Source organism: Pinus tabuliformis, chromosome J, assembly GCF_031772625.1.
Source record: "Pinus tabuliformis cultivar Carrire ecotype Pingquan chromosome J, CPIR1, whole genome shotgun sequence".
NCBI classification, from domain to species: Eukaryota; Viridiplantae; Streptophyta; class Pinopsida; order Pinales; family Pinaceae; genus Pinus; species Pinus tabuliformis.
In genome coordinates, this window is record NC_142295.1 from 1218562836 (window position 1) to 1218634924 (window position 72089).

Genomic DNA, 72089 nt, shown 5'->3' on the forward strand with positions numbered 1-72089 from the left:
AGATGTTCAAAGGCCTTTGTTGCTTCCGAATTCCATGAAAATGAATCTTTCTTCAATAATGTTGTTAGAGGTGCAGCTATTCTCCCATAATTCTTAACAAACTTGCGATAATACCCTGTCAACCCAAGAAATCCTCGCAGATGCTTTATGGATGTGGGGATTTTCCATTCCTTAATGGCTTTAATTTTGCTAGGGTCTACCTTAACTCCTTCATGAGATACAATATGACCCAAATATTCCACCTCCTGGACTCCAAAGAAACATTTGGATCTTTTTGCATATAATTGTTTCTCCTCCAATAGTTGTAACACCCTGTCAACATGTTCAACATGATCCTTCCAAGACTTGTTGTAGATTAGTATATCATCAAAAAATACTAACACAAATTTTCTAAGGAATGGTTTGAAAATTGAATTCATCAAACCTTGAAATGTTGAAGGTGCATTGGTAAGGCCAAAAGGCATGACCAGAAATTCATAATGACCCTCATGAGTTCTAAATGCTGTTTTCGGAATGTCTTCGACCTTCATTCTAATTTGATGATATCCCGAACGAAGATCCAACTTGGTGAAGTAAATTGATCCATGCAATTCATCCAGTAATTCATCAATAACAGGAATGGGGAACTTATCTTTAATAGTGAGCTTGTTGAGCTCCCTATAATCTGGACACATGCGCCATGATCCATCCTTCTTGTGCACCAATACTACTGGAGCTGAGAAAGAACTTTGACTCGGTTGAATTATACCAGCCTCTAACATTTCTGCAACCATACGTTCAATTTCACTTTTTTGGACATATGGATATCTGTACGGCCTGATGTTTGGAGGAACACTTCCTGGAATCAGATGAATAGCATGATCATGATCACGCATAGGTGGGAGACCTTCGGGAGTATCAAATACCTTGGAATGATTGTCCAGGACTTTTTGGAGATCTGGAGAAATAGATGATTCCAATGTGGAAACATCTAGTGAACATAATTGTGCAATTACACCTCTTTTCTCCTTTTTTAGAAGCTTTGTCATTCCATTAGAGCTGATTATCTTTCCTGGTTTCCCTGCAATACCCCTTAATTCAACTTCCTTTCCTTCCACAGAAAATTTCATGAAAAGTTCTTGAAAATTAAAAGCTATTGTACCCAAGGATTGTAGCCATTGGACTCCTAGTACAACATCAGCACCTCCCATTGGAATGGAAAGCATTGGGCTAGTCAATAAATATTCTCCCATGGATAGCTTGATATTATGGCACTTTCCAGAACAATTTATTGTTCCTCCATTTGCAATAATCACTTGACACTCTGGAGCTGGATATAGGAAGCAATTCAATTCTTTTGCTACCCTATAATGAATAAAATTGTGGGTTCTTCCTGAATCAATCAACACTATTACCTTTTTCTTCTTGATTTGTCCTTCTATCTTGATGGTTTGAGGAGTGGTAATTCCCGCCAATGCATTACAAGATATGGTTGGATTTATTTGTTCTTCATCTAGGCTTTGTTCCTGGAATATATCCTCTTCTTTTGACCTTTCTTTCTCCTTTTCTTCTTCCTCTTCACAATCTATGTAGAATAATTTCTTCTCAGCACATTTATGACCTTTTGTGTATTTGCTATCACAATTGTAACAAAGCCCTTTTGCTCTTTTTTCTTCCAATTGTTGTGGTGTCAAATTTGTAGGTTGTGGAAGACTATGGGCAACAACACTTCCTTCTTTATAGTTGTGAATGGTATGCTTCCTAGTTGCCATAATTTTGCTTTCCATTTTTCTTGCTAACCTGAATGCCTTCTCTAATGAATCAGGTTCCCAAAGGCGCACATCATGTTGGATATTATCCTTTAAAGACCCTATGAACACATCAATCCTATGATCTTCTGGAATATCTTTTACCCTTATGTTCAATTTTTGGAACTCCTCAATGTGCTCCATTATTGAACCCTTTTGTTTGAGACTTATCAATTGGCTAAAGAAAGTGTTGCTTTTTGTATCCTCATAATGTGCTATTAATTCTTCCGTAAAAATGGCCCAAGTGATAAATGGTTTACGAGAACAAAGCCATTGATACCATACAAACTGATTTGGTTCCAAATATAAAGTTGCCATACGTACCTTTTGTGTGTTTTGCACATTATTGAGATCGAAAAATTGCTCCATCTGTAATATCCATGTGGCGGGATCCTTGCCATCAAACTTCCTCATATCAATTTTTGGAACATGGTGAGTCTTTGATCCAACATTAGAGTCTATGGAATCATGATTAACATTTCTTTTGTCCTCATGATGAGTTTCCTTTACTACCTTTTCACCATTAGTGACCCTTTCTTGTAGCAACTTCTTCAATTCTTCCATGTTTGTATTCAAATCTATCTTCAAATTTGCCATCGAATCCTCCATCTTAGCTTCCATGCCCTTTATCTTAGATTCCATGCCATTTACCTTAGATTCCACGCCACTTATCTTAGCTTCTGTTAGCTTTTGTGAGCGTGACATTTGTTGCACTTGTTCTTGTAATTTTGATATATCATGTAGCATTTCTTCCTCTTCTTCATGAGTCATGCTAGAGCTTTCAGGTTCCTTACTAGGTGTTTGCATTTTCTTTCCTCGGGGCATCATTTACCGATAATAATGCTTTACTATGCCCTTTGAATTCCGTTAAACCAAGCTTACACAAAAATTAGAAAAAAAACTACACACCTTTTTTCACTTAATAGAAGCCTGATATTGAATCTGATGTATCTCTGTAATTTCGGATCATCCAATTCTGAAATTGCTACCTGTAGTAGCCTTCTGCGTCCTCTTTCCAATTCCACAAGTCTGAGCCAAATTGGATTCTCCAAGGAAGATTTATGTGAAATCTCCCACAGTGACTTGATTTTAGACTGGTTCAGTAGAGCGAAGTTATACGACGTACCACGAGTCACTGTTTCGACCTTTGGATCTAAAAAACACCCACAAGAAACTACAGTCTGTCCTCTTTCTGTAACTTCTTTCGAAACTTCCATCCCATGCTCAGAAAGAAAGTTATGACAATTTTCCCCAGGTCACCTGTTTTGAGTGTAATTCAGGAGTCATCAAAAAGACCAACTTCCTGAGATCATATCTCCGCAAATATCACGCGAAAAGCTCTGAAATTCGGACCCAAGGTTCAGCGCGATGTCTTCCCAAATGGGTTTTGTTTGTGACATCTGAAACGTCACAGAAAAAAAGTTATAGCGAAAATTCCACGATGACCTGTTTGGAGCAGCGAAACCTTAGAATCCAAAGCTCTGATACCAAATGTTATGAAACCAGCTCACAAAAAGATATAAAAGAGAGATCCACGCCTTAGAATTCAGCCTCTTCGAGAGGGAAACCTCCTTTACATTAGATAAATGAACAATTCTTGGATGATACAAATGAAAATACCTCCTTTCTATATATAGGAGTCTAAGTGGTCCCAATACAATCAGAGCCTACATAACAATAATATTGTAGGGCACAACAATAACAATAGTTGGCTTCTATGTGGCACAATAGTAACAATATGGGCACTACATGGGTACATCAATATAAATAAGGGGTATAACTACAATAGTAATGGGGTAATCACTAGTATTATAGGGACCCAACAGGTAGAGAAGAGTTTAAGAGGGGATATCACGGGAATTGTCCACTGCCACTATTCTAATGAGGTAGGATCTAAAAATACATCCCCATTTACAAGAGAATGAACTAGAAATGCTCTAAAATCTAGTGGAGTTAGCAACTGTAGGAGGTGAATTACATACACAGTAAACTCTATTTTCCTCCTAAATTTAAAAATTGTGTCAAACCTCTCATTTTCTCCTCAAGCCTCACAAGCAAGATGACAGGAGGGTTTAATAGGAGATAACCCACGAACACTGTGAGGATACAACAACACTCCCAAGTGCTTGAAATCTTTACAAGACACAACTGGATGGGGTTTTACGAAAGATTCATAGGGTATGATGATGAGGTGGCTCAAGAACTTTCTCATTCCCTCACTCCAAACAGCAGAATCCATGCCATTGTTTTACTTAGAGGCCTCACTATAGTTATCACCCCAGAGCTCATTAGTAGGGTCACCACACTTTCCTTAGGAATTCCATGGAGAAAAGAAGACAAAACAGACAATCAGGTGGCAAAAATGAAATTCTTTTTAGAAGGTGAAGAACCCAGAGAGGATAAAAATGGAGTAAGGAGGGACAACTTGCCATACCCATGGAGTGAGGTAGGCTACCAACTCATCAAACATATCTCATGTGAGGGTAGATACAATGTTGTTTATGGCTACCAATTTAGGATCTTTGAAGAATTAAGATTTGGGGTAGAGACACTAGTTCACAAAGGCTCAACATACCCTATTTATTGATGCAATCACTCATAGACTCCAACAACAAAGTAAAGGAAGGGAATTCCCAACAATTGGCTCACCATGTGTTGACCAGGATCCTCATTGAGGATTCCCTCCAAAACCTCAGGATCCCTATAACATGGTCAGTCTTCAGAGACTTGCTAGCAGAGGATGACATCAAAATCCTCACCTATGATGTTAGTCCTTCTGTTAGTGAGGAGGAGGCAAAACAAGAAGAAGAAGATATAGATCTAGATATGGATGAGATGGATGAGTAAGAAACTGATACAGAGGAACATAATGAAGCAAAAGAAGATGAGGGAGAAGAGAAGGAGGATGATGGTGAAACAAAGGAGGAAACTAAGGAAGAAACTAGTGGGGATGAGGAAGAACAACAAGTGGAAGAAGATAGGAAAAACATAGAGGGAGAAGGAATTGAAACATAAAGGAAAGAACACAAGGAGGAGTCACCTAGGGTGTCTCCATAGGCCCCTGAGAGGGAGGCGGTAGCTTCCCTCATTGCTCTTAGCACCCTAATCAAGCAAAAAGGGAAAAGAAGGAGGCAAACCCCTCTATATTTCAGAACAAGAAAGAGCACAAGGATCAAACAAGGGAAGCCACAAATATAAAAAAAAATCATATTGAGATTGAAGATTCCCCTACACCAAGAGACAAAATTCCTTCCCCTAAGTCACCAATCACCTATGTAAGGAGGCCTAGTACCAGGTCAACTTCCTCAAAGGGTAAGGCCATCCTACAGGATCCACAACAAAACCTACAAGAAGCAAAAACAGTCATACAGGATACTCTGCAAAACAAAGGAACCAACCCCCCAACATAACCTAGACTCCTACTATCGGTTTATTGAGGGAGGCAGAGTGATACCTCAAAATTTTTCCATCCCATTGTTTTTCAAACTTGATAAAAAAAGGGCTAGAACCCACCAATGGATGCAAATTGCCAAGTCAAAAGGGGTGGAAGACATTGGGCACATGGAAGAGAAGCTCAAGGAAATGGGCAAAGAGCTAAGAGGTTTAAGGGACAGAGAAGTAATAATGAGAGATTAACTTCAGAGGGAAAACACATGGCTGAGGGGACTTCTGCAGGAAAGGGAGAACCAACTAGCATGTATGGCAAGCCTCTCCTTGGAGGCCATCCAGTCTAGGATGCTAGCTAAATCCTATGCTCTTTACCTCAAAGAAAAATGGCTGCAGTTTCAGATTAAAACACTAGCACAAAGGGGCACCATGCCATTTCGGGACTACACACAGTTTATTGATCTTTCTGATCAAAGTACACTAGAGGATAGGGCCAAAATGGTTGTGTTTTACTTGCACAACATGGCCCTCACAGACATGAATGTTTAGGATCCTAATGCCAAGCTAGGAGACCTACAATTAATGGCATGGCATCATGGATGAACCCTGAGGAGTCAAGGGTTACAGAGATGAAAAGAATATTGGCCAGAGAGAAAAATGAACCTCTTTTCATCAGATCTGAACAATCAAATCCCATGGCCCTAATCAACACCCACAATCTGATTGCAAATGATCCTCAATTGGAACCTAGATATCTTGCTGCCCAAGAGCAAGCAATTTCACATTTTGAGGATATGTTTAGGCTGCTAGGAGATGATAGTATATGTGTCTGCCTAAGGAGATGGAACACACTACCACATAGCTTGAAGATCAGAGAATATCACTCCCCTCAAAGGTTGAGAGAGGCACTCAACGGGACACCTATGTATAAGAAATCAATGCAAAGGTTGAAGGTCAATTGGATAGGCCTAAAACTCAGTCCACCACTACTCCTAGGGATGCTAGAAGGGAGAAAAGAAGAAGAGGAAAATAGGAAATGGGATGAAGTAGAAAATAAAGCAAGCTTCTATGAACAAGAAGAAGAGACCATAGCAGAGGCATGGGATGTCAAAGAGGCTACCAAAGCCATGAAGGACATGGACATTGAATAAGTTGCTCAGAGGATGAGCAACACTTTTAGTAGGGGGGTAATGATGAGCCTCATCATTGGGTAATTATATGGGCCTTAATTCACCTCCTATCTTAGTCAAACCAACTATTCTCACAACTTATTGCATACTTTTGATTATCTTTTTTTTATGAGATGAGTTAGAGTTGGATATTTTGCTTTGTGGTCTAATGTGCATTTAATGCAGGATTAAAGGATAAAAGCAAGGAATTTTGGCAAAGACCTTGGGAAAAACCTGAATGGGACAAGGGAGAGGAATTATAGGAGGTAAATCCTCCTAATTTAACACCCCTCCATTCGAATATTCCTCCATCAGCTTCGAGTGCAAACAACCAAATCATGAGGACTAGAAGGCAACCGATCAAGTGAAAGACAAAGCACCATTTTGTCTCGAGTTTGGGAGCCGAGCCTCGCTAATTTGAAGGAATTTGTTGGTGAATTTATATGTATAAGTGGAGATGCCTAGGACCTTAGTAGGATTCAGATTATTTATTGTAAAACTCTACTCTATTTTCGAGCTACAAGGCTTGTGATAGCTTTTGATGTAATCCATTATTTTGATAATAAGAATGAGTTTTGTTTTGAGCCAACACTAAGTTAACTCAGAGGGTTGAAGCTCTTGGGTTAGGGCCCAACCCTAGTAGCCAAGGCTCCTCTTTATTGTACATGTATTCTAGCATAGGTTCATGGTTTAATTGTTCATTTGCTTAAGTAGCCGCATTTCCATTACAACAGTGTAGAGTAGATTGGTTGTATTTTAGTTTTCTTCCATTTGTGCCTTCTTTCAATTAGCAATTTAGCAAGGATAAAAAGATCACTATAAGGTTGTCAACAGGTGTGTCGGCCTCACCTCCTCCCTCTGGGACCATGAATTGAGGAAGAGACCCTTCAGCAACCCCAAAAACACAGATTTCTAGTTCCTGCATGCGCTTTGGAGTTTGTTATCTTGATTCAGTACTTGGTCCATTTCATTGTCATATTTTTCCATTACTCTATTTTTGCAATAAGATCTCACTCATGTTCTCATTTACTTCAACACTTTCTTCATGCATAATATGGGAAATTGATTCATGCTTGTCTAGTTGATGAAAATATATCTTGTTGCATAGTTCTTGGAAGACACACATGTTTTAAGAACTACAGGTACTTCAGGAGGATGTCTAGACTTCATCACTAGCATCCATCTTCCACCCGATCCACCTCAACCATCTCTTGTTCCACCATCACCCTCACTAGTTTTTTTGTCCTTTTTCATTGAAATACCCCTAGACACATTGAGCGAATCTAGACATCTCTTCTCTTGTATATTGACTCCTGAGTGTTCCTAGACCTTCTAACACCCTATCCCACTCATCACACACCTTTCCCAAGCTTCCCAACACCTCCAACACCTTACAATTAGCTCTCGGTTGCATCTTGTAGGTTTCCTATAATTCCTACAGGATCATCCTATAGGTTTCTAGTACATCCTGTAGGTTTTCCTGAAATGGCCTGTTTTGAGGCCGAATTGATGGGGAACCTCTAGGAATTCACAAAAAGCCTCCTAGGACCCTTCCACACCATCCAACCACTCCATAAACCTTCTAGCCATCCTCAACCAACTTACATCCACAAGAACAATTAAATTGCCTGCTTCATTTTACCAAAAAATTGAAAATAGATTTAGTTTAGTTTTCTTGCTTGCACATTAGTATGATTTGATGTTTTTTACTTCTATAATGTAGATAGCAGCATTAGGTTAGTGTTTATTTAGCAATTCTATTAGCATAGTTGTTTAAATGGTTAATTAGGATATGGTGTGATTCAGCATTACATGTTGTTTTCCTCATTACTGCAGTAGAGCAGCTCTCTTAGAATAAATATTCTCTTCTTCCATCAAAGAATCAAGCTTCTTTTGACTCTATAAGTCTAGATTGGAACCCTTGGGGTCTGTCACCGGATGAACAGTTACAATGATCAGGACCTTCAATTTTACTTGTGTATATAGCACTGACACCTCCAAGTTTGTACGAACCCCGGGTTGATAAGTAACGCTGGTAGACTAGGAGTTGTAGCATCCTTGATGCAATACTGGCGCTCATCATATATATGTGTGTGTGTGTGTAGAGTTTTGTTTATATATATATAGTTAGGTGTAGTGTAAGTAATAGACGAAATAGTTCTTTTTCGACCATTTTTCTAGTCAATTTTGTTTAAATTCCGATACAATTAAAAAAAAAAATCACAAGTTTAAGTTATTTAATTTGCAAAGATTGAGTGTATCAGAGGTTTTTGAATGTGCTAAATCCATTTATGCATTCAAAAGTGTATTTTAAACAAGAAGAAATCACAATCTCATTACAAATTGTATTGTCGAATGATAGTATTAATGTAACAATTTTTAATGAAGAATAACAATAATGATGTTTAATGCTTGCCGATGGTTCTTTCTTTGGGAGGAACTAATAAATTGAGATATGAAGTGGATAAATAAATTTCTTGCTCACGCACATGGACTTTCATAAATTTTGTTGGATATAACCACTATCTTGTCTACACATTTAGAGTTGTACCACTACATAAGTGTTGAGTAAAACATAAATCATAGTGAGAAGTAATTGCGAATAAATATATTTTTTTACATTTTGTTCCTATCCACCTTTAATGAAAAAACTTGCTTAAATAAAAGCAAGAAGTAACCAATGGTAAATATGTTTTTTACTTACTTCATAGTTTAAGAATATAAAATCACTACACAAATTTCTAGAAATCATTGTCCGACCTTTGCAGTTAAGCAACAATACAATCTACTTCCTGCATTTTGTTGTAATACTATTCTAGGAGTTTGATCCTTTCACGTTCCAATTCCTTCTCGAAATCCATTTCCTCTTGTAATTATCTTTCTTTGATTTCACTTCTCCTCTTGTCATGCATTTCAATAAGTTTTTGCGTTTGTCATTAATATTCTTCAGAATATTTGAAACTGGTTTTGACAATCATTCTTCTTTTTGCAATCTCTTCATCAATTTTGCAATAAGACACCAAGATCATAAACAATGCTTCACATACATAGAAGAAGAGTGGGCAAACAAATAATATTGCATAAGCATAGACTTTATTAAGTTGCAAAGCCTCCTATGACTGATGAAGTGAAAACCTTGCAAGTAGTGTCAAATTCTGTGACCATCATGATTAACCTTTCCTCAAAATAGGAGTGGAATAAATTTATATATAAAATTTAATGAATGAAGTTAAAACAAGAGTTGTTTATTTTCCTTTAGGCTTTCACACATACACAGTACTAAAAAGTTACTCAAAAAACCAATGTTACTCAACCAAAATCCTAGTTTGTTAGACAAAACAGCTGAGGATGAAGAAGAAAGCAGGCTATATCATATTTGAAATTTAGAGAGTGGAATGAGGCAATTTATTTTAGTGATAGCATAGACAATGATGCAATAATGTACAACTCACCTAAAAATGTATGGATTCCACTGTATCTAAGATTGTAACATCTTCCTTCTCCAACTTTGTTTTGTGGGTACAGAATGCAAACTTCTGATTTAGTCTAGGGATTAGAAATATCTTGTTGAGAAATGGAAAAAAGAAATTCCAGTTTAATTTTTCTTTAAACCGTGAATTAAAATCAAATTCTATTCTCATAGCAACTTGTAAATAGATAATTAAGTTTAATTGTCTTAATTAGCTTAGGAATATCGAGTTGGAAGTATTTTTGTAGTAATTTATGTGTGATCCCTAAATTTTAGGCATCTAGGATGAGTTTATTTGAGTTGTAATTATATAACTTAGTTTGAATGAGTGTTGACGGTGCTGGATCTGCCAACATTCAGGGGATCTCCTCGGTATGAAGTCTTAACTAGACCTCACATCATTTGGTGTAGGAATCCCATCCAGTATGATGGCCTGGTTTCCATTATCTTAAAGATTTTCCCTAGCTCTTGCTTTTCAACATGTGAGAGTGGTATGTTTTGTCTTTGAACAATGAAGTTCACGTGCTTGGTGAGTTCTTAGTTTCGGTTGTGTCAGAGTTCTTTCACTGTAGAGGGAGAGGGTGGAAGTGAGTCTCAGGTTGAGAGGGAATAGTCCCAACTCTGCTAGAGACACACAACACAACAAGACATGTGTAGCATCCGGCAGAGTATTCCACACAGATGCGACGATCACAAAAACAAGGTGAACATATAGCATGTTCAACACGTAGCAGAATAGTCCACATGAGTGCGACGTGTGTTATAACAAGTTTACAAGAATGAATCTGTCGAGTGTCCAGAGGAATAGCCCACATGGGCGAGGCAACGTTAACAAATGATACAACACATTTCCAATAGCATATGTACTAAAACAACTGAAATAGTTAAACTGTCTTAATACAAATTAAAGAAACATGCATTACAAGTGTCCAAATAATAGTCTTACAAATGAATACAATACATGTGTGAAAACATGTTGGCCTATTAACGGGCTTATGAATTAAGAGAAAGTTCCAAGACACATCCGTACACCATTACATCACTAGCCCTAATAGTGGAGCATTGGAGCCACTACTTGCTCCTCAAAGAAAATATTACAGACTCTCAAGGCTATGTGCGAGGAGCCAAGGTGAAAATTATTTTGGATGTACAAATGAGGGGTATTTATAACCAAGGGTAAAACTAGCCCTTGTGATTCTTCGACTTCTCGCATGACTATTTGACTTACATGACTCTTCAACTTTACATGACTCTTCAGATTTACATGTGGGTCTCTTGGAATTCCACGTTACATTACATTGATTACAATATTGTGGCCCACAGTAGTGATGTGGCCGAGATGACTCATGCATGACTCAACATGACAGTTCAGGTATGTTCATGTTGGTGGTACCGAGCATGTCGAGTTGCAGTGTTATTGAGTGATGGATTTCCTCTTGGTGTATCATAGCTTCACCTTCGAATGGCAAGGTGTGCGAAGTATTTGATGGTTTTGGTGTTCGATTGATGTTGCATGTGCACGCCGCTCCTTCACTTATACTTTGGCATGCTTCATGTGTTCGTCTGTTCGCGAACAAATCTCCTCGCATGCATTCCTCGCTCATCCGTTCGTGAAACAATCTCCTTGCATGCATTCCTCATTCGTCCGTTAACGACATAATATCTTCACATGCATTCCTCGTGTTCATCCTGTTCATCGTCATGTCATGTATCATCCATGTACCTGTATCTACAATCGCTCATGATGAGACGACATCAAATCTAGAAACCTCCTAGTCTACCATGATGCATTGTCTTTTGCTTTCAAATGCATGTGATTGGGAGAGATGATAACACTCTAAAACTGCACAAGGAAGATTTCAAGCTAGGATGCGGGCTCCGAGCACTGCCATTAAAATTGTGCAGAGGTCACTGGTAGGCTAAGATGGACAATCCGGATCAATAGTGAATGTTCGTAGGATCTGGCTCGGCTGGAGGGCAGATCTACACAATTTTTTTAGGGAGGCAGTGTAGGCAACTTAGGGGGACTGGCAGAAAAAGAAGTGAAATTTCTTTTGGGAGCTAGTGGCAAGCTACAGGAGTGTTGCTGACAAAAACTGCCCAATTTTCCTTGGGAGCTGGTAGTGGGTTGCAAGAGTGCTGCTAGAAAAAGTTGCGCAATGCTGGGAGGCTGGCCTGATAGACATCCTTGCATAGTTTCAGAGTTGAGAGGGATGATAGGTAGCTAGGAAATGGCTCATGAAAATTGTGTAGTTTTCCAGGCAAGCAGCAAGCCAACTAACTAGGTGACTGGTTGGAAAAACAATGCAATTTTTGAGGGAGATAGTGACAGACACAGGGTGTCTATCTGTCATGTCTGCATAGTTTCTTCACTCAGTAGAGTGGCCATGTTTTGTAACTTTTGTGAAATTTTTTGGGGGAGTAAGGCCCAGGGTCACTGCCCAGTCAAACTCTCCGGTTGACCAAATGGAGGCTTGGTTGATGTGCTTGTGGGTAGCATAGATTGAAATGAATTGTTGGGAAAATTTTGCACTGTTTTGGTGATAGTCGGTTGAGTCAATTCCAAGGTTGCACAGTGCAAACTGTCTAAGACGCAACCTCAAGGTCTGTGCAATTCTAGGCAGCAGTACATAATCAATGAGAGTTGAAATCGCTCAATGCATCTCAGCCAATGTTTGGCTGTTGGAGGATGGTCGAGTCTAAAATGTTTCAACAAAATTACCAAGTGTGTGAATGAGTGAATTCGTACATGCATGACCTCATGAACACACACTCAACATGACTTGATGACAATACATCTCAAACCAACAAGACAACATACACTTAGTGTGACTGACCGACGGTGTGAGTGATAAGCGTGACATTTGTGATTGATTGTTGAACGACTATGATGATGCTTTTGCGACAATGAATACCACCCCATTTGTGAGTGCGATGGATGCTTACATAGTGGACACAAACTGTACACATGAAGGCGAACCTTGTGCATGGCCAGAACATGACTGCAAGCATGACATTGTGACCAACATGTAAAAAGATGTCCGTTGAACGGTCAAGAGAGGAGGGTGCAAAGACTCAACACAAGCTCATGGGATGAGCCTGAGTGCTTGCAAACATCAAGGGAAAACCTAAGAAAGGCTCTAAAATTGGATGCATGCCAAAATTTTGGATGGTGTTGCAACCACTACAACACTTGGTGAGACACTCGTTGAACTCCAACTTCTTTGTTTTGGCCTATTGACAGCACATGGCCTTGGTCTTTCAGGGAGTATTGAATCGTTGTGTGGGTTAATTTGGCTTCCCCACTTACCCCGTGGACAGGCATGGTTCACCTTTCAGCAACTCAGTCAAACACAATAACAAGTTTCAGCTTCATCACAATGTTTCGAAATTGTGAAGGGTAGTTTGGCTCACAAGTTAAAAAATTTCAAAGCATAAGTTTTCATCTTTGGTGTTGCTCCGTTGCCAGCAAGCCTGGATAGTATCCCAATAGAGTGACGTAGGAACACATGCATTGCTCCACTGCCAATGAGCCTGGTCAATACCCTGGTGGAGTTGCATGCTTCAACTCTCTGCGTAGGAAGCCTTTCTCTTCTTTAGCCTTTGTATTTTTTAAGAGGACTGTGCATAGGAACTTATTTAATTTTGGGGTGTAAGAGGGATCCTGACTTATTGAGATAAAATTAGGTTGTTCCTTCAAAGAAGCATGTAAGACCTCTGACATAGGTTTTCTCGTTTAGATTTTCCCCTTCTCCATTTCTACTAGTTTGATGAGCTTGATCACACAGAGCAGAAGGTTGAGTGCAGGCATGGGGTTTCCCAATGTGGACACAAGTTCATGGTTGGACCCAAGCTTCCCTTGCAAATGTCTTGTATTTCCCATCAAGACTTCATCAGCCAAAGGTTACAACCAATCACAGAGAAGATGGATGCAGGAATGGCCAAGTGATGCACATTCACAAGACTTTCTGGATCTCAGCCACATACTCATTCAAAAGCTAGAACTTAGTAGAGGGCATCACTTATTTACAAAACTAAAAATAGCATGAAACTAAGTAAAAAAAACAAGAAGAAACAAAAATAGTAAGCAAAGGAAACAAAACAACAAGCAAACAAAGTGAGAAATGAAACAAACCAAACCAGGTTAGAAAGAAAAAAAACATAAAAACCATAAAGCAAAGACAAGCAAGAAAGAAAACACTACTCCTACTCCTATGCTAAACAATGCATAGGCCTACTCATGTGAAGTGATATTTCTAATCCAGCCACAAACACATTGGCTGGCCCATGTTGGTGAAGGCATGGTTCGCAAGAAGCATAGTCAAGCAAGCCAGTAAACATAAAATATATAAAAATAAATCCCAACACACTCTAAGTTTAAATGCGTCCATAGAAAAGAAAAGAGTGAAAGTGAAAGACAAATCCGTTGTGGACTTAGCATGGTGATGTGACACACTGTGTATAGATGATAAGCATATGCACTCTCTTGAGTGTGGCAGACAAGAAAACATGAGAAAAAGAGACAACTTACGCCTTGCAAGTGTGCTTTCTGCGAATGGTTCCTCCAGTGTGCAAGTGATGGGATCATGTGATTCTAGTGGAGGAAGCAAAATTTGTGTGTTGGATTGATCTTTAGTGCATATAGATGAGTGATGACGAGCCTTGGGTGTTTCACAAATTCTCTGATCGGAAGTGGAGCTAACCTCAAGAAAGTTAGGTCCTGACATAACCATTAGCTCAGGATGAAGTGCCTTGACAGCCTACGGGGTTTCCACTTCGTCAATAGATAGATCATTGGACACTAGTGGCTTAGAAAGATTAACAATGAGTGAGTCAACATTGTGATCAGATGAAGAAGTAAAGAGATCATGAAAACCATGATCATAAAATTCATGGTGTTTGTCAGCATCCTCATGATTTAATGAATCATACAGAGGGGTGAGAAGAAATAATGTTCACCCTCTACATTTCCACAAAAAGCAGATGAAAAATTAAGTGGAATTTCAATGAAGAATGTGCCCTCTCTGTTGTCAAATGATGTATTGACATCTGATGTGTTATTTGAATGATCAGAAGTAGATGCATCCATGGATGGATTAACACAATGATAATCAGAGATGACAATCACCAATGATGTCAAGAAAAAGAGGAGGAGGTGCAGACCGAAGGAGGTCATCCTTCACTGCAATTTCATGCTCACATGATTGGTCATAATCTTCATGAATGACAACATAGGTTGGTTGTGCAACATCAACTCTGTCGATGGCTTGATCCTCGTTCATAATAGGTGTAGAGTCCAGAACGAAAGAACACAAGATAGTGCAATCCGGAGGATGAGCAAAATGTAGAGACCGAGGTTGAGGTAACAAGTGTGTATGACAACCCATGGGCTTCCCAATCAAATTTGCACAGAAATTGAGAGTAGTGAGGGTGGGAGGATGTGACAGTTGAACAGTTGTGTGTGCATGTTCTCCCACATCACTAGGTGGGGGTGGAGCTGTGTAATGAGGGGAAGACGGATAGTCACTTGTGACAATGATGGTGTCTTCTTGTGATTGCGCAGTTCCATCACCAAAGTATGTTGAGCAACATTTGAACTTTAGCTTTATCTTGGACAGAGTGATTTGGTGAGACAATATTCAAATCTATCCATGATATATTGGAATTTCATTTGACTTTTCGGAGCTTCAAAAATGAATAGACGAAAGCACTGTGAAAAATCTATAGGCGATTCATGTGGGGCCTTCGTTTTAACATTTTTTAATCAAGTGCTTCAGGATCAAAATGGTGAAAAACATATTCAATTAGATCACTGAACTGCTTGACTAAGTGCATGAAGTTATGAGGAAAAATGATACACCATCAAAATGGGTGCTCGCAAAGTGTGTGTGTGAGTAGCGAACAAACCTCTGTTTCATTAAAACCTTCCATTTTCTCCATGAGCACATGGAAGTCATCTAAGTGCTCAGGCTAGGCCACTTCGCCTTGACCATCACATGTGATTTATGACACATCATCCCAGAAATCTCTCTTGACATGAAATATATGTCCGTTGGATAGACATTTTAGAGGGTGAACTATAACAAACTCCATGACAGTGTTGGGTTGTGTTATATTCTTTCCACGACTAACCGATGTAGTTAACTGGGGGGTTAGAAGGGGGGTGGAGCCCCCCCTTCGTTGTGTTGATTGCATAGCAGGGGGGGTTCAGAGGGGGTTTGAGGGGTGAAGGTAACTACACTCTATGGGGTTTGGGGCAGCGCATCGGAAAATTTTGTTTTTGGACCCTATATTAGGGTGGGTAGACCTACCTATGATTTTGTGCATGATTTTTCCCACATGGTTTTGGACGTGATGGATTTCGGTCCATGGTTTTGGACGTGATGGTTTTTAGTCCATGGTATTGGATGCTTCGGCATGTATAAATATGTATTGTAGCATTGAAAGGAACATAATGAAAAATCAAGCTGGTAGTCCCGGTTTTGGGATCCACGGGAAAATCTCTGTGTATATATGTTTTATATGTTATTCTCTTGCATTGTTTATTTTCTATGTTTTAGAGTTCGTATGGTAATTCCTGTACAGGGTTAAAACCTACATAGGGTATCAAAGCTATTTTGGCTTCAAGGGGACGCCTTTGTTGCTAAGGGGTTTCGCTCAGGCCTGTGGTAGACCCTGTTCAGTGGGAGATCTACGGGATCGATTCTGGTGGTGAAAGAAGATGGCGAGCAATGGAAAGATAGAAATCGAGAAATTTAATGGTCATAGTTTTGAGTTATGGAAACTGAAGATGGAGGATCTATTGGTGGATAAAGATCAATGGATTGTGATAGATCTAGGCACTAAACCAACGGGAGTGTCCGATGAATAATGGAAGAAGTTGGATCGGAAGGCAAAGAGCACAATACAATTGTGTGTCTCAGATTCAGTATTGCTGAATGTATCAGGGGAAGCTATAGTGAAGGCTTTGTGGGATAAGTTAGGGACTTTGTACCAATCTAAGTTTCTGGTGAATAAATTGTTCCTACAAAAAAAGTTGTATAACCTGAGGATGAAATATGGAGACTTGGTGACAGAGAATCTAAATGAATTTAATACTGTGTTAAGTCAATCATTATATGTTGATTTAAAATTTCAAATGAAGATAAGTGCATCATTTTTTTGTGTTCTCTACTAGATTCGTGGGATAGTCTGGTTATTGCAATAGGTAGCAATTCAACTGCCTTGCATTTTGATGAAATAGTCTCATCCTTGCTGACGGAGGAAATGAGATGGAAAAATATGGAGAGCTAGAATGGTGATGTCTTGTCTATATGAGGACGGTCCCAAAACAAAAACAAAAATAAGTCATTGAGTGGGAGGTCTAAATCTAGAGGGAGATCTAAATATCCAGGAAAACCTGTAAAGGTGGTGTGATGGAAATGCAGGAAGGAAGGGCACTACAAAAGGGACTGTAAATCTAAAGCTCTTGACAAAGGAAATGGATCTGATGGTGCTCCTTCTACAGAGGCTAAAACCACCTAAAATGAAGGTGGGGATGTGTACTTAGCTTCTTCAAGTACACATGTAGATCATGAGGCATGCTTGATTGACTCAGGTGCATCCTTTAACTTCACTCCCCATAGAGAGTGGTTCTGCGAGTATGATAAATATGATGGTGGTGATGTCTTCTTGGGAGATGACAGGAAGGCTAGAATCGTTGGTTGCGGAAAAGTAAAGTTGAAGTTGCAAGGTGGAAGGGTTAGAAGACTTCCGAGGTTCTGCATATTCCTGCATTGGCCAGAAATCTGATTTCCGTAAGCAAGCTGGATGATGCAGGTGTAAAAACAGTGTTCAAGAAGGATACCTGCAAGATGGTTCGAGGGGTACTAGTATTGATGCGGGGAGTTCGAATTGGAAATTTGTACAAGCTGCAAGGTAGCACTGTTGTTGAAGGGTGCAATAGTTTTGTGGTTCCTAAAAGTGGAGAAAAAAATCTAGTGGTCTCTGGAGAGAAGATGATGTTGTGGCATCAAAGGCTTGGACATATTGGAGAGAAGGGCCTTCGAATACTTCATGGTAAAGGTATGGTAGAAGGTATGAGTAATAGCTCTCTGGATTTTGATTTCTGTGAAAATTGTGTATATGGGAAGCAGAATCAGGTGAGTTTCCCCTTTGGTGGTAAGAGGGCAAAACAAATATTAGAGCTTGTGCACAGTGATGTGTTTGGACTTGTGAAGGTTCCATCACTGGGTAAGTATGTGTACTATGTATCATTTATAGATGACTTCTTAAGGAATGCATGCATATATTTCCTTAAGAAAAAATCTGAAGTCTTTGACAAGTTTAAAGAATTTAAGGCTCTGGTGGAAAACTAGACAGAGAAGAAGAGAAAGGTGTTGAGGACATATAACGGTGGAGAGTTTTGCAGCAAGGAATTTGAAGAATTCTATAAGAAGTGTGGTATAGCACGACAGAAGACTACTCCATACACACGTGAGAAAAATGGAGTTACAGAAAGAATGAACAAGACATTGATGGAAAGGGCAAGAAGCATGCTCAGTGGTGCCAAGTTAGGACAAGAATTCTGAGCAGAGGTGGTGGAGATAGCATGTTACCTAGTCAACAGATCACCTTCATCAGCATTGGAGGATAAGAATCCACAAGAGGTATGGACTGGTAAGAAACCCTCTCTTTGACCTTTGAAGGTATTTGGATGTGATGCATATGTACATGTTCCAAAGGAGAAAAGAACCAAGTTGGATAGTAAATCTTAAAAGTGGATCATTATTGGGTATAAGGATGGTTTAAAGGGTTATAAGCTTTGGAATCCAGTAACAAGGAAGGTTGTGTATAGCCTAGTGTGGTGTTCAGAGAGGTGAAAGACGTTATTAAACATGAAGTCCAACCAAAGGAACCTGAGAAGATAGAGTTTGAGCTTAAGGAGGAAGAATCAGACTCTACAGCAGAGGAGGAATCAGAAGATGAAGAGCCACAAACTCCAGGTGTGAGAAGGTTAGCTTGAGAAAGAAGGCAACCAGAAAGGTATAGTCCATATGATTTCTGTTCAAATTTTGCTTTATTTATTACTGATGATGATCCCAGAACTATGAAGGAAGCAGTAGATTCAGAGGATGGAAAACTCTGGAAATAGGCCATGGTTGATGAAATGGCATCTTTGCACAAAAATGAGGCATGGGATCTGGTGGAGTTGCTGGCTGGAAGGAAACCCATTGGCAACAAATGGGTGTTCAAGAAGAAGACAAATGCAGAAGGAAAGGTGGAGAAATAAAATGCTCGGTTGGTAGCAAAAGGTTATTCCTAGGTGTCGGGAATTGATTTTGGTGATATTTTCTCCTGTTGCCAAGGTAGCTTCTATTAGATTACTTCTATCTGTTGCTGCTGCTTTTGATTTTGAGGTAGAACAGATGGATGTGAAGACAACATTTCTTCACGGGGATCTGGAAGAGGAGATCTACATGAAACAACCTAAAGGTTTTACGGTGAAGGGTAAGAAAGAACTAGCATGCAAGTTAAAGAAGTCTCTGTATGGGTTAAAATAGTCACCAAGGATGTGGTATCAGAAATTTGATACATTTATACGGGGACTTGTCTTCACTAGAAGCAAAGAAGATCACTGTGTGTATTTTAAATTAATTGGTGACCGTGCTATTTATCTGGTCTTGTATGTGGATGATATGTTGCTGGTTGAAAATGACAAATAATTATCGAGGATTTGAAGACCCAATTGTGCTCCAAATTCGACATGAAATATCTTGGTGCTACAAACTATATTTTGGGCATGGAAATTAAAAGAGATTAGGCAAATAGGAAGCTCTGATTAAACGAGAGGAAGTATGTCGAGACAATACTACAGAGGTTTAATATGCAGTATAGTAAACCGATGAGGGTTCCTATTCCTGTAGGTGTGAAGTTATCTACTGAACAGTGTCCCAAGACACAAGAAGATGAAGAGGACATGTCCCGTGTTCCATATGCAAGTGTAGTCGGTAGCCTGATGTATGTAATGGTCTGTACTAGTCCAGACATTGCACACGCAGTGGGAGTATTGAGCAGGTTTATGTCAAAACCAGGGAAGGAGCACTAAACAACAGTGAAGCAAGTTTTCAGGTATTTGTGTGGCACTAGTGATTATGGTTTGTGCTACCAAGGAAGACCAGGATTGGACAAAGTGTTGGATATTCGTGGCTTTGTTGATGCAGATTGGTCTGGAGATCTGGATCAGAGAATATCTACAAGTGGGTATGTGTTTAACCTATTTGGAGGTGCAGTCAGTTGGATGAGTAAGAAACAATCTGTAGTGGCACTATCAACTATAGAGGTAGAATACATGGCAGCCGCTCATGCAAGCAAGGAAGCAGTTTGGTTGCAGAGATTGTGTTCAAGTATGGGGTTAGTATAGGGAGCTATAAGGATAGACTGTGACAACCAAAGTGCAATTTTCTTGGCAAAGAACCCTACATATCATTCAAAGACAAAGCACATTGATATTCAGTATCACTTTTTGAGGGATATGATAGAAGACAAAAAGGTGTTGCTGGTAAAGGTGGACACTTTGAAGAATACTGCAGATGCATTGAAAAGATCTGTGAGCTCTGAGAAGTTCTCTTGGTGTAGAGAAACAATGGGCATTGTAGGGCTGGATAAATGACTAAGCTCTCATGTGGCCCCCTATGGAAAGAAAACAACAAGTGGGAGAATGTTGGGTTGTGTTATATTCTTTCCACGACTAGTCGACGTAGTTAACTGGGGGGTTAGAAGGGGGGCGAAGCCCCCGCTTTGTTGCGCTGATTGTGTAGTGGGGGGGGGGGGGGGGTCATAAGGGGTTTGAGGGGTGCAGGTAACCTGACTCTATGGGGTCCGGGGCAGCGCCTGGGAAAATTTTGTTTTTGGATCCTATATTAGGTTGGGTGGTTGTGCATGATTTTTTGCACATGGTTTTGGACGCGATGGTTTTCAGTCCATGGTTTTGGACGTGATGGTTTTTGGTCCATGGTATTGGATGCTTCGGCATGTATAAATATGTATTGTAACATTTAAAGGAACATAATGAAAAATCAAGCTGGTAGTCCCGGTTTTGGGATCCAGGGGAAAGTCTATGTGTATATATGTTTTATGTGTTATTCTCTCACATTGTTTATTTTTTGTGTTTTAGAATTTGTATGCAGGTAATTTCTGTACGGGGTTAAAACCTACAGACAAATATGCAAAGAATCAAAATAGATTGTGAGGACTTATCTTGTCATCTGGCACTCCTAGCGCCAGAAATGTTGATGGTGCTGGACCCGCCAACATTCATGGAATCTCCCCGGTATGAAGTCCCAACTAGACCTCACATTGTTTGGTGTAGGAGTCCCATCTGGTATGATGGCCCAGTTGCCATTATCTTAAAGATTTTCCTTAGGTCTTGCTTGTCAACACGTGAGAGTGTTCTTCTTTTCTTTGAACAACATGGTTCACATGCCTGGTGAGTGCTTAGTTTTGTTTGTGTCACCATTCAACTGTCTTAATATAGGTTAAAGCAACATGCATTGTAAGCGTCCAAAGAATAGTCTTACAAACAAATACAATACATGTGTGAAAATGTGCTGCCTTATTAACAAGCTTCTGAATTAAGCAAAAGTTCCAAGACACATCCGTACACCATTACACCATTAGCCCCAATACCAGAGCATTGGAGCCACTACTCGCTCCTCAAAGAAAAGATTACAGACTCTCAAGGCTATGTGGGAGGAGCCAAGGTGAAAATTCTTTTGTATGTACAAATGAGAGGTACTTATAGCCAAGTGTAAAAATGGCCCTTGTGACTATTCGACTTCCCTCATGATTGTTTGATTTACATGACTCTTCAACTTTAAATGACTCTTTATATTTACATGTGGGTCTCTTGGACTTCCACGTTACATTACATTGATTACAACAGTGTGGCCCACAGTAGTGATGTGGCCGAGATGACTCGACATGAAAATCCTGGTATGTTCATGCTGTTGGTGGCGTGCATGTCGAGTTGTAGTTCTGTTGAGTGATGGATGTCCTCTTGGTGTATCATAGCTTCATCTCTACATGGTATGGTGTGCAGATTCTTCGATGGTCTTGGTGTTCACTTGATGTTGCACGTGCTTGTTGCTCCTTCGCTTGTATTTTGGTATGATTTATTTGTTTGTCTGTTTGCGAACAAATATCCTCGCATGCATTCCTCACTCGTCCATTCACGAAACAATATCCTTGCATGCATTCCTCATTCATCTATTCGCGGCACAATCTCTTCACATTCATTCCTCATGTTCATCCCATCTATCGTCGCCTCATGTCTCATCCATGTACATGTATCTGCAATCAATCATGATGAGACAACATCAAATCCAGAAACCTCCTAGTCTACCATGATGCATTATCATTTTCTTTCGAATGCAGGTGATTGGGAGAGAGAACAAGGCTTTGAATTTGTGCAAGGCAGACTTCAAGCCAAGATGTTGACTCTGGGCACTACCGGTGAAAATTGCGTAGAGGTCAATGGGAGGCTAAGATGGACAATCTGGATCAGTAGAGGCTATCTGTGGGATATGGCTCGGTTGGAGGGAAGCTATGTGCAATTTTTTTAGGGAGGAAATACAGGCAGCAGAGGGGGACTAGCAGAAAAAAATTGCACAATTTCTTCAGGAAGATGACGACGAGCTACAAGAGTGCTGCTAACAAAAACTGCACAATTTTTTTTGGGAGCTGACAGCGGCATGCGAGAATGCTGCTGGAAAAAACTACACAATGGTTGAAGGTTGGTCTGTTGAACATCCTTGTGCAGTTTCCGAGCTAAGAGGGATGCTGGGCACCTTAGAAACTTCTCACAAAAATTGCGCAATTTTCCAGGTGAGCAGCAGGCCAACTAACTCAGTGAGTGGCTGGAAAAACTGCACAATTTTTTAGGGAGATAATGATGAACACAGGGTGTCTGTCGGGCATGTCTACACAGTTTATTCAGTTAGCAGAGTGGCCATACTTGCAGCTTTTGTGAAATTTTTTGGCGGAGTGAGTCCTGGGGTCACTGCTCAGTCAAACTCTTCGGTTGACTAGTTGGAGGCTTGGTTTATGTGCTTGCAAGCAGCCCAAATTGAAATGGATTACTGGGAAACTTCTGCGCTATACTCGGTGATAGCTGATCAAGTCAATTCCAAGGTTGCGTAGTCAAGACTGCCTTGGAGGAAGCCTCAAGCTCCGTGCAATTCTGGGGAGCAGTACATAATCACTGAGAGCAGAAATTGTGCAATGCAGCTCAGTGGATGTCCGGCCATTGGAGGATAATTTGGTTGACAAAGCTTCAAAAAATTGACCAAGTGTGTGAACGAGTCACTTCATACATGCATGACCTCGTGAAAAAAAACTCAACATGACTTGACGATAAGACAACTTGAACCAACAAGACAACATACACTCAGTGTGACTGACTAACGATGTAAGCGACAAGCACCACACTTGTGATAGATCATTCAATGACGATGAAAATGCTTGTGCGACAGTGCATACCACTTTGTGTGTGATTGCGATGGATGTTCACATAGCAGACACAACTTGTACACATGAAGACAGACCTTGTGTAGGGCCAGAACATGACTACAAGCATGAAATTGTGACCAACATGCAAAAAGATTTTCGTTGAACAGTCAAGCGGGGAGGGTGCAAAGACTCAACACAAGCTCACGATATGAGCCCGAGTGCTTGCAAAAATCAACGAAAAACCCAAGGAAGGCTATGAAATTGGATGCAAGCTAAAATTTTGGAGGGTGTTGCAACTGCTACAACATTGAGTTATAGACATTTAAACTGGTTCTAACTGTTGGAGGAACTAGTAGAGGTCTAGTAGTGCATCCTTAGTGCTATTCCAGCTAATTGGAGATTCACTCAAGAGAAACCCATGCATGTCAGTTCAGAGAAAGACCCAGTTGACTTTAGAGTTTAGGGATAGTGTACTTTCAGTTGTATGATTTTCCGAGTCGTACATATCATGCATGCAATCACAAAAGGACCTAGTTTTGGATTGCATAGTTATGGAGGAAGGATTTCCCAATTAAATATGGGGTGATCCTCACAGGAATTGCATAAGGAAATAGGGGCTTGGCAGGCAGCAGAATAAGCTAAGTGTTAGTGAGAGAGAGCTTGTGAGTTAGAGAGTTGATCATACTTGTGCAGGAATTGTTCTAGTGGGAACAAGATTTGTACTTTCACTCATATTTCTGACTAATTCAATATAGATAGTCGGGATTTCGAGTAGTGGTTTTCCCGGAAGAAATATTGTGTTATGTTTCATTGATTATCTTCATCTTTATAATTATTGTTTTCATTGATATATTGGTTTTCGTTGTTTGAGAGTAGCGTAGATTCTTGTCTTGTGTTTTAGTACATTACATGAGCTATGAATCTACAGGAAAATATACATGGTATCAAAGTTGAAGACAATATACTAGAGGAGATTTCGAGTTTGATTTTTGGGTTACAAGTGAAATTCGAATTTGCAATTCATACTTCAAGATCAAAAAATGGCTTCCTACGGTTTGAGACTCGAGTATGCATTGGCAGGAAACTCAAATTACATAGCCTAGAAGGACAAGATGGAGGTAGTGCTAGAGGATAATGGCCTCAAGGAATTCATTGATCAAGACATTCCTAAGCCACCAACATCGAATGCTTAGAATCTGACCGAATGGAATAAGTGTGTGGCAAAGGCGAGGCGAATAATCCTTGAGGGAGTTTGAGACCAACATTGTATCGAGTCTCCATGGGAATGAAACTCCGTATGTTATATGGAAAGAATTGACAAAAATATTTCAGAACAACAGTGACCATAGGAAGTTGGCACTGAAATACAAACTTTGAGAAATCAAGATGGAGAAAGGAAACACCATTCCAAAATACTTGACCAAGTTCACTCACTGTCACGATGAACTTGAAAGCATTGGAATAACTGTTGCCAAGGATGATATGGTGAGTCTAGCTCTTCTAGGCCTTCCCAAGGGTTGGAAAATTTATCAAGACTCTGTCAATGGGAGGGAGAAGCTGCTAGATTGGGAATGACTGTGGTCATATTTGATGCAAGAGGAGATCATAAGGAACACTAGAGATAGTTCCTCATTAAAGAATGATGATGAGGAAAATTGTGCCTTAGCGGGTAAGGAAAAGAAGGGGAAAGGTAAAGAGTACCATTCCAAACCAAATTATTACCATGTAGGCAATAAGAAAGACATGTCAAAAGTTAAGTGCTTTCATTATCATGAGCTGGGACATTTTGCTACAAATTGTCCACTCAAGAAGTCCAAGAAGAAGTCTTTAGGAGGAGCGGTGGGTGAGGCTATTGCCTCTCGATTCGAATTGGACTTTCCTCTCATTGCATGCATGGTGTCATGAATGATGCGTAGTGTATGGTACCTAGATAGTGGAGCTTCATTCCACATGACTGGTGACATGGAGTTGTTTAGTGACCTGTAGGAGAAGGATCTCCATATGCATATTAAGATGGGTGGTGACGTGAGGTATAATGCTACTGGATTGGGTATGATTACCTTTAAGAGGGAGTAGGCTGATCATCTCAACTTGAGAGATGTTATGTATGTTCCTGGGTTGAAGACGAACTTGGTATTAGCCGCCATGTTGGAGGATAGAGGCTATGATATGTTCTTTAGCAAAGGAAAGGCATTCCTTCGACACATAGCCATGAGTTAGGTAAAGAAGATAGGGATCCGAGTTAAGCATATCTATAAGTTTGAGGTAGAGGATTGTTATGCTTTGAGCATGAAAGCAGAGATGGTGTAGATTCGAGACATTGGAGATTTTGGGCACAGGTGATTGGGTCACTTGCATCATGGGACTTTGAAAATCATGCAAAATATTTTTACCAGTCTTCCCAAAGGTACGCTAGAGAAAGTTGATACATGCAAGGGGTGTACTTTGGGAATATACACCAAGGATTCCTTTCACAACAAAGACAATAGAGCAGAGGCGATTCTAGAGAAAGTCCATTCAGACGTGTGTGGACCATTCTCGATAGAATCCATGACCAAACACATGTATTATGTTATATTCGTTGATGATTTCTCTTGCAAATTCTGGATCATTTTCACGTAGAAGAAGGATCAAACTTTTGAAAATTTTTGTGAATTTAAATCATTGGTCATAAAGAGTCTAGAAAGAATGTTAAATCTCTGAGGAGTGATAATGGTGGTGAGTATGTCTGAAATGCATTTAAGAAGTTCTGTGCGGCAGCAGGGATTAAACGGGAGTTGACGACACCCCATAACCCATAGCACAATGGGGCAGCTAAAAGGAAGAACATAAAAATTGTAGAGGCAGCACGGATGCTGTTTCATGATCAGGGCCTACAACTACACTTGTCGGCTGAGGGATGCAACACAAATGTTTATTTGCATAACATAAGCTCGCATCAAATACTTGGTATGAGTGCACCAGAGGAGGCTTTCTCCGGTAAGATGCCAGATGTTGGTCACTTCAGGATTTTTGGGTCATTGGTATATTTCCATGTGACCAAAGATGCAAAAAATAAGCTTGATCTCACATCAGAGTTGGGGATATTTATGGGGTACACTGATACACCTCACAATTACTGGGTGTATCTTCTGACCAACAAGATGACAGTGGTTTGCAGGGATGTCAGATTTGATGAGGAGAAGGCCATGCGATGTGCCCTTGAGAGGGAGCTTTAGCTACATGAGGTTGAGGAGACTCAAATTGATGTGGAGTAGCCACATGCAAAGGATCCAGGAAAGGAGGAAACCACTCAGGTAGAGTCTTCCAGAGATGGGAGAAATCGCACCAGAGAGGCTAATAGGTTATTTCATGATGTGAGAGAGAATGTGGTAGAACCCACATAATAGTGTAGGGAGAGGAGGTCACCTGAGAGCTACACTGGATACAGGGTTCTTATGAGTGGACGTGTTGAGACAAAGCCATCTTACTTTGAGGAGGCAGTGCAGTAACCGGTTTGGGTTGATGCCATGGTGGAGGAGTATGACTCCATAGTTCGTAATAGTGTTTTGGATGTGGTCCCAAGACCGACAAACAAGTTAGTGGTGAGCTCCCAATGGCTTTACAAGATAAAGAAAGCTATAGATGAAAGTGTTGATAAGCATAAGGCCTATTTTATGGCCTGTGGATTTTGATAAGTAGAGGAGATTGACTATGATGAGACCTTTTCTCCTGTTGCAAGGTATTCATCGATCAGATCCATTTTGGAACTATCAACACAGATGGTTTGGAAGATACATCAAATGGATGTAAATACAACCTTACTTAATGTCATGATTGAGGAAGAGGTGTATATTGAATAACCTGAAGGTTTTGAGACCTTTTACTATGAGTCACATGTGTTCTGACTCAAGAGAGTGTTTTATGGGCTGAAGCCCTATGCTTGGTACATCAAGATCGATAGCTACTTCACTGGGTTTGGTTTCACCAAAAGTGAAGCGGATGTGAACCTGTACCACATTGTGGTGGAAGGTAAATTTTTTGTCATTGTTTTATATGTCGACGATTTGATTCTGAAAAGTGATGATCAACGGATCAACTCTTGCAAGGAGGATCTTGCAAGAGAGTTTTAGATGAAGGACTTGGGGCTCATGCATTACTTTCTCGGCATGGAAGTATGGAAGGGTGATGGAGAACTATTTGTTTCTCAGGGAAAGTATGCCAACGAGATACTTAGGAGGTTCCGAATGGAGAGTAGTAAACCCATGGAGACTCCTCTAGCACGTAACTTAAGGAAGGAGGATGCTACTCCGGGTGAAGTAGTGGAAGCTATTGTTTACAGGAAGCTTGTGGGTTCACTCATGTATTTGGTGAACACATGACTGTACATATGTTATGTAGTTAACCAACTTAGTCAAGCGATGGTTAGGCCTAACAAGATGTATTGGAAGGTAGCAAAGCATGTGTTGATGTACCTCAGAGGCACTGCTCAGTATGGATTGTGGTACAAACAGATAGAGGGAGTGAAGCTTCAAGGCTTCTCAGATGTAGATTGGGCAGCGAGTCCATCCGATAGGAAGAAAACATCAGGAGGGATCTTCAGTGTTGGGTCAACAACAATTTATTGGTACAATAGGAAACAAATATCAATTGCACTCAGTTCGACAAACACAGAGTACATGGCTACAAGTCAAGCAACATGTGAGACCATTTGGATGAGGAAGATTTTGGTTGGTTTTTTAGTCAACAGATGGATCCAACTATGATTTACTGTGATAATCAGAGTTGTATCAAACTCTTTGAAAATCCAGTTTTTCATGATTGGTCCAAGAATATTGATATCTGATATCATCATCTTCGAAATTGTGTATTGAGGCCGATTATGTTGTTGGAGTACATTCCCAAAGAGGAGGATGATGCTAAAATTTTGGAAAAGGCATTCTCAAGATGTAAATTCGAGTTTCACAAAGATAGGATCTCAATAGCAATCCCTTTATTTTTGAGAGGGAGTGTTGAGAAATGGCAACAATTCCAGTTTAATTTGTCCTTGAATTAAATTGTGAATTAAAATCAAATTCTATTCCCATAGCAACTTGTAAATAGTTAATTAAGTTTAATTGACTTAATTAGCTGAGGAATTTTGAGATCCCTAAATTTTAGGGGTTCATGATGAGTTTGTTTGAGTTGTAATTATATAACTCAGTTTGACTGAGTTATAGACAGTTAAACTAGTTCTAACTATTGGAGGAACTAGTAGAAGTCTAGTAGCGAGTTGGTGTCCTGGTGCATCCTTAGTGCTACTTCAGCTAATTGGAGATTCACTCAAGAGAAACTCATGCATGTCAGTTCAAAGAAAGATCTCGTTGATTTTAGAGTGCAGGGGCAATGTACTATCAATTGCATGATTTTCAGAGTTGTGCATATCATGCATGCAATCAGAGAAGGACCTAGTTTTGGATTGTGTAGTTATGGAGGAATAATTTCCCAATTAAATATGGGCTAATCCTCACAGGAATTACGCAAGGGAATGGGGGCTTCACACGCAACAGAATTGGCTAAGTGTTAGCCAAAGTGGGCTTGTGAGGCAGATAGTTGATCATACTTGTGGATGCATTGTTCTAGTGAGAACACGATTTGTATTTTCACTCAGATTTCCGATTAATACAATATATATAATCAGGGTTTTGAGTAGTGGCTTTCCCTGGAGAAATATTGTGTTATGTGTGATTGATTATCTTCCTCTTGCTGATTATTATTTTCATCAATCTATTGGTTTCAGCTATTTGAGAGTAGATTAGATTATTGTCTTGTGTTTTAGTACATTACATGAGCTGTGAATCTACTAGAAAAACCTACATATCTTAGCTAATTCCCATTCCCTACATTTGAAACTAGAGCTATTGTTGAGGATATGGGGAATGTAAGTAAGATAGAAACTATCCATCTCATTTTCTAGAAAGGGAAAATAAAGACATGTTTGGATAGTTTGTTGCAACTATGTCCCATCACATCCACTTTCCATTAGAAAGGATTTCGACAACTATAATAGAATATATTTCAATTAGCCATTGACCAATGGTCCAGGCTTCATGCTCAATTTGAGGAACAAGAGAGAAGAAAAACAAAGGAAGGAAGAAAAGAAAAGGTTATCTCATACTGAAATGAAGTGTGGAATGATGTAGTTCGTTTTAGTGGTATCACAAAGAGTGATGCAATATTCTACAACTAAGCCAATAACGTGTGGATTGGAACCAGAGTCTAAGATTATAACATCTTCCTTTTTTAGTTTTTTCTTCTGGAGTGAGAATGTGACCTTCAAATTTATTCTAAGGTTTAGAAATATCTTGGATACTGCCTTAAATGAAATGCCTCGATAGGATCTTGCAACTATTCCCATTCATATTCACTTTCCATTACAAGGGATTTTCACAATTAATTAGAGTACGTATCAATAATTTAGTGTTCAAACCTTATATTACTTGAAACTATCCAATTCCAAGGTAACTAGAAATACTACACTGTTGCTATGTATTATTTTCCTTCACTTTGGGTTAGCGCTTGCTAACAATAGGGGGAATCTCCAGATGGGAGACACTTAAATTAAGATTACAATTCACTGCGCCAAAGAAATGTGTTCGTAAAAAAAGAAAAACAAGAACTAATAAATTATTAAATCATTGAAATTTCCCACAGAAATGATGGAATATTTATTTATGATTCGAAGGACAAATTTTAATGCAAATACTTAATGAAAATGCTCTAATAAGTTTATAAAACTAAATTTACAGCAAGCTGTAAATTGATTGTAAAGCTAAAAGGGCATGAAATTCTATGCAAAACATTAAGATGAAACTGGGAATGAAACCTAATGCAACAATGTGACAAAAAGACGCTTATCTAGATGCAAAAATAGAAAGAAGAATGAATAATTAGGACTTGTTTCAATGAATTAGAGGCTTTTTTTTATAGGCATTTTGAGTGTTTTTTTTTCTTTTAAGATTTTAGCGCACAAAAACCAATAAAAACATAATTTTCTCTTTGTTTCCGCAACAAAATGAAAATTACAATAATCTAAGCTCATTTCAACTTATTAAAACAAAATGAAAATGTTATGAATTTCTACTTAAATGTGCCTAAGATGCACATTATTTAATGTTTTAATGTGTAAGATTGCTTTAAATGAGAGTTAAAGGAAATAGGAAAAAGATAAATGAATAGTGTGGAAGACAATCTAAAGTCTATCACAGAAATCCTGTTAAGACCAAGATTAAAGACAAGTGAAACTTTACAGAAATATAAGTTTCATATCCAGAAAAGCTATAGTGATCACACGGGAAGCTTGTCGATTGAACAAAGTGCTGACAAATTTATGTTAGCCTCACCAAGGAAAACACTATTGGATTTTTCCTCCTAGGATTCTCAACAAACCATTGTATTCAAGATGGTTTATCATGTAGTAGTGGATTGAATGTGAAATATGAAGGACATGGACCATTGGGTTTATGAAATCCAAGGGGTTGCCAAAAAAGTGTTATAGACTTGCATCTCAATGTTGCAAAATTTTAGGATTGTTAAGCTAAAGAGGATGAGATCTAACACATGAGATATAATTAAAGTTGAGATAGAATGCATGACTTTTCATCTTCAAAGGTTGACCTTGCTACTTTCGAGAATGAAAAACATATGACATACATGTCTACAAATTCCTTTCTCATACAAATTTTCCATATTAACAAACCTATCCGCCTCTCTTTGCACCTTTTGGGGCAATTGCTAATGTTAGTATTAATATTATAATATTATACCATTGTAATATAATAATATTAGCATTAAACTATTACTTACAAATAATATTATATTATTAGTATTAATATTATACTATACCATTGTAGTACAATAATATTAATATTACACTATTATTAATATTATACTATTATACCATTGTAGTATAATAATATTAGTATTGCTATTACACTTTTTGCAAGAATCATCATAAAAAAACCATCATCAACATGAAAAATTGTAACCTCAACCAACACGACTCTTAATGAATTATATTTAGAGGAGTGATTTCATTAATAGAGAAATACATTTCTAAAAGTAAAACAACTTCTCATGTACATTTGACACTATTTAGATTGTAAGAATTTCTGTTAAATATTTTTTATTATTAATAATTATAAAAATATTAATAACCATATTATTTTATATTTATGTAATTATATCTCCCTCTCTGACCTTCGAGCTAGTGAAACACTCCATGCATCTCGCACTGTTGCACACCTCTCTGTGCCATCCTACACTGGTGCAACACTCTTGTGCCTCTTGCATTGTTGCAGCCTGCTAGCTCTACACAGTCCTGGGACTCCTACACTATAGCTCTCTCTACTGCTCCATCTGCATCTGTCTCTACCCATTCAGCTAGTCTTGCTACTCCTCATCGGGGCTCCTGTAGCAAATTCGAATCAAAGAGGTTGGGTACCTCAAGGATCTTGCCCCTCCTCCTTGGGACGATCACTCCACATCGCCCCACCTCCTACCTAGAGGTATGAATGCATGTGATCCCTCTGCCCACCTGGCTCGAAATTTCCCCCTACTAGAGGTCTCTGCATGAGTAGATGTCTCTACTCTGTCTCCTCTCGGCTTCCCCAGTTGTGGTTGCTCCACAGCCTCCTGAAGCTGCTTCACCAATCGTGGCTCCTCCACAATTGTCTGAGACTTCGTCTGGCTCTGCATGTTGAGAGGTAATGTAATCTCCCTCTCAACCACCAAGTGTCTAACCTTTTCCTTGCTCCTCAAGGCTTTGCATGCATCTTGTACCTCAAGTGCATACAGGTTCTTGGCTAGCACACTAATCTGTTTCCACTTTCCCGCCGTCACGAAATTTTATGGAAAACGAGCTGATTTTAAATCAACGACATCTCCCTCATTCGAACTCCGATTCAGCCGATTTTTTTTTTGAATTTGGGTCCCTTTCTGCAAGGAATCCAAATTTGCTATTCGTTTCTAAAAATTTTGTATAGAAATTTTCATATCTGCTCTGCAAACCCTCGGTGCAAAACTCAAAACTTTGAAATCTCCTCTCAGTATATTGTTCTTCCTTGATCACCTGTGCTTTGATACCATGTAGAAATTCCCACCTGTAGATCACCTAATAATGCAATATGCTAAAGTAAAATACTTGATCTACTTCTACAACCAATTTAGTAGAAGCTTAATCGAACGTGAGCAACATCAATAAGAACACATATAACTGATATGGAGAAATCAATCACACATAGCATAGAAGATATAACCAGGGGAAAGCCTCAGCCTAAAACCCTAACTCTCTATTATCATACAAGTGGAGATATAGTGAGTATTACAAAAAGAATCAACTCAAAAGCTATCCTTCTCTCTCTGCAATACCTCTCCTACTCATAGACAGTCAAAGGCCTCTATCTAACCTCTGGTCTGCCCTCCAAGCCTCCTATTTATTTGCAGAATTCTGATTGGGGTCGAGTGCAGCCACTTGTGTGAATTGGCCTCTTCACACACTCACTAACCTCTGATCCAACTACATAGTCCTGAAGGAGATAAATCCTCATCATGGATGAGCTTCTTTTATAGGAAAAATATTCATCCAACTGATAGTACATTGTCCCTTCTTTGATCTCAATTGGGTCTTTGTCTGAACTGACATGCATGAGTTATTCATGAGAGAATATTCAGTTATCTGAAGAACAACAATTATATGCAAGCATGCATTAACTAAATGAACTCACATTAATTTAAACAAATTGTCTAAATCAATCTAATTGGACTTGACTCAGTTAATTGAGCCGACTATTTACTACTCAAATTAGAACTCATCCTTATCTCTTTAACTGATGGATAAATTCCTCAATTAATAGATAAACTGTTGCATGTCCTCACATAGAGTTCATGTTTGATTTTTCACAACTAATTAACTCATGGTGAATTAAATAATTTATTTTCAAACAACTGTTAAGTTCAAATTCGAATTTTACTTCCTATTTTAGTCCAGTGACTGACTAAAAATAGGAATCCATCCCGAACTACTAAAAATAACAATGCTATTTTTAGCACATCCATTTTTCATTCCCTGTTGCTCGATCTAGCACTGGTACCCAAACTGTTATTTATAGCAGTGCTATTTTTATCACTTCTATTTTTAGCATTTCTTGTTGCAATTTTCAACATATATTGAGCAGCCTGAAGGTTTTGAGACCTTTGACTGTGAGTCACATGTGTTCTGACTCAAGAGATCATTGTATGGGCTGAAGCCCTATGCTTGGTACACCAATATCGATAGCTACTTCACCAGGTTGTTCTTCACCAAAAGTGAAGCAGACGTGAACCTGTACCACATTATGGTGGAAGGTAAATTTTTTATAATTGTTTTATATGTCGACGATTTGATTCTGACAAGTGATGATCAACGGATCAACTCTTGCAAGGAGGATCTTGCAAGAGAGTTTGAGATGAAGGGCTTGGGGCTCATGCATTACTTTCTAGGCATGGAAGTATGGAAGGGTGATGAGGAACTATTTATGTCTCAGGGAAAGCATGCCAACGAGATACTTAGGAGGTTTTGAATGGAGAGTAGTAAACCCATGGAGACTCCTCTAGCACGTAACTTAAGGGAGGAGGATGCTACTACAGGTGAAGTAGTGGAAGCTTTTGTTTACAGGAAGCTTGTGAGTTAACTCATGTATTTGGTGAACACATGACTGTACATATGTTATGTAGTTAACGAGCTTAGTCAAGCGATGGTTAGGACTAACAAGATGTATTGGAAGGTGGAAACGCATGTGTTGATATACCTCAGAAGCACTACTCAGTATGGATTGTGGTACAGAAGGATAGAGGGAGTGAAGCTTCAAGGCTTCTCAGATGTAGATTGGGCAGTGGGTCCATCCGATAGGAAGAGAACATCAGGAGGGATCTTCAGTATTGGGTCAACAACAATTTCTTGGTACAATAGGAAACAAATATCAATTGCACTCAGTTCGACACACACGGAGTACATGGCAACAAGTCAAGCAACATGTGAGACCATCTGGATGAGGAAGATGTTGGTTTGTTTTTTAGTCAGCAGATGGACCCAACTGTGATAATCAGAGTTGTATCAAACTCTTTGAAAATCCATCTTTTCGTGATTGGTCCAAGCATATTGATATATGATATCCTCATCTTCGATATTGTGTATTGAGGCCGATTATGTTGTTGGAGTACATTCCCAAAGAGGAGGATGATGCTAAAATTTTGAAAAAGGCATTCTGAAGATGTAAATTTGAGTTTCACAGAGACAGGATCTAGATAGCTGATAATCCCTTTCTTGTTGAGAGGGAGTGTTGAGAAATGGCAACAATTCCAGTTTAATTTGTCCTTGAATTAAATTGTGAATTAAAATCGAATTATGTTCTCATAGCAACTTGTAAATAGTTAATTAAGTTTAATTGACTTAATTAGCTTAGGAATTTTGAGTTGGAAGTATTTGTATAGTCATGTATGTGTGATCCCTAAATTTTAGGGGTTCATGATGAGTTATTTGAGCTGTAATTATATAACTCAGTTTGACTGAGTTATAGACAGTTAAACTAGTTCTAACTATTGGAGGAACTAGTAGAAATCTAGTAGCGAGTTGATGCACTGGTGCATCCTTAGTGCTACTTCAACTAACTGGAGATTCACTCAAGAGAAACTCATGCATGTCAGTTCATAGAAAGATCTGGTTGATTTTAAAGTGCAAGGACAATGTACTATCAGTTGTATGATTTTCAGAGTTGTGCATATCATGCATGCAATCACAGAAGGACCTAGTTTTGGATTGCGTAGTTATGGATGAAGAATTTCCCAATTAAATATAGGCTAATCCTCATAGGAAGTATGCAAGGAAATGGGGGCTTCACATGCAACAGAATTGGCTAAGTGTTAGCCAGAGTGGGCTTGTGAAGTAGATAGTTGATCATACTTGTGCATGCATTATTCTAGTGAGAACACGATTTGTATTTTCATTGAGATTTCTGATTAATGCAATATATATAGTTAGGGTTTTGAGCAGTGGCTTTCCCCGAAGAAATATTGTGTTATGTGTCACTAATTATCTTCCTCTTGCTGATTATTATTTTCATCAATCTATTGGTTTCAGCTGTTTGAGAGTAGATTAGATTCTCGTGTTATGTCTTAGTACATTACATGAGCTGTGAATCTACAGGAAAACCTATATATCTTAGCTAATTCCCATTCCCTACATTTGAAACTAGAGATATTGTTGAGGATATGGGAAATGTAAGTAAGATAGAAACTGCCCATCTCATTTTCTAGAAAGGGAAAATCAAGACATGTTTGAATAGTATGTTGCAACTATGTCCCATCACATCCACGTTCGATTAGAAGGGATTTCCATAACTATAATGGAATATATTTCAATTAGCCATTGACCAATGGTCGAGGCTTCATGCTCAATTTGAGGAACAAGAGAGAAGAAAAACAGAGGAAGGAAGAAAAGACAAGGTTATCTCATACTGAAATGAAGTGTGGAATGATGTAGTTCGTTTTAGTGGTATCACAAAGAGTGATGCAATATTGAACAACTAAGCCAATAACGTGTGGATTGGAAACAGAATCTAAGATTATAACATCTTCCTTTTTTAGTTTTTTCTTCTAGAGTGAGAATGTGACCTTCAAATTTATTATAAGGTTTAGAAATATCTTGGATACTATCTTAAATGAAATGCCTCGATAGGATCTTGCAACTATTCCCATTCATATTCACTTTCCATTACAAGGGATTTTCACAATTACTTAGAGTACATATCAATAATTTAGTGTTCAAACCTTATATTACTTGAAATTGTCCAATTCCAAGGTAACCTTATATACACTACTGCTATGTATTATTTCCCTTCACTTTGGGTTAGTGCTTGCTAACAATAGGGGGAATCTCCAGATGGGAAACACTTAAATTAAAATTACAATTCAATTCACTACCCTAAATAAATTTGTGCATAAAAAAGGAAAAACAAGAAGTAATAAATGATTAAATCATTGAAATTTCACACAGAAATGATGCAATATTTATTTATGATTCAAAGGACAAATTTTAATGCAAATACTCTATGAAAATGCTCTAATAAGTTTGTAGAACGAAATTTACAACAAGCTGTAAATTGATTGTTTTAAAGCTAAAAGGGCATGAAATTCTATGCAAAACATTAAGATGAATCTGGGAATGAAACCTAATGCAACAATGTGACAAAAACACGCTTATCTAGATGCAAAAATAGAAAGATAAATGAAGAATTAGGACTTGTTTTAATGAATTAGAGGCTTTTTTTATAAGCATTTTGAGTGTTTTTTATTCTTTTAAGATTTTAAGGCACATAAACCAATAAAAACGTAATTTTCTCTTTGTTTCTGCAACAAAATGAAAATTACAACAATCTAAGCTCATTGCAACTTACTTAAGACAAAATGAAAATGATATGAATTTCTACTTAAATGTGCCTAAGATGCACGTTATTCAATGTTTTAATGTGTAAGTTTGCTTTAAATGAGAAATCAAGAGCCAAGATTCAATAAACTAGTACCTTTTAATGGAGTCAAAGGAAATAGGAAAAAGATAAAATGAATAGTGTGGAAGACAATCCAAAGTCTATCACACAAATCCTATTAAGATCAAGATTAAAGACAAGTGAAAGCTTACAGAAATAGAAGTTTCATATCCAAAAAACCTATAGTGATCACGCGGGAAACTTGTAGATTAAACAAAGTGCTAAAAAATTTATGTTAGCCTCACCAAGGAAAACACTGGTGGATTTTTCCTCCTAGGATTCTCAACAAACCAAAGGATTCAAGATAGTTTATCATGTAGTAGTGGATTCAATGTGCAATATGAAGGACATGGACCATTGGGTTTATGAAATCCAAGGGGTTGCCAAAAAAGTGTTATAGACTTGCATCTCAATGTTGCAAAATTTCAGGATTGCTAAGCTAAAGAGGATGAGATCTAATGCATGACTTTTCATCTTCAAAGGTTGACCTTGCTACTTTCGAAAATGAAAAACATATGACATACATGTCTACAAATGCCTTTCTCATACAACTTTTCCAAATTAACAAACCTATCCGCCTCTCTTTGCACCTTTTGGAGCAATTGCTAATGTTAGTATTAATATTATACCATTGTAGTATAATAATATTAGAATTACACTATTACTTAAAAATAGTATTATAATATTAGTATTAATATAATATTAATACCATTGTAATAGAATAATATTAGTATTAAACTATTACTTACAAACAATATTATATTATTAGTATTAATATTAATATTGTACTAAACAATATTATATTATTATTATTAATATTATACTATTATACCATTGTAGTATAATAATATTAGTATTACTATTACACTTTTTGCAAGATTCATCATAAAAAACCATCATCAACATGAAAAATGGTAACTTCACCCAACACGATTCTTAATGAATTATATTTAGAGGAGTGATTTCATTAATACAGAAATACATTTCTAAAAGTAAAACCACTTTTCATATACATTTGACACTATTTAGACTGTAAGAATTTCTGTTAAATATTTTTGATTATTAATAATTATAAAAATATTAATAATCATATTATTTTATATTTATCTAATTATATTTATTATACTTATATTATCAATATAATATTAGTTACTGCATAAAATTTTGTTAATATATTAATAATTATGTTAAAAAATATAATAAAATTTATTTATGATTAATAATGTATATTTATTTCTTACTATTATATTATTATTATTAATTATTATATATTATTATTATCAATAATTATTATATATATATTTTTAATATAATTGTCAATATATTTTAAATATTTACTCATATATTAATAATATTAACATATAGATTAAACTAAAATATATTTAACTAAAATATGCGTTTCATGCCCTCACTACTCATTTGGACTGGTATAGAAGTCTTGGCTTACAAACTTTCAAGTTGATTCTTCTTGGTTCCTTATTTGTATTAATCATTCCTCCAGCGTGTTGTTAATCACAGGCTATGCCCTCTAAGGGTTCGTACTGGGTTTATTTCTTCCTACAGGTATCTTACTACCTTAGCTGCTTTTGATTATTATTAGATTCTGATTCTTGTTCGATACTTACCTCTTTTTCTTGCGTGTGGGTTTTTGCTCCACCTTCTAAACACTATGAGCTACCTTATGTTGGTGCTTAGTCAATCCCCGCATAATTACTGCTGTTAAGTGTGAAGCCAAATTCACGCAGTATTCTAGATCCTTCTAGATTAGATTTTTCTAGATCTCCAGGATTCTAGATCCTCCTACACCGCCAGTGGTTTCTAGATCATTCCAGATCTCCATCTGAATCACACACAGGATTCTAGATCCTTCTTTTGCCTCTATAAATTTGTAATTTCTTTGGCCAAGGAAAGCAAGCCAAGGCCCAAGCCTGTTATGTAATGCAAAGTGATTTCTGTTCTCCAATGATTGTTTTATCTATTCCGCCATATTTGATTGAGTAATCTTGTTGTTTCTCCATTTGTCTGTCTTTGTGAATTATTCTCTGCTATTGACGTCTAAGTCTTTGAGCATAAATCCGATGTGTGTTATGTATGCTCTTATCTAACAACTGGTATCAAAGCTAGGGTCGAATATCCACTTTGCAAGCCGCTTAGTGCCATCACCTTACTCTGGCAGCGTTCGTTAAAACGTTGGTTGTTACCTCTGGAGCTGTTGAAAGATCTGTCTAGGAAATAGTTGAGGGATGCTAGAACTAAAAGGCAGTTGCTGCAAGAAAAACAAGGTCATGGACCTATGTTGAAACGTGTTGCTGGAGTTTGAAACGTGGAGATCCGTGGAGATTGGAGTTGAAACGTCGTGTTCGTAAGGTTTTTTACATCAAGCTTGCACGTATACATCAAGTTTTTTTTTCTCAAACCAACATATGTATGTGTGAAATGTGAAAAGGTTAAAACATTATATATGTTTTTATATTTATTATGAAACATATATAATTATATGTTGGAATTTTGAAAAGTATATTTTAAAAAGGAGTAGGAATTTTGAAAAGGGTATTTTAAAAGGATGAAGGTCATTATTACTAAATTTTAAAGAGGATTAATTAAAGTTTTATTTTTAAGTGGAGTTTTTGTGTTTGTGGCGTGAATTTGACTGAAAATGGAGACAATAGTTACAAATATGGAGAAGTTGAGCGGGGCTAATTTTGCTCTATGGAAATCACAGATGGAGGATATATTGATTTTAAAGGATTAGTATTTGCCGATTGAGGGCACAACAAAGAAACCCTCATCGATGAAAAATGAAGAGTGGAATAAGCTAGATAGAAAGGCGATTGCAACAATCCAACAATATTTAGCAAAGAATGTTTAGTTCAATGTGTCGAGAGAAAAGACGGTTGAAGGATTATGGAAGAAGCTCCATGATCTATATGAGAAGAATACAACATCAAACAAAGTGTTCTTGATGAAGAAGATTTATAATCTCAAAATGAAGGAGGGTGCTTCAGTTGCTGAGCACTTGAATGCATTTAATATTATTACTAATCAACTTGCCTCTGTTAAAATCATTTTAGATGATGAAATTAGAGCTATTTGGCTAATGTGTTCTATGCCAGACAGTTGGGAAAATTTAATTGTAGCTATGAGCACTTCAACAACTACAGGGACCCTAAAGTTTGATGATGTTAGCAGCAGTTCAATGAATGAGGAGCTGTGACGCAAGTCAATTGTGGAAAACTAGGGAGGAGAGGCTCTAGCTCTAGCTGATCGTGGTAGGAGAATGGATCGAGGTCGGCAAGGGCGATCAAGATCGAGAGGCTGATCAAAATCAAGGAGAGAAAGGATCATCTGCTTTCATTGTGGCAAACCCAGGCACATGAAGAAAGAATGTTGATTCTGGAAGAAAGGACAAAAGGATCATAAACTGTCTAGTACAAATCACAAGTCATCTAGCACAAATGAAGGTGAGACTACTGTTGTAGCCACAAATGGTGATGTGTTGTTTACTGTTTCAGTAGAGGATGCATGTGTATATACATCTAGAAGTAGCTTTGATTGGATCCTTGACTCTGGGGCATCTCACCATGTAACCCCATGCAAAGATAGTTTTGTTTCATATAATCCCGGTGATTATGGTAGAGTGCATTTGGGGGATAATCATTTTTGTAGTATTGTTGGAGTGGGAAATTTCCAGATCAAGATGAAAGATGGACAAGATATATTGTTGAAACAGGTCAGGCATGTACCAGAAATGCGCATGAGTTTAATCTCTATGGGACGACTGGATGATGAAGGCTATTTGACAAGCTTTGGAAAAGGAGGCTGGAAAATTAGCAAAGGTGCATTGGTCGTGGCCAAAGGACCCAAGACAGGAACATTATACACATTGAAGACACTGATAGGAAAATCAGATTTGGCCGCTGTCACAAAAGAAGGAAATTGAGGAGATCTGTGGCATAAGCGTTTCGGTCACATGAGCGAGAAGGGCTTAAAAATCCTTATTGGTAAAAATTTATTGCCAGGTTTGAAATCCTACAATCTTGATCTTTGTGAGCATTGTATATATGGTAGACAAAGAAGGGTTTCATTCCTTAGAGGTGGCCATGACAGAAAGAAAAATGTGTTAGAATTGGTGCACTCGGATGTGTTTGGGCCTGCTAACATCAAATCATTAGGAGGAGCATCATATTTTGTAACATTTATAGATGATGCATCTAGGAAAGTTTGGGCATATCCCATGAAAATTAAAAGTGAAGTGTTTGGAATATTTCAAAAATTCCATGTTGCTGTTGAAAGAGAGACTAACAAATTGCTGAAGTGTTTAAGAACAGATAATGGTGGAGAATATTGCTCAAATGCATTTAAGGAATATTGTAACAGGTTTGGCATAAAGCATGAGAAGACTGTGGCTAGTACTCCTCAACAGAATGGTGTCGCAGAAAGGATGAATCACACCATTATGGAAAAGGTGCAAAGTATGTTGTCCAATTCCGGTTTGGAGAGGAATTTTTGGGCTGAAGCAGTCAGGACCACTTACTACCTCATAAATAGATTTCCAACTACAACCTTGGATGGCGGTATCCCTGAAGAAGTTTGGACTCGTAAGAATTTGAATTATTCTCACTTGAAAATCTTTGGATGTGAAGCATTCGTACATGTTCCCAAATAAAATAGAACTAAGCTAGATGATAAATCTATGAAATGCATTTTTTTGGGATATATGGATGAAGATCTTGGTTATTGTCTATGGGATCCAGTCAAACATAAAATTATTAGAAGCAGGGATGTTATATTTAATGAGTTAGAAATGTTCAAGAGGAATGTAGGTGAGTTGGAGGTTAAGAAGGTTATTGACAGGTTTGAAGAGCAACAGGAAAACATACCACTAATAAAAGAAAATGAACAGCAAATTCAGGGGCATGAAGAACAACAAGTGGAAAATAATGAACAACAAGAAGAAGGAATCTTGCAGGAACCTTTACAGGAGATTCAACCTGATAATGCACCACCACATTTGGTTCGCAGATCTTCTAGGCCTCATAAGCCTTCACAAAGGTATCCTCCTTCAAACTATATTTTGTTGACTGATGAAGGTGAACCTAATTGTTTTCAAGAAGCTTGTAAAGTTGAGCATAGTAAAGAATGGAAGAAAGAAATGGAAGAAGAAATGAACTCTTTGCAGGAAAATAAAACTTGGGAGTTGGTAAACCTACCAAAAGTTAGAAAGGCTCTACAAAACAAATGGGTGTATAGGATTAAGCATGAAGGTTACGAAAAGAAGGAGAGGTATAAAGCAAGACTGGTGGTGAAAGGTTTTGCCCAAAAAGAAGGTATTGACTTCACTGAAATTTTTTCACCTATTGTTAAAATGTCATCCATTAGAGTCATTTTTGGTCTAGTTGTTGCGTTAGACCTAGAATGTGAACAGTTAGATGTAAAAGCTGCTTTCCTTCATGGTGAATTGGAGGAAGAAATTTATATGGAGCAGCCAGAAGGCTTCATAGAAAAAGGCAAAGAAGGCCTTGTTTGTAGGTTGAAGAAGAGTCTTTATGGGTTGAAACAGGCACCTCGACAATGGGACAAGAAATTTGATTCATTCATGTTGGAACATGGTTTTCAGAGGTTGGAAGCTGACCATTGTGTCTATATCAAGAGGTATGATCAAGGAAAGTATATCATATTATTGTTATATGTAGATGACATGTTGATTGTTGAGCATGATAAGAATAAGATCAATAGGTTGAAGAAAGATTTGAGTAGCAAATTTGCAATAAAGGATTTGGGACCAGCACAATAGATATTGGGCATGCAGATTATGCGTGACAGGAAAAACAAAAGGTTGTGGCTGTCACAAGAAAAATATATCAAGAAGATGCTTGACAGCTTTAATATGAAGGATGCCAAGCCAGTTGGTACACCCCTTGCAGCCCACTTCAAGCTGAATACAGAATTATGTCCTAGTGATGACAAGGAGAAAGAAGAGATGAGTAAGATTCCTTATGCTTCAACGGTTGGCAGCTTAACGTATGTCATGGTATGCACAAGACCAGACATTTCATATTCAGTGGGAGTAGTGAGTAGGCTCCTTACCAATCCAGGCAAACAACATTGGCAAGCAGTGAAATGGATTTTGAGGTATCTCAAGGGTACTAGTCATTATTGTTTATGTTTTGGTCATAATAAGACTGTGCTTGAAGGATTTATAGATGCAGATATGGCTGGAGTTATGGATACCAGAAAGTCCACTACAGGTTATTTGTATACATTTGCAGGTGCAGCAGTATCTTGGGTGTCAAGGTTACAAAGAATAGTAGCCCTCTCTACAACAGAAGTAGAGTACATAGCTGCAACAGAGGCTTGTAAAGAGATGTTGTGGATGCAGCGATTCCTACGAGAGATAGGAATAAAGCAGGACAAGTATGTGTTATATTGTGATAGTCAGAGTGCCATTCACTTGGCGAAAAACCCAACATTTCATTCAAAAACCAAGCACATTGACTTAAGGTACCATTGGATCCGGTATGTGTTGGAGGAAGAATAGTTATCCTTGGAAAAAATCCATACAGATAGGAACCCTGCTGATATGCTCACTAAGATTCTACCACGAAATAAACATGAGTTATGTAGAGTCATGGTAGGACTCAGTGTGACTTGATGACTCTTATTTGGCTTCAAGTGGGAGAATGTTAAGTGTGAAGCCAAATTCACGCAGTATTCTAGGTCATTCTAGATTAGATTTTTCTAGATCTCCAAGATTCTAGATCCTCCTACACCGCCAGTGGTTTCTAGATCATTCGAGATCTCCATCTGAATCACACACAGGATTCTAGATCCTTCTTCTGCCTCTATAAATTTGTAATTTCTCTCGCCAAGGAAAGCAAGCCAAGTCCCAAGCCTGTTATGTAATGCAAAGTGATTTCTATTCTCGAGTGATTGTTTATCTATTCCGTTGTTTTTGATTGAGTAATCTTGTTGTTTTTCCATTTGTGTCTGTGAATTATTCTCTGTTATTGCCGTCTAAGTCTTTGAGCATAAATCCGTTGTGTGTTATGTATGCTCTGATCTAACAACTGCTTCTTCATATTCCAGGTTCAATTGCATTATGTCTCGCATTTGAGGTTTCATAAAATTGTTTTCTTCAGTTCAAATGTTGATTTAGACTTGGGTTTTATCCCTGTTGAAAGGTTTCTAGGCAGAAAAAAGTCTGCTCAACCATGGAAGGGGAAGATTATTTTTATGAGTTCTTCGGGGTTCAACCCCGAACAAACTGTGTAAATTTGTGTATTTGAGTGTTATAAACTCGGTTTTCCTCCATGAATCGATGGTTTAACACTTGTTTGCACTTTAATTCCTTAAATACAATTACTGTGATAAGGATGGGTTCGAATATCCTTCTTGAGACATAGATTGGTTTTCATGCTTGGTCGAGCACTTATGGAGTCTGTTTAACTGTACTATTTTTCTCTGTTTTTGTTCTGCAACTTTGTTTTCATGCCGACCCCTAGGGTTCGGGAAGAGCTATTTAATTAGATATGTTTCCAGATATTATGATTAACGGCTTCGACCTAGAGCAAGTCTCGGTTATGTGAGTCTGCTTACTATATGGTGCCTTCTTTCTAACGAAGAATAATGTTATATCTTGGTTGTCACTGCATTAATTTCTTTAGTGCTTAACCAGTTGCTCTACATTTACTTTGCAATGTGAAATGGAAAAGAAAGCACTTCTCAACTATTTTGAGACAATATTTCCACTTTTCACAGCTGGTTAGGGTCTGGACAGGTTATTGGTTTGCGGACTTAAGACGGCTTGACCCAGAGACTAAACCAGTCCTTGCCGGGCTCTGAAATAACCTTGTTTCACTTATCTCAGATTCAGGTACTTCGATCGGGTTAGGACATATTGTTTTCTTTCATCCGTCAGGGTTTCCTTAAGTGGTAACGGACAATTAGTGTTATTATTTTCTTCTTGAGTATTCGTGGAATCCGAGGTTTCACTTATTTACATTTCTACTATTCAGGCATTTCTCTATGAGAATTTATCTCTAGTGATACAATATTCGACATTAACAAGTTTCCATAGTAATGTAATGCTATCAATTACTTCTGACAAGATAAATTTCCTTTTGAAATGAACCATACCAGTTCCAACCACTTATTTACTGAATGAAAAATTGTATACTGTTCCTAGAAAAAGACAAGTATTCACACAGAATATACATGTAATTTCTGCACAATATATCAACATACGTATCTGTTAAACTCAATCAGGGAATCCAATGGAGGGTGCAACTCTTCACCCAACTGAATCAGGGAATCCAATGGAGGGTGCAACTCTTCACCCAACTGAATCAGGGAATCCAATGGAGAGTTCAGCTCTCCACCCAACCACGAGAGCAGAAATTACCTCCGTTGCTCTCCACAGAAAACTCAACCTCCAGAACAGTAGAAAACAGTAACCTCTAGGGTCTTATTCTCTAGCATCAAGATCCCAACCCATCCAGGGATAACTAGACTAAGTTCGTACCCAGCTCAAGGGTCCCTTAATGGAACTGCAAGGGTCGCTTAATAGAAACATCCTTAATGGCAACGTCCTACCTGCAGTTCCATCTCCCTCCTCCCTGTCTTCTGGTGCCTCTAGCTTTCCTTTTTCTTTCCTTGGCCCCCTTCTCCCACTTCTGCCACCGAGATACTCTTTCCTATAGGGAGACAGAGGGAATGTAACTACCTACCTGTGTGTGGTACCTCACAAATCTCAATCCTTGTCCTCTCCCGTGGATTCCTAGATTTGTTGCTTAATCAAATGTTAACGATTACCAAAGAAATAAATTAAAAAAAAAAAATTCTTTTACCATAGTTTAAAAAAAAAAAAATTTCTTTTACCATAGTTTACCAAGTTTGGACAATAAAATTAAAATTAAGTAAGATATTTTCTGTACCTGTGAATGTTACAGCTAAATAGTTAATGCTATTAGTTCTATATTTCCGTAATTTATAGTAAAAAATATGAGTAATTTAGATTTACTAGTAATTATGAATTATTTATCTTTATAGGTGATTTACCCATTCTATATTTTAGTAATTGAGAGATCTTTTAAGTTTATCAGTAATTTATAGTAATTTAAGTATATGATTAAACAATTTCTTATTTAATAATATTTCTGATTTAAATAATTAATAAATATTTTTAATTAACACTTGTTTAACCATTACTTCAAATTTGGTATGATTTAGTTAATATAAACATTAAGATATAATGAATAATGAGTTGGTGTATATATGTTTTTAACAATTTTGCAAAGCTAAAACTTTTGCAAACTTTTTGATGAACCAAAAATTATTAAATGTGCAAAAGCTTTCCATGAAACAAATTGAAAGCATACGCACATAAATTAATAAATTTGAGTTTGTTAAGCACTGTGTAATTAATAATGTTGCTCAAAGAAATGTATATCAAAGCCATTTCGGAAACCCAGCAATGGCAGGATGTCGTGAGAATTCCATCAACAAAGCCATTTATGACAGGTGGCAATGGAGTAGCTCAGGGGATGGCACGATTGCAATCACAACTCACACGTTTTCAAATGTCTCGCACACAATTCAATACATGAAATCATGTATTCAAATTTTATTTTTAATTTCATTTTCTCTCATTTTTTTAATTCGTTTTATTTTTATGTAATTCTAATCTGTGGTGATAAACAATGGGTGCAATATGTGATGATAAACAATGGGTGCAGTAAATTTTTAAGTACATTTGTAACATACCCCGGTAATCTCGCAGGTAAAAGTAGGGAGTTAGAATTAATTTATACAATTACCATGAGTAGTTAATCAATTAACAACTCCACAAATCATCGCTAACCATTAGATATAACATTCACTAATACATCAAGTAGTTTGTAGTGAAAGACAATAAGTTATATATCCATTTTCATAACCGTTAACCATCCATGTGGTAGTGTTCTGACATAAGCTGTCTCATGAATCCCTGTATCCATTACTTGATATCTTTAACCATATTAAATAATCATGCTTGTCAACAACAAATAAAGAACCATCATCATCAAGGACCCATCATCAACAATGGACACATAAGGCAATCACATCAATCACGCCATAGAACACGGATATACCCCGGAAACCCCGTAGGGTGAAAACCAACAAACGTTTAATCTTCTTATTAAACGCTCGTGAGGGTTTTCACCCCTCACTCAATGGCTTATAAGGGATTCCATCCCTTAACCATTGTATTAAAATCTTTACAATGAATTACAGCTTACATGTAATCTTTTATTTACATACCGCCACATACAACATCCCTTGTGGCATAATGGTTCCAACAATAGACAATACTGCAGCTTGAATCCATCTGCATGGACGAATAATCCTTTTTCCTGCCATAATGTTAACACACACTTTCCTTGGCACCATCTGCCATCGTTTCATGTCAATGCAGTCATTAACAATCTTGGAAACAAGATTAGTTACAATATTATTCAAATATTAATCAACATCTAAAGAGATCTTATAACATCATGTGCATGAGCACGCTTAACATACTAGCTAACTAGCATATACTATTTGACCTCCACAATATTTACTAATGCCTAACTCTCTTCAAAAGTTATAATCAAGACCAGGTTCCTATTTTCCAAGATAAATCTTCGTGAATAGGAGCCATAATAATAATTACTTCACTACATGCATTATCATAGGTTTTCCTCACCAAGAAAATATATCAAATAATTCATTTCTATCTACATGCATCAACAAATTTTCTACAAGAAAACATGTAATTTAAACATTCTCTTGCTGCACATAAACAAAGATTATCACACAATGTCAACTTATCTTTCTATCCTTTGACATCCTCATCACCATAGCGCATGCTGAGGTCCTCACTCTTCAACCTCTTTAATGCGGACCACAATATTGCATACATACACACAAGGCTTTACGAAGGAATGAGGTACCAATGGGCACAAACTCAGATGCTATTGACAAAACTCCATAGCATAATCTAGTGCTCAGAGTCTCTTCCTAGTCTTCAAAAGCCTTCGACTTCCCCTGCACTGAAAGGAGCTCTTTCTTCTCCACGAATTCTTTTGGCACAACTTGTAGAGACTCGTTTATATCCCGCACTTCCCCCGCCAGGAAGGAGAAGATAAAAACCAGTATCTGCACTTAGTATGGGAAATCCAGTATCACGAGACGACCAGAAAGATTTCTGAGATTCCCCAAGTTGAACGCCCCATCTCCCTTTAAGAAACTGGTCATCTCTTCAATGTAAACATATTTTGATGAATTAGAAACATGGGAGCGAACTGCTGCCTGTATATATGGAACTGCCCTCCGCAGAAGAAAGTATAGGCCGCGCGCTAAAGCAGAGAGTCGCATAAACATTAACGGTATGTTCTTCCCTGACGGAATGCAGAACGCCATAGAGGAGAGAAGGTTGATGAAGTTTGCAAACATCTTTTTTTAATTGAAGGAATCGCGTTTGGAGCGGCTCTCAAAAGTATATCAAGCAATACCTAGACAATCAGACAAATAATTGGAGAAATCGCCTTTGGAGAAACTCTCAAAAATACACTCAGAAAGTTATCTTGCCCCAACGTTGACTGCTACGTCTCTGGTGCAAAAAGACGCATCTCCTGCTTCATAAAATTGAAACATTGCACAAGCAAGAAAACCACCCCCTTACGTTTCTCGATGGCATCCCACTTTAAAATTGTTCAAAACAACAAAACCAAGAATCAGTTCCGAGTTCAAGAATCCGTTCCGAATCCCAAGAATCAGTTCCCCTTTCAAGCCGCCATTCGCGCCATCCTTTAATTGATAGCTTTATGGATAATAAGAATTAGTTTCATGAATACCAGAAATTAGTTCTTAAACCGATTCGTAATCTTTTAAAGAATTACTATTTACTGTCTAGATTTCACCGGGTTATTTAGGGACATTACATACTCCCCCCCTTAACAGGAACACCGTCCTCGGTGTTCATCTTTCATTGAGAACTTGAGATTTTACTCATTGATATACCACAGAAAATGTGATCCTTTCCTTTTAAAATCAACGATTTCATTCCAAGGAAGGACGACCAACAAAATAGTATTGATATAATCATAAAAAGAGATCATTAGTTATAAGCATCAATAGTCATAAGCTTTTGTAATTGCAAAAAAAAAAAAAAAATATGCAACTTCTAATCGCCACCACTTGTCCCTTATTCATTCATAATAAACAATTCTCTATGTCAACTTACCATTACTTACCATATAATTTTTGAAAATCATGAATACTCTCATGTAAGCATTTTAATAGTGGTTGGAAAACTCTTCATTCCTCCACGGTAAGTAATTCCTGTAATATATGACTAACAATTTCAATTGCATTAGCCACTATATTTTGAGTCAAATAAAATACGTTTGACTAGCAATCAATTGTGCAATGCTAAATGATTTGTAAATCACAGTACTTTTAAAAGTACTTAAAGAGCACTAACACTAATCAACCAATGATAAATCACTGCTCACGTGCACACTGCATGAATTTTCATTAAAGACATCCATAATGTACTTCTAGAAGTACCAAAAGAGCACCTAGCTCTCTAACCATCAAAACTGTTAATCACTGCATCCAGCAAAAACTGTCTTAGCTCCCACTAAGATGTTCATAAAATTAATAATACAACAAAGGAATTAAAATTTCCAATTACTCCTTATTGAACATTAAACTCATTTCCTGTTAAAAGTGCATAACACATTTCACACAACTATATGTAACATTTATTTCTAACATAACATATAGTTGATTAGTTAATTCCTTTAGCCATGAGACCACAATGGACTAAAGAATTCCCAACCCATGGGAACTAGTTTCCACAACCAAACCGAGTCATTTTCACATCCAGACAGTTTCTTTGATAGAGACCTTACCAGGTCTAACATAGAATCCCACTGGCCAACCAGCTCAAGAATTCTAGGGAGAGGAGATCTGGGCAGACAAGTACCATCAACCCTTCTGGGCAGGTAGCTGCCATCAACCCAACTCCGGGCAGACAAGTACCATCAACCCCTCCGGGCAGGTAATTGCCATCAACCCAACTCCGGGCAGACAAGTACCATCAACCCCTCCGGGCAGGTAATTGCCATCAACCCAACTCCGGGCAGACAAGTACCATCAACCCCTCCGGGCAGGTATTGCCATCAACCCAAGCACTTGCAGGTCCTACTCGACCGCAATTACACTGGTCTCGCCAGTAAACGCAGGTCCTACTCGACCGCAATCACACTGGTCTCGCCAGTAAACGCTATCTGATCCTAACCAGACGTAGCGTACACAGGAAATTCTTTCCTCTTATGCCATCTGATCCCAACCAGACATAGCATGAATATTTCTCTTTTTTCATCTCTTTCTCAAAGTAATTTACACAATGAACCATATGAACATTATCATTAGCACAACAGACATGCATGTATACCATGCATTTACACTTAACCCCAACATGGGTCCACAACATCAAGATTGATGGGAAACATATCCATCATACACGTTGTATGCATGCAAATTTTCCAAATAACATAATTTATGCATATCATATAACATCATTCTTTCTCATTTATGATTGCATTTCACATTGCAACAATTTATGTGATGAGTTTTCTTTTTGCCATTAAGTTACCACTACTTAATCCCATCAGCAACGTTAGTTATAAATATGCATCAGTTAACACGTATTCCATTTCCAAGAATGTTCATGCATACAATATTGTCATGTATAAAAGCATATGCAAATACTCATTAATGTATAAATGTCAACAACCGTTGAGTTAACAATCTAAGCATTTCCAATTTTGCCATAGTCTGTTGTTCCAATTTCAACCATCATTAGTGGAGTATTATCTCACGTTTACTATGGCTAGCTTGGGTCATGCATTGTTAATGTAATTAAACATATTCTCTCTAACATACAAAAGATCATAACTCTATATCATAATGACTAATCTTTGTGCATACCATTGCTTATCATATAAGCCTTTCTTTAATGTATACAACCCATATTCCTTTCACTAGAATACTATACAACAAACCACATACCTCTTTCTTAAAGGAAGTCATTTTAATCCTCATTCCTCTATCTTCCGATGTGAGGGTTTCTCAAGATTCCCTTTCAAGAAATGATTAAAGATATCTATCTTTAGGTATAAAAATCAAGATTCAAAAACAAGGTTTACTTATCCTTTATGTATCAAAATCAAGCAATCGACACAGCTCATCCAACAAGACAATCTCTCCAAGAGATTATTATTTTTCGAGGAAGCTAACATGACCACTTTCTTTAAGTACACACAGACTTATAATTCCAAAGTCACAATAGCTACCAATATGCAACATGTGTTCTCCTAACACAATTACTTACTTCAATGCACATAGTTCTTTTCATGAAACAAGTAAGGATTTTGGTTCTTGTATGATCACTATTCTAATGTGTCTTTAAGGAAAGAACCTCTACTTTTATTTTCAAGAAAATTCTCATAAAATCCTGCATCTTCATACATGAAGCATGCATACTCTTAGGATGAGACTATGTTTATGTATATAAGTAATATACTCTTTCCTCAGGAAGTTACTTTGGCCATATTTAGCAAGATTTTATAGATAAGAGACAAGCATCTCACATACAAGACTCACGTGGAGTCTTCCCAATAAGAACTAATTATTTGCTTTATTAAGAAAGCATACAAAATAATCAATCTTAAATTGCATGCATTAACACATTTTCTTTACCAAGAAAATCTAGAAAAGAACCATTCTTTCATTGCATGCATTCAAATACTTCCTCTACTAAGAAATCATATAAAGATTCATATGTATTCTTCAATAAAGTGAGCAAGATACTTATCTTATCCTTGGATCAACATGCATAACTAACAAATTAAACCACCCTTACCGGAAGCAATTGCTCTACTTATGCAATTAGAAACATAATCTCCTAAGTGTCACACATGCACCAGAGTTACCACTTGATGCTAGATGCAACAAATATCATAACACTACTATGTATCCATTTCAGAATAACGACTTCAAGGAGACATTACAACAATCATTAACATCAATACACTATAGTTATCATTTACCAACTCCTTAAGCATGGTTAAAGGAATACTCACATGCACATCAAGTGCTATCTAATCATTCCCAGACTTAGAGTCTTTTGCAAGATTCCGACACCCAAAGCTGGCGCTATCTGGTCATCACCAGACTTAGCGATTTCTTTTCCCATCTTCGTCTGTCCCTGCAGCACGGTCTTCTTCCTTCTCCTTGCTTCCTTTTCCTTTGGAAGCATCTATAGCTGGGGAAGGTAGTTAGAGTTTACTGACAACTGTATTAACACAGGTAGTCTATTTATGAATAATTATCACATGTAATTATACCATGAATGGGTCCAAGAAATGTTACTCACTAAACATGCTTCTACAATTAACTTCACACTGGAATGCAACATGCATCAGAAATCCATCATTCCCATAGTAGAGATAAATTCAACCATCATTAAATCGAGGCTCCAATGATTTTTACCTCTCAACAAGTAATGATAAACACATACCATGCTAATGGATTTCACTTAATTAGAGGGTAATCATCATTAAATCTATTAAGGCATGAGCATATACTATTCATCATGCATTCTCATGGTGAATAAAGTTAAGAACTCTTCTCATAAACAACTAAAACTATAGCACATAGAGAGTAAGAATCTTCACACACACATTCCATGCATGTGACATCAATCAACTTCACTTATTTACGAATTGTAGCAATCTTAGTCCAATTCAATTAATGCATATAAGTTCTATGGGTTAGTCATACAATACTAACCAATCTCAACTACCAATTGTCTTCATGCATCCATGACAAGACTGAATCAAAAGTTGGTTATGACAATCAAGTCTCGCTGCTTGACTCATTGCATGTTTTCAGTATCTAAAGGGGTTCTTCTAAAAACAATTTTTCATTCTATTCAAGGATGTTTCCCCAATTTATATTCATGCATTTGCTCATTCATTGTAACTTCAATTTTGTTCATTAAATACATCATTGTTATTGCCATATGTGCAAATCAAAAGTTGGTAGTTGATTGTCACTTTCGTCAATGAGTGTTCAATATCGTTCTTAAGTGTAATGAGTACTCAATATTGTTCTTAAGTGCAACAAAAGTTTTCATTTTCTTTTCCTCATCAGGAATCCAATGTTATGAATGTAATTATGCAACAACTTATCACTTATTTCTCAAGGAAGTTATAAACATGAATCACACCCATCATGCCAAAAGTAGTGTACGACATAAATGAATATGCGACTGATTAAACTCATACCTGAGTTAATGCCTACTGATGGCGTACCTCAATATCCTTTCCGCTTACCAATTCCCAAAGGCGCCGGTACTGCAACCTTTAGCTCTGATACCACTTGTAACATAACCCGGTAACCTCGTAGGTAAAAGTAGGGAGTTAGAATTAATTTATACAATTACCATGAGTAGTTAATCAATTAACATCTCCACAAATCATCGCTAACCATTAGATATAACATTCACTAATACATCAAGTAGTTTGTAGTGAAAGACAATAAGTTATATATCCATTTTCATAACCATTAACCATCCATGTGGTAGTGTTCTGACATAAGCTGTCTCATGAATCCCTGTATCCATTACTTGATATCTTTAACCATATTAAATAATCATGCTTGTCAACAAAAAATAAAGAACCATCATCATCAAGGACCCATCATCAACAATGGACACATAAGGCAATCACATCAATCACGCAATAGAACACGGATATACCCTGGAAACCCCGTAGGGTGAAAACCAGCAAACGTTTAATCTTCTTATTAAACGCTCGTGAGGGTTTTCACCCCTCACTCAATGGCTTATAAGGGATTCCATCCCTTAACCATTGTATTAAAATCTTTACAATGAATTACAGCTTACATGTAATCTTTTATTTACATACCGCCACATACAACATCCCTTGTGGCATAATGGTTCCAGCAATAGACAATACTGCAGCTTGAATCCATCTGCATGGACGAATAATCCTTTTTCCTGCCATAATGTTAACACACACTTTCCTTGGCACCATCTGCCATCGTTTCCTGTCAATGCAGTCATTAACAATCTTGGCAACAAGATTAGTTACAATATTATTCAAATATTAATCAACATCTAAAGAGATCTTATAACATCATGTGCATGAGCACGCTTAACATACTAGCTAACTAGCATATACTATTTGACCTCCACAATATTTACTAATGCCTAACTCTCTTCAAAAGTTATAATCAAGACCAGTTTCCTATTTTCCAAGATAAATCTTCGTGAATAGGAGCCATAATAATAATTCCTTCACTACATGCATTATCATAGGTTTTCCTCACCAAGAAAATATATCAAATAATTCATTTCTATCTGCATGCATCAACAAATTTTCTACAAGAAAACATGTAATTGAAACATTCTCTTGCTGCACATAAACAAAGATTATCACACAATGTCAACTTATCTTTCTATGCTTCGACATCCTCATCACCATAGCGCGTGCTGAGGTCCTCACTCTTCAACCTCTTTAATGCAGACCACAATATTGCATACATACACACAGGGCTTTACGAAGGAATGAGGTACCAATGGGCACAAACTCAGATGCTATTGACAAAACTCCATAGCATAATCCAGTGCTCGGAGTCTCTTCCTAGTCTTCAAAAGCCTTCGACTTCCCCTGCACTGAAAGGAGCTCTTTCTTCTCCACGAATTCTTTTGGCACAACTTGTAGAGACTCGTTTATATCCCGCACTTCCCCCGCCAGGAAGGAGAAGATAAAAACCAGTATCTGCACTTAGTATGGGAAATCCAGTATCACGAGACGACCAGAAAGATTTCTGAGATCCCCCAAGTTGAACGCCCCATCTCCCTTTAAGAAACTGGTCATCTCTTCAATGTAAACATATTTTGATGAATTAGAAACATGGGAGCGAACTGCTGCCTGTATATATGGAACTGCCCTCCGCAGAAGAATGTATAGGCCGCGCGCTAAAGCAGAGAGTCGCATAAACATTAACGGTATGTTCTTCCCTGACGGAATGCAGAACGCCATAGAGGAGAGAAGGTTGATGAAGTTTGCAAACATCTTTTTTTAATTGAAGGAATCGCGTTTGGAGCGGCTCTCAAAAGTATATCAAGCAATAACCAGACAATCAGACAAATAATTGGAGAAATCGCCTTTGGAGAAACTCTCAAAAATACACTCAGAAAGTTAACTTGCCCCAACATTGACTTCTACGTCTCTGGTGCAAAAAGACGCATCTCCTGCTTCATAAAACTGAAACATTGCACAAGCAAGAAAACCACCCCCTTACGTTTCTCGATGGCATCCCACTTTAAAATTGTTCAAAACAACAAAACCAAGAATCAGTTCCGAGTTCAAGAATCCGTTCCGAATCCCAAGAATCAGTTCCCCTTTCAAGCCGCCATTCGCGCCATCCTTTAATTGATAGCTTTATGGATAATAAGAATTAGTTTCATGAATACCAGAAATTAGTTCTTAAACCGATTCGTAATCTTTTAAAGAATTACTATTTACTGTCTAGATTTCACCGAGTTATTTAGCGACATTACAACATTTTGCTTAAAATATTAATTTAAACAAGGTTTGGGTGCAGTAAATTTTTAATTACAATTGGTTTAAAATATTAATTTAAATAAAATTTAAACATATATTTTAAATAGGTAAAAAAGTTATCATTTTTAATTTTATTTATTGATAAAGTTGCTATGAGCAGAATATATTGGCATAAAACTATTGGCATCTTTAGATTTAGATCATCCTATCAAAAAATAATTTAGCAAATCATTAAATTTCCTAATTCCAATACCAATTCCCAATTCCAATAGGGAGAAGCGGATCTACTTAAACCAAAATAATTAATAATTAATAAATCCAAGGGATTAATAAGTCAAAGAATCAATAGGATTAATAAACCTTAAAAATTAATATTTTAAACCCATGGAAAACAAAACACCCATATAATATAGATACAGATTAACAATATAGACTATATTAAACCTAATATTTATAAAAATATTAATGATATTAAGTTGATAATATTAATATTATAATAATACTAATTTTTAATATTAATAATTTGTTCTACACTAATTTATTTTAGAATATTAAATTAATGTTTTGGATTGATAATATTAATATTTACCATATTTCTTAATAATATAATAATATCAATTTTTAAGATTATTCTAGAATATTAAATTTAATGTTTTAGATGGATAATATTAATATTTACCATATTTTTAATAATATAATAATATTAATTTTTAATATTAATGATTTGTTTTACAATATGCTAACATTGAAAGATAAAAGAAAAATAAAAAATAATATTGTAAATTTCACATTATATAAGTTATTTTACAATATGAGAGATAAAAGAAAAATAAAAATTATTAATAATAGTAATAATTTTAGATTGATAATATTAATATTTACCATATTCCTTAATAATATAATAATACTAATTTTTAATATTAATGATTTGTTATACAATAGGTTAACATTGAGAGATAAAAGAAAAATAAAAAATAATATTGCAAATTTCACGCTATATAAGTTATTTATCAAATGAATTTGCCTTAACAGAGCACCCATTACTATTTATCGAAGAATCCATAGAGATTAAAATAAATAATTTTATAACTAGGTAGTACTCATTAATTAAAGTTGTATTTTCTTATTTAATAGATAATTAAAAACTTAGTTTTAATATCTAATGAAAAGGAAACCCTAAGTACCATAAGGATAATAAAATCTACATATTAAGATATGAAAATGGAAACTATTATACTTTTGCAAGAATCTAAATCTTGGAATTAAGTTTATGTTTATTGATGAAAACTATGAAAGAATATCCTTAACATTGAAATTCAAAAATAAGTTTGCAAAATATGCAATGGAGGAAAACTAGAGTTGGTCAAAATAAGGGACATTGGAATTAAGTTTATGATTATTGATGGAAACCATGAAAGAATATTCTTAATAGAAATTCATAAATAAATTTGCCAAATATACAATGGTGCAAAACAAGAGTTGGTCAAAATAAGAGACATTGGAATTAAATTTATGATTATTGATGAAAACCATGAAAAAATATCCTTAACAGTGATTCATAAATAAATTTGCAAAATGGAAAACACTAGTTGCTCAAATAGAACAAATCATTATTATATTTAATTTTTTTTTGTTGATAAACAAAATAAATTTAAAGTTTAAAACCATCATAACCTCGAAAATTGTAACCTCAACCAACACTACACTTTAATGAATTAGATTTACACTAGTGACTTCATTAATAAATAAATAAATTTCTAAGAGTGAAAGAACTTCCCATATGCATTTAACACTATTGACACTATAAAAATTTATGTTAAATATTTCTAATTATTAATAACTCTATAAATAATAATAACCATATTATTTTATATTTATATAATTATACTTATTATACAAACATTATTTTGTATATTTATATAATATTAGTTATTATATAATATTTTGCTGATATATTAATAATTATATTTAAAACATGTATTTAGTTATTATTAATACTATGCATTTATTTCTCACCTTTATGTTGTGATCAATTATTATTATATATTTATTAATATAATTTTCAATATACTTTATATATACTTAAATAATATTAAGTATATATACAATATATATTAAACTAAAATATATTATATTATATATATTTATATATATATATATATATATATATATATATATATATATATATATCTGAACTCAGCTTTCTGTGCTGCTAACTTCACTAACTGTTTCAAGGGCCCCTAAGGACAGGGAGACTCCTAGTCCACTCCTCTCTCTCTAACAACTCAATCCCTGGTGTCATCCCTCCCCAAGCGCCAGTGGCCGACTCTTGTTGTGCTCAAATTTTTTAAGATAAATGATGAGATAAATAATGTTTTATTGTCTGATGGTGTGTGCTGCACTTCCCTGGCCTATGCTAAGCGAGCCCTGATAGAAAGATTCAATGGTATGTGGCCTTCTCCAAGGTTGATGAAAATCTAGCTAGGAAAAACATGGAAGCCAATGATGAAGGGAGAGATTGTTGTGTGTGATGTTGGCAATGGGTTCTTCAATTTTTTATTTGAAATGGAATAGGACAGAGACATAGTGTTTCAAAATGGGCTATATTTCTTCAACTCTAGAGGAATGTATCTCATTAAATGGACTCTAGACTTTAATCTAGACGAGGACATCCTCGCTACCATTCTAGTGTGGGTCAAACTTCCGCGACTCTCAATCTCTTGCTGGAGCAATCACTGTCTCAGAGATATTGGTAATGGGGTTCGGAAATACTTGGGAAAATCTAAACCCAAAAGGTCCTAATTTTCTTGTGCCAAAATATGTGTATAAGTAGATTTGAAAAAAGCATTGCAGGTGGAAATCAATCTAAATTTGGGAGAATGGAAGTATAGAAAAATTCTGGGAAATGAACAAATACCTTTCAAATGCAGACATTGCCATGACTATGGCCACTTTTCTAGATACTGTGCCAAAGCTCGGATATGGAATTGCTCCAAAAAATCCATGGAACTCCTGACTACAAGTATTATGAACCTAAGTCATAAGATGGAGAATATTGAAGTGCAAGTGGAGACAACCACCGTGGGTGTGCTTAAAGAAGTTTCTAGTTTTGGTGATGGCTTTACTCCTCCCTAGGGGTTTCACTGGTGGCTTGTATCCTATAGCAAGCTAAAACTAGGATTGGGAGAAGTCGACCTTGGAAGTTTTTTTAAATATATGTTTTGTCAAATAGTAGTGTGATGTGGAGTTTTTTGGAAGATTTACATCATAAAATATGTAAAGAGTATATATGTGAATAACATAGGTAGCAATAGGGTCTCTATGCATGTTATCTCATGAACAATTCAGAGAGTAAGATTTCCATGACTGTAAGGAACTTGACCCATTTCCAGCTTTATTAATGAAAATTGCTACTCTTTCTATTGAAACACACACACACACACATAATTTCCATTTGGTCTTAGATAAATGGTGATCAGGTGCTCTATTAAAGCACTCCTTGATGTGAAAGCACTAGTTCAATTCAATTCCCAGCTGATCAGGGTGATATATTGAATACCATAAAAATGTGTTCCTACCAAACTTACGCAAAATAATAATAATAATAATAATATATTTTAAATTATTGTTAATATATTAATAGTTATGTAATAGCCCTATAACTACATTCTACACATTTAACACTTAGAAGCAATTACAAGTTGTTGCCAAGAACAAGAGAGTAACCGTAAATAATAGCCCTAATATTATTAATTATTATGTTAAAATAACTCTTTCCAAAACCACCGCATAAAATTTGCATAATATGGAAATATTATTGCCTTAATTGATTAACGTCAGGGTATCCTCTTGAAGAGTTACAGCTAGAATCAATATTTGGTTGGATGTAAAACAAACTCTTGATAAATGTGTATTGATTCTTGCCATGGATCGGTGAAAACAAGTAAAACACACGATATTTATAATAAACAAAATGAAAATTCACGGAGAATAAGAACTCACCCATTTCTTTGACAAGTTATGCAAGTGCTTAATCCTCAATTCGAATCTTGTATTCTCATCTGCATACATTTTAGGGAAGAACAATTCTTTCGAAGGGGTTTTTTTTGGACTAGATTTTCAAGTCTTCGCATCTTCCAAATGCGAGCTTTTAGATTTGGAAGGACTGTGACAAGACAAAATGATTAGTTATTTGAGGGTAAATCCTACTTCGAGACACATCAATGTCTAGTATGTAAAAATTACCTATTGTTTTTGGAAAAGAATTCACAAAATTGTAATATGTCCCTTACGAAGATTTCATCCATTTCTGGTCTGTAGAGACTTGTTAATAGGACTAGAATTTGAAGTCTTTGCATCTTCCAAATGCGAGCTTTTAGATTTGGAAGGACTGTGACAAGATAAAATTATAATTTATTTGAGGGTAACTCCTACTTCTAGACACATCAATGTCTGGTATGTAAAGATTAGCTATCGTTTTTGGAAAGGAATTCACAAATTTGTAATATGCCCCTTGCAAAGATTTCATCAATTTCTGGTCTGTAGAGACTGGTTAATATTTATTTTATGCTGATATATTAGTTAATGATTATCGAAAAGAATCCATGAGAATCTCACGAGTAAAGACTAGTTAAGGTTTTCGAAAAAAGGAAAAAGTTTCATGAGTTATTGGACATAGGGACGTAGGTAAAATATGTTTACCTTATCGAAAGGTTTTATTGAATGCTTTCTTTTAAATTCTCAAGCCAACCATTTATATTTCTTGGAAAGTGGGATTGTCTTTTGGAATGTGTATACCTGTAAAAGTAATTACTTTATTATGTATTTTTTTTGGAAATATAAAACATAAGTCTCTCTTGAAAAGGAATACATATAAAAGACAAGAAATCATATTAGATTGCATGGAAATAACTACTTTGAACTAATTTATTTAAAGAATATGTGTGAGATGCACAAACTAATAATCATTGAGTTAATTTATTTTAGAGGAATATGTGTTTATTTGTCACCTCATTATGATGATCTACATCTCCTTCTCTTTCTCAACCAACATATTAGCATAATAACATACGAATATGATCATGATGACTTAAATTGCATACAATGACTTCACAAGACATGTTTGACTTACTATTCATGCATAACTATAACGAAGACCATACATGCATGACAACTACCATTACTCCATTGTACACCACCACAAGAAACCATGAAAATTTATAGGTAATGCCTAATATCAATCACACGTACGCATGAACACATGTAGTCGAGCATAAGCGATCAATTCTTGTAACCAACCTACAAGATTGATACATGTAATCCAACATACACGAATGCAACCTACCATACAAGGATGTAATCAAGCGACACATAACAATATGTTATAGTCATATACTTATGATGATGCATTCCACCAAAGTCAACATCAAGTTCCTCATGAAAACCATACTACAATCATGTAAGTCATTATGCAATGCAATAAGCACATGGAATGAAAGTTTAAGAGACGCACATGCAATTGACATGCATGCATGACCAACATATTCACCCAAGGAGAGTGCAACCATGCTATAATACCACTCTATAACACCCTCCTCCCACATCTACCCAAGCAACCAGCCAGCCGAGGTAAACATGCGACAAGAGGCTACTATGATATGATTCAACCTCCTACATAACCTTAAGGAAATGGAATTGACAGAAACATAACACATATCTCCCACAGGTGCTTTAGGACCCCTAGGAGCTAATCCACCACTCCAGGTGCCCAAACCCTTAGTTAACTTAGAATTTAAATCAATTAAACTTAAATTTACTCCAATGACAAGGCATGCATGCAACTATAACCCTATAGTCACCCCCACAATGTCTACAAGGGAGAGACTGCAGTGTCTTTCAACTAGTTATGTGCTAGAGACCACGAGATTTAAGCCACTTTTTCTGGGCTAGTCTCCAACCCAATGCCTAAAAGTTGATGAGACTTTCCAAGACATTAAATGACACCAAGGCAAAGCCTCTAACACAAAATGTCATCGAGGGCTTGACCTAACCAAGCCTAACCATGACAGACATGTTGCCAAACACTTAGTAAATATGCAACCTACATGTGTAAATAATAGATCTAAGCATAGGGGTCTCACACTTATTTGAGATTTGGCATGAAGCATTGTTTCCTTATCCCTTTAGATGTCATTCCATCCATTAGTTCATAGATACATTGATCATTCAATTACAAGTAAAAGCACGATGAGAGCCATACATAGTGTCTGCCATAAATCATATAAATAACCAACATAATAGGGACAAAAATATCCATGAAATCATAGCCATATAATCCACATATAATCCAGTATAGTACTCATAAAAATACAAGGAGAAATAACATTTCATTAATGATGCAAAATTCCAAACCCAGGATGTGATTTACACATTCCACCTAATTGTAGAATGGATGGGCCAAATCTCTCTTCAGCCATTTACCCCCATGCCATATTCCAAGCATGAATGCTGGACTCAAACCAAAAGAACCAACCAGCGCGTATCGAGGCTAAACCACCTCACCCTCATCAATAGAAGTCAGGCTTTACCATACTCCATCTTGGATCACTAGGCCAACACAATCAACACATCATAACAAGCTTTACCATATGTCCACCCAATCACTAGGCCAAACAAGCAAGGATGACACCAATTTCCCCACCTACATTGTGTTGAATTTTCCTGTTTCCTAGTCTTTGAGGCTTTACCGCAATCCAAACCCAAATCACTAGGCCCTAAAACAAAACTCACTCTTCGAGCTTTACCACATATCCCAAACCTGTGATTACTAGGCCCAATGGAGAGAAAACCACCTCTTGGCTTTACCATATATCCTACCATTCACCAACAAGGATTCTTAGGCTCACCAGGACAAAACAATCATAGATTTACCAAAACCACATTAGGGGGATTTTGAGGTCTAAAATGGGCCTCCTAAGAAAAATGTACAAGAAAAATAAAATTTATAAGAACTAATAGGATTCAAGCTGATGATGTCAACCATGATGGATGATTCACCATTTTTGGCATAAAAAAGAAAAAAAATTAAAAAATAATAAGATAATAAAACTACTTTTTCAACTCATATTTTCAACTTATCTCCTTAATGTTTTACTCAAATTTCGAGCAAGAGTACTTTTTAGATGAAAAATTTAATTCCTCATACAAGGAGTACCCATGTTGTATAGTTTTGATGGACCCTGCTAAAATGAGAAATACATGAAGAAACGTGATTACAACCATGTTTTTCATGTATTTCTCATTTGTCGTGTAGCAGGGTCCATCGAAAGTATGCAACATGTGTGCTCCTTGGATGAGGAATAAATTTTTTCCTCCAACGAGTGTTTCTGCTTGAAATTTGAGTAAACCCGTAGGGAGATAAGTTGAAAATACCAGTTGAAAAAATAGTCTTTTCCTTTTTCCCTCTAAAATTTGAGGATGTAATATAATTGTATTTTATCATTCCCATTATTATTTTATAGTTTCCTTAGGAGGTCCATTTTAGACCTCAAAAATCCCCTAATGAACAATCTGACTCAGGGGTCACTAGGTCAGTGGCTTTACTGTGATCCACAGTCTAGTTCAGGGACCGGTAGGCTATGTGCTCTATCATTTGGATACCTACCCCACTCAGCTTCGAATCCATCTGGAAATCCATCTCAACCAAAACATGAGAACCCCCTCATGCCATGGCTATCCAGAAATAGGAAGGTTATGCTGAAAACACTATTACAACTGGTAAAACCCATGCCATGATAGAGAAAAACCACATGCAATACCATGCATGCCAAGTTTAGCAAGGAGAATACACATGCAAGTCAATACCTGCGATGAAGCCTATTATAGTTGCTTGATCCTGCCTTTCCCTACTTGATCTTTGCTTCCTCTTGCCTTCTATGCCCTTTTTGATCCCATGCATAACGAGAGAAAAATATTGGGCTAAGTGATTACACTGATTAAGAGCTTAACAATGAAAAGAAGAAGCTTGCCCACTAATCCTTAGAAGCCTTTTTAGGAATGAGGTCTCTATTTTCTTCATTTTATATTATTTTCCTTCATTTTCCTCCTCACACGCAACCTATGACCTTTCACCTTCCTCTTCTCCTAATTTCTATTATTTTCATAAATAAATGTGAAAAAAATGTCCTTTTACCTTTCCAAACCCTTAGCCATTTCCTTTTCCGATTTCCTTTAGCCATAAACCAATGAACACCCATGCGAGGTTGTATTACCCAACATTCAACTTGGAATATGTGTCCCATCATCGTGGCCTTATACATATTTTTAGATGAATTTTTAACCAGGGTTGTTACAACATTAACGTTTGTTTATTTCTCCTATACCTTAGCAAGTCTTTCCTATGATTGAATGATCCTATTATTTTTTTCCTTACAACTCCTTATCTCTTCCTTTAAACTTATCAATGTATCTTCTATGTGAGGGGAGTACTCATATCCATATTGCTCATCTGATCTGTAGGGAGAATCACATCAAATGTACTCCACCATTTCGCTTGTCATCCTCGATCCTCTACTTCTTGCAAACATACCATGTCAACTAAACCAAATAAAAACATAATCAACATACTTCAGTGAAGTTCAGGGGAGGCTATTTCATTTGCAAGATCAATCCACATCAGCACAATACATGTATATATATACATAATCATAGAAATATGATGACATCATGCATGACAACACTAATGACCTCATGCACAACAATTATAACCATAACCATACATGCATAAAAAACATATAAACATTGACATGCATAACGAACACATATACAACCAACATGCATACATGACAAAGACCTTCGTCCTATTGAGTCTAAATGTTCAACTTGGGAGCTCTAATACCACCCTGCAACCACCTCCTCCCACATTTTCTAAGGTCACTGGTCTACCATGGTAAAAATGTGATGAATAATTACTACGATATGACCCGAAATTCTATATCACCTTAAGGAAATGGAATCAACAAAATGAAACCTTGTTGACCTTCCTCAGGAGCTAGATGACCCCCATGATCTAAACAACCATCCCAAGTGCCCAATCCCTGAGAAAACTTGTCTTTTTTGTGAAATAAACTTTGAATCACATGTATAACAAGGCATGTTAGCGATTGTAATCCTCTATTCACATAGATGACCTTGCTTCTTAGTGACTGCAGTCTATAATCCCCAGTTCTGTGCATGCAATGCTAGAATCTGAGCCATGTTTTCAGGGCTAGGATCCATACCTCTACCCATAACATGATGAAACTTTCCATAATTATGTAAAACACGAAGACAAAGCCATTCATACAAAATTTAGCTAAGAACTTGACATAAACATTCCTAACTATGAAAAAAATTTCATCAAACATATTGTGAACATGTAATCTATAGGTCATAAATGCATATATGAACATAGGCATCTCATACTTATTTTAAAATCATCAAGAAGGTCTAATTATCTCTCATAATAGCTACAATAACATCTATTAGGTTATGGAACCAATAACCAATCATTTTCCAATCAAACATGTTAAGATCCATAACTAGAATCTGTCATGAAACCATGCTTATAACCAACATATAACTAGAATAGTAACAATGATAGAAAAATCATAAAAGCCACATAATAATAAGTATAAATACTCATTGAATACAACAGGAAAAATATGTTATTAACATATGAAAATCCAACCAAGTCAGGGACTTCCACGTACCGCCCAACCATAAATTGAGTTGAACCAAATATTTCTTTCAACCAATCATCCTCGTGCCATATTCCAACTATGAATGTGGGATCTCGTGGAATAAACCAAGAAAACAAAACTAGGGCTTCTAGAGGAAAAAAAAGCTCCACCCTCAACCAATTATTCCACCTCACTATCAAACATCATTAACCATCACCAGATCAGTTTCTACCCAAGTTGTCTAGAGCTCTAGAGCATTTGTTCCAACTTGGCTCAAGGACTAGTGACTCAACCCACAACTATAGTAGCTCTCTAGAGTTTTTTTCCAACCAAGGCTTCCACGACTCGTATTGTAACCCACCAAGGGCTTCAAGAGAATTTTTTCAGCTAAGGTTCCAGGACTAGTAACTCAACCCAAGTTGTTCTAGGGCTTCCAGAGCTTTTTGTCCAACCAAGGCTTCTAGGAACTATAACTTAAACCACATCCATAAGGAAAATCAGAAATAATCAGAACAATCAAGTAGTAAACCCACAACACCATGGATATACAAGAAATGACAAGGCTAGGAAAAAACACTATCAATCCAAGCAATCCTCCATGCCAGTGACAAATCATAGCCAAATAACCACATGCATATGCCATGCATGCCAAAACTAGCAAGGAAATCATACATGCAACTTGATACCTACAAAGCAATTCAACGGTAGTCGTTGATCCTATTGTCCCCTTACACTTTCCTATTTTTTCTTTTCCTTCTTTCTCCAAATCCAAATTATGCCACAATGCTCCAAGAAACTCTAAGTATGCAAGAGTATGATAGAGAGAAAATAAAGAAAGAACTTCAAGCTAGAACTGACAAAAAGCTAACACTAAACAAAAGCTGTGAACTGATCCTCATAATCCTTTTTATCATTGAGGCCTCTATTTTCTTCATTTTCCTCTTTTTTTTTCCTTCAATTTTCCTCACATGCACTTTTGCGACCTTTCACCTTCCTTTTCTCCTATTTTCCACTATTTCATAAATAAAATTCCAATTAATATCTTTTTTCCTTTGTCAATGCCTTTACCAATTTCCATAGCCATTAATTAATCACCAGTGATCCCCATCACTATTTTTTTTGTGTCCAACATTCAACTTGGAATACATGTCACATGACCTTGGTCTTATTTTACCTTTATTAACTTTATTGCATGGATTTTTAACCAAGGTTATTACACTTATGCTTTAAATTTCTTTTGTGTAATGGGATAGTAACTCAAATTATTTCTTATAAACATATTCATGTAATGGAATACTTTATGTAAATCAACTCCTTACCCGGACCCTTCATTTATTTTTATTTGTTACATTTTGGTTAGGGCTGGCAAGGCCAGCTCCTCCTGGTCGTCGACTTATCTTAACCCACTCACTAATGTATTTCTTATTGGGTTTGGACTGTTCCAGCCATATAGCTAGAACTAACCATCCACCATACAGTATTGGGTATCCCAATCTTTTCCTTTAACAACCTGGTAACTAATTCGACCCTCAGTTGACGATTTATAATCTTCATCATTTAGATAAATTACAAGCCTATTATAGTTGTATGTTTATTTATTTATATAACTATATGTCATCCTTTACAACCACTACAATTTAACTCCCATCATTTGTTCTTGAGTAAGATTGTCCATATTTATTGAAGGGAAAGAATTTATAGAATAACAACGCACCATGCATAAGCCAATACTTAAAAAGAGATAATACATTTTACTACCACTTTTTTAGACAAGGCTTCAGGCGAGAATGACATGCTTTTCTTTTCATTTCACAGTGTCATTATTACCATTACAGTCTTAGTTTCTAATCAAGTTCACATATGTTACAAAGAAAATAACTTTAAGCCCATAGTGTATTGCCTTCATCATGAAATTTCACAATCATCTAGAAAACTTCATAAATTTCTTCCAAAAGAATTAGTACAGTTCTATACAACAATTACTTATTTGTTATGCGACTATCCATTAATTTAACTTGATAAAGACCTCTCCACCCAACCTTTGAGAGTCGAAATTACATCCTCTTCTCCCCACAAACTTCTAAACTCCAAAACAATATATTACAGGGACAAATTATGGTCCGTTCATAGCCATCTAGACCCTCACTATTTAGCCTAAAACTTACAAACTTTTGTCTGTGTCGGAGTTCTCCATTGGTTCTAGTCCAACACAGGAATCCATTCCTTAGGCAATGTTCCGCCCCACCTTTCCATGGTCCTATTCAGGCTCACAGACTTCATTCTTTCTTTCTCTCAAGGTACCTCTCGATTTTTTTTTCCTTCCTACTTTTCAAGAAAAAGAAAAAACCCAATTTTCCAACTAAAATGTTATTTTATCTCTACAAAAATGAGAGATAATTATTTCTAACTACTTGGAGATTGAATTTTTTTTTAAGTCTTTTCTACGAATTCCACAATTCACATAAATCAAAATAATAAGAACACTTCAAAAAAACATTAAACATATTTAAAGTTTTTACAGAACTTTTCCTTTAAGCCTTCATTCACTAAAGTCTCATGCAATAGAAGTATATGATGATAACAACAAATACTTACGACTGTTGTGGTGTTACAATTGGAAAGCTTATATAATTTTGTTAGTATAAACATTAAGATAATTGTCAAATAGATAATGAATATTGAGTTGGTGTATATATGTTTTTAACCACTCGCAAAGTTATAATATTTGCAAACTTTTGGTGAAGCCAAAATGATTAAATTATTAAATGTGAATAATTTTTGCGAAAAACAAATACACATTTCTAATTAAAAATGTTTCTCCAAGAGATGTATAACAAATCCATTGGGCAAACCCAACAATGGTAGGAGGTCGTGGGAATTCCATCATCAAAGCCATTTAGAACATGTTACAATAGAGTAGCTCATGGGATGGCACGATTGCAATCACAACACACATGTTTTCTAATGCAATGTACACAATAAAATACACAAAGCCACGTATTCAAATTTGATTCTTAATTTCATTTTGTCGCAATTTTCATAATTGGTTCCATTTTTATCTAATCACAATATGGGGTGATAAACAATTAGTACAGCAAACTTTTAATTATAGTAAAAAAATAATTTAAACAAGTTTTAAATACACTACAAGAATATATTACCATTTTCCAATTTAGAATATTTTATAAACAAATATTAATTAGCAAAATCATTAGAGTGCTCTATTACAATAGGAGATGACTATTTACATAAGAAATGGTTATTAATATTATAAACACAAGGGATAGTAAACGCAAAAGATTATTAATATTATAAATTTAATAGATTAATATTATAAATAGAAATGATTAATAAAGCCAAAGAATCAATAAAGCAAACTTACTAATATTAAAAACCTAAAGACTAATAAATCCTAGCAATTAATATACTAAACTCAAGAGATTAATAAACTGAAGAAAATCAACAAGCCAATTATAATATAAATAAATATTAATAATATTAAATCTATAAATAGGGGATGTCCATTTACATAACAAATGGTTATTAATATTATAAACACAAGGGATAATAAACGCAAAATATTATTAATATTATAAACCCAATAGATTAATATTATAAACAGAAATCATTAATAAAGCCAAAGGATTAATAAAGCCAAAAAATCAATAAATCAAACTTACTAATATTAGAAACCTAAGGATTAAAAAACCCTAAGAATTAATATATTAAACTCAAGAGATTAATAAACCCAAGAAATTCAATAAACCAATTTTAATATAAATAAATGTTAACAAAATTAAACCTATAAATAAATTTTGACAATATTAACAATATTAAACTTAATAAGCTTAGTTAACCTAATTAACAATACTCACAATATTAAACCTAATGTTTATAAAAATATTAATGATTTTAAGTTGATAATATTAATATTTATTTATTTCATAATAATATAATAATACTAATTTTTAATATTAATGATATAATAATACTAATTTTTAATATTATTAATATTTATTTATTTCATAATAATATAATAATACTAATTTTTAATATTAATGATATAATAATACTAATTTTTAATATTAATGATTTATTTCAGAACGGTAAAAATGAAAGATAAAATAAAAATAAAAAATAATATTGTAGATGTTGTAAATTTCACATTATATAAGTTTTCTATCAAATAAGTTTACAAAAAGAGTGCTAACTTACAAGGAGACAAACCCAATGTCACTAATATTGGGTAGCATATATTCAAAATTTATATTTAACTATTCTTTAAACTCACCATTTTTTTATCTTTAAACAATTTCTCGTAAAATAAATAGTTTTATAAATGTAAGTCGTCATCAATTAAATATGAGAAAATAAATAGTTTTATAACTATAAGTCGTCATCAATTAAATATGATTAATTGATATTACTTATAATTATTTTTAGATTTTATGCTATAATTTGTATTTTCTTATTTAATAGATAATTAAAAACTTAGATTTAAAATCCAATGAGATGGAAAAGTTGAGTAGCATACAAATAATATAATTTATATTAAAATATTAAAATGGAAAATATTACATTTTTTGCGATAACGTAAATCTTGCGAATAAGGGACATTGGAATTAAGTTTATAATTATTGATGAAAACCATGACAGGTTGTCCATAAGAGTGAAATTCATAAATAAATTTGCAAAATATGAAATGGTGGAAACGAGGAGTTGTGAAATAGAACAAAGCATGACCATATTCAAATATTCTGTTAATAAACATAATAAGTTTGAAGTTCAAAATTATCATCAATTTGAAAAATTGTAACCTCAATCAACATAACTCTTTAATGAATTATATTTACACTAGTGATTAGACAAATAAATGCCTAAGAGTGAAACAAGTTCCCATCTGCATTTGATACTATTGATACTAAAAGAATTTTTATTAAATATTTCTTATTATTAATAACTATATAAATAATAATAACCATATTATTTTATATTTCTATAATTATACTTATTATACTAACATTATTTTTTATATTGATATAATACTAGTTATTACATAAAATTTTGCTAATATATTAAGAGTTATATTTAAAACAATAATATGGTTCACATATAACATAATAATACCATTTAGTTATTATTAGTAGTATGTATTTATATCTTACCATTATGTTATCATGAATAATAATTATATCGCCCTCCAGCTGGCCGTCTCAACTTGTAAGCTCCCTCTCTTCGTCAAATAGTGTAGCCTCTCTTGTCGTGGTGGTCTAGAAGGTGTGTCAATGAGCGCCCCCTCGCCTCAGCGTGAGGGGCCTCAATCCTTCATGGATGCGGTAAAAAAACATCATTCATCCAAGGGGCTAAGCCCCATGTAGGAGCAACTTCCTCTTCCTCGGTAGCAAGAGAAACCTCGTCCATGGGGGTGCTTTGGCAAGCCAGAGAAGGAAATAACCATTGTCTTCCCAATGCAACGATTAACCCTAAGTTCGTCATCCCTAATAATCACCTGGAGAAAGCCCATCAATATATGAAATATCACACCATGATCTGCAAGTTTCTGGGCATTTGGCCTAAGGAGCAAGAGATTTTGATGTGGATCCAACATAAATGGGCACCCCGTGGATAATTCGAGCTTCGCCTATGGGCCAAATGCTTTTTTATAGTTATATTTGAAAATCTGGAGGACATGAAGCACATTTTTTAGAACAAGCCATATTTTATCGGCAATGCAAGATTATTCCTCAAATATTGGGAGGAATGTTACAACTTGGACAAGGAAAAATTTTAGGTGGCCCGTGTTTGGGTTTAACTCTATTCACTCCCAGATGATTTTTGGGAACCCGACATTTTGGAATGCATAGGAAATTCCATTGAGCAGTTTTTCAAGGTCTCAAAAATGACCAAACGATGATGACATGTAGCTTTTGCTCGAATATGTGTGCACATGAACATATCACAACCATTGCTGAAATCCATTGAGCTGATCTACCATGATTCTACCTGGATCCAACCCTTGGACTATGGACATGTCCCATTCAAATTCTGATGATGTCACAAATATGCTCATTTATTCTGAGACTTTTCCTAGATGATCACAGAAGAAGCCCAATTTGCAGCTCATTAGTGAGATGGGGATGGTTTTCAGTAGGTTGATGGATGTCGATCCCGCTAGAATCACCCTCAACAAGGTCCATCGCCATCCCACCCCCTGTCCTGGAGCCATCTCATCCTAGATTGGCGGTTGCCTCTAAGGATCCTAGTAATCCCTCGGCCCCTGGTTATATCAATCCTTTTGTTGCATTGGCATCATTGGATCAAGTTATAGACAACCTGACAGATGCCCTGCCTTCGTCGCAAACGTTGTCCCATGCAATGGAGGTTGATAAGTTGTCCCCTCCTCAAGGGGATAAGATGCCATCCAAATGAAAAATGCCAAAATATAATGAGAATGATCATAGAGTGAAGGAGATTCTTTCACACATAAGCAAAATCCTAGAAATAGAAGAGAAAAACAATAGATTTGGAGCAAAGGAGAAGAAAATGTTATATATCTCCAAAACATGGATCAAATCGGATGTCAAAGATATCCCAGCGGATCAATTAACACACTTCAGCCATCTTTATTCCCAATGGAATTCAAAATTTGAGTCAAAAAAATATCTACGAGGGGAAGGTAAGGAGAGCAACCTCTTGGCTCTCACCATCCCCGACCCGGGAGGACCAAAGAGGGGAATGAAGGGCGGGAAGTCAAACAACAAAGTAATATGAGAAGCAGGTGAAATATTGTTAAATTTAGGAAAGATGGGTCAATTGATGGATTACTTTCCCAGATCCATCCCTCCCTCT